Source organism: Tenrec ecaudatus, chromosome 9 (genome assembly GCF_050624435.1).
Source record: "Tenrec ecaudatus isolate mTenEca1 chromosome 9, mTenEca1.hap1, whole genome shotgun sequence".
In the NCBI taxonomy this organism is placed as follows: domain Eukaryota; kingdom Metazoa; phylum Chordata; class Mammalia; order Afrosoricida; family Tenrecidae; genus Tenrec; species Tenrec ecaudatus.
The window spans coordinates 42299477-42371565 of record NC_134538.1 but is presented as its reverse complement, the minus strand read 5'-3'; the positions used below and the strand labels follow the sequence as shown (position 1 = coordinate 42371565).

Below are 72089 nucleotides of genomic sequence, written 5' to 3'. Positions count from 1 at the left end.
TAGCAGCCCAAAGCATGACCATTATACCACCAGAGTTCCTTATCCATCAAGGACACACCCAGGCAGTTCCCTAAAAACTAGACCCGACCCTCCTAGGACTGGTTAGGGGAGTGGCTGGAATCTGCCTTCTAGTGTACTCTGCCTGAGGGCAAGGCTGTTCCCATTGCCAGGAAACCATCAGAAGAAATTCAGTGGACATTTAATCCATGTGGAGATTCAAAATGAATTTGGGACGATCTCTCTCTGTGGACTCAGTGCTCAGAATTTAAACTGGAACACCGCTTTGCCATGAGCACACCACAGTTCCATTTGGCTACCAGTTCTCTCTGAATGAGACAGGATGGGTCTCGAATGTGGTTTAACCTCTCTTGAGATATAATGCAGATTAAAGGAGCAGAGATTGGTGGGAGTAGATACCCTAGAAGCAGAAGCTTGTTGACTAGGATGTTCCTCCAGAATCAAAACCGAAAAACCAAACACCCTGCCATTCAGTCAATCCTGATTCCTAGCCAACAGAGTCCTGCCCCGCCCCACCCCACCCCCTGTGGGTTTCTGAGGAAGTGAGATGTCAGAAGTGACAGCCTCATCTTTTTCTCAAGGAGTGCCTGGTAGATGCTAACTGCTGACTTGGCTTTTTTTAACATTATTATTATTATTCACAAACATATTTTTGTTTTATTGTTTATTATTTTTGTTTAATTTTTAAAATGTTTTATTAGGGGCTCATACAACTCTTATCACAACCCATACATATATCAATTGTGTAAAGCATATCTGTACATTCATTGCCCTCATTATTTTCAAGCCCTTGGCATCAGGTCCTCTTTTTTTTCCCCTCTTTCCCCGCTACCCCCTCCCTAATGAGCCATTGATAATTTATAAATTATTATTTTGTCATATCTTGCCCTGTCTGACGTCTCCCTTCACCCCCTTTTCTGTTGTCTGTCCCCCAGTGAGGAGGTCACATGTAAATTCTTGTAATCGGTTCCCTCTTTCCAACCCCTTTCCCTCTACCCTCCCAGTATTGCCACTCACACCCCTGGTCCTGAAGGTATCATCCGCCCTGGATTCCCTGTGCCTCCAGCTCCTATCTGCACCAGTGTACAATCTGTGCTCTCTCCAGACTTGCAAGGTATAATACGGATCATGGTAGTGGGGCGGAGGGTGGGTGGGGGAGAAGCATTTAGGAACTAGAGGAAAGCTATATTCTTCATCAGTGCTGCATCACACCCTGACTGACTCATCTCCTCCCCTAGCCCCCTCTGCGAGGGGATCTCCAGTGGCCGACAAATGGGCTTTGGTTCTCCACTCTGCACTTCCCCCTTCATTCACTATGGTAAGATTTTTTTCACAAACATAACTTTAATAACACATACATTTACACTGCATGCATGGGTAAATAAGGGGTTGAAATATTCTATTTCAGTACATTTAAATTGTTTCCAATCTTTTGCTTTTGTAAAAGGAACTGGGTCTCAAAATGTCATTCAACTAATATTTGGGATGTAAAACACAAACAAACCCTGAAACCCTGGCCTCTCAAGGCCCATTCACTGGTTAGCTTGAGGGTGATGGGGAAGGCAAATTCAGTCCTAGCCAACAATCCTTCAGTCTCTTAAAGAAAAATGGACCGCCTTCCAAGTACTGTCCAAGATGGTCTCTGAGGAATAAAAAGGGAAGGAATGTGATTTCTGAAACCCCATGGACAGGGGTCGGGGGATACTCTGGGTCTTCCATGGCGTGTTTTCACAGGCTGATTTCAGGGTGATGTCTCACAGTGCCCGTCCCCTTCAACTTCACTGTTCTTTCTCAGCTTCGCTTGGATCCCTTCCACCACAAGGGGGCGCTGCGAAAAGATCAGGAAACCTAACCACAGCACCTCCCTCCAAGAACCCCCGCTGTGCTAAATGAGGTGACAAAGCCTCCTATCCCTTGCACGGTTTAAAATCAGGACAGGTGTGTGTCAGGGTTATAGCCTCTCACCTTACGAATTCAATCTGCACGCCGAGCAAATCGAGAAGCCGGATTACGTGAAGAAGCATGCTGCATGAGGATGGGAGGCAGGCTTATGAACAACCTGCGACATGCAGGTGACACAGCCTTGCTCTGAAAGTGAGGAAGACGTGAACCACTTGATGATGAAGATCGAGGATCACAGCCTTCAGCATGGGGGACATCTCAATGTCAAGAAGATCCAAATCCTCACAATTGGACCAATAGGTAGCATCAGAATAAATGGAGAAAAGGTTGAAGTCGTCAAAGATGTTGTCTTGCTTGGACTCGTAATCAATGCTTTAAAAAACAGCAGTCAGGAGATCAAAAGGTATGTTGCATTGGGGAAATCTGCTACTCTTTAGAGTATTGAAAAACAAGCATGGTACTTTAAGGACAAGGGATGCCCAACCCAAACCATGGTATTTTCAGTGGCTTCCTCTGCATGTGAACGTTTGACACTGAAGAAGGAAGACTGAAGAAGAATCCGTGCACATGCACTATGGTGCTGGCGAAGCACAGTGAACTACCAGGGAACGCCCAAAGGACAAACGGGTCTGTTTGGGAAGAAGGACAGCCAGAGAGCTCCTGAGAGACGAGGAGGGTGAGACTTTGTCTGAGACGCTTTGGACATGTCATCAGGAGAGACCAGTGCTGGAGAAGGACATCATGCTTGGTCAAATGGAGGAGCAACAAAGAAGAAGATGGCTCTCGACAAGATGGACTGACACCGTGGCCGCAACAATGAGCTCAGAAAATCGGGAGGACGCACAGGACCAGGCAGCGTTTGGTTCTGTTGTTTTAGGAGCCTTATGGGTGAGAACTGGCTTGATAGCACCTAACAAAAACGAGCCTCCCGTTGTCACAAGACTGTTTTTAAGGCAGTCCCCTCAGGGGCCGCAGGCAAGGGACAAGGGCAAAGCGCCTCCATCCTGGCAGTCACTGATTTCTGTAGCTCTCATCACAAGCTGCCCGCCTTCTTCTCCTCCTTCTCCTCCATTGCTTTCATCCTCCCACTTCCACAGGGCTTGCCACGGGCAGGCTCCTACCCGGCTCATTACCTACGATATTTTCCCTCTTGTGCCTCTTGTGCCAACAGGCCTCATATGCTGCCTTTTGAAACAAGACCTGCCATCGGGCCCAAGCTGATCCATAGTGCCTCTCTAATTCCTTGCCTGGAACTCTTTACGGGAGCACGGAGGCTCATGGTTCTGCCTCTGAGCTGGTGGGGGCTTCCGCATGCGGACCTTGCAGTCAGCAGCCCAACTGGTGAGCATGCCACCACCAGGACTCATCGCCAGAACAGGGGGCTGTCTCTCCCCTTAGGGGAGACCAAGACAGAAGCCTGTGGGCTTCAATGTTGATGTGCTAAAGGAGGAGGCAGGAGGCCTAAGATTTGTTTAGAGTTTCAAGAGATGGCCAAACGCAGATATCATTTAAAGAGGATGTTTATTCAGCCTTACACAGGACAAACAAGACAAAAAACACATTGTGTAGATGAGGGAGACCATTAGCATGATGTCCTAATGGTGTCCTAGGACTTAGTCACGAATGGGACCGGGACTGGAACAAGTACATTGTGTTGGATGAGCTTACAAGCTTGGTCCAAGGCCTGCCTACCAAGGTGGTCAGGGTCTGATGAACATGGGACCCTGGAGAAAGTGGTCTCCTCAAGAACGCACACAGGTGAGCCCCTGGGGAGACTGCTGCTCACTGGGCTGGCAGGAGAGGGGTGGAGGGAACCCAATTTCCAATGCACGTTGCCCGAGGGCAAGACTATGCACCTGGTCAGGGGTCAGAAACGCTTCGGCAGAGGGTTAGTGCATTTCAGCGGTGTGCACTTGGGCTTGGGCTTTCACTGTCAGCTAAGTGAAGGCTACCCGTTGGTTTGGACTCAGCATGACCCTCTGCACAACATGGTGACCCCGCCACACACACACACACACACACACACACACACACACACACACACACACACACGGCCTGTGCCATCCTCACAATTGTCGCCATGTCTGAGCCCGTCCTTTCAGCCACTGTGTTCAAGCCATCTTGTTGAGGATCTTCTTTCTTTACTGTCCCTTAACTTTCCCGAGCATGACGTCCTTTTCCAGGGACTGGCCTCTCCTGGGAATGTTAGGTTTGGGGGGAGGGGGGGTATACCTCGGTTCTTGGTTCGCTACGCTGATAGAATGCACGCGGCAGAAGCAGGTTTTGTAATCCAAGCGATTTCTGTGAGGAAAGGGGAAGTTTCAGGTATTCACAGGAAATCCCAAAAGAGCGCCCTGAGACAGAGGCCTGAGAGGGAGCTCGGGTGCCAGGTCGCAGGTGGCACACACGTGCCTCCACCCCGGCTGGCAAGAGAAGGGTCAAAGAGGAGTCAAGAGGCTCAGCCTCCCCGTGTCAGACTCTCACCTTCTCGGCTGGGGTTGAAGACATTGGCCGACCTCACTGGCTGAGTTTAAGCACACCTAGGTGTGGTCATGCATTTGGACCTACTCTGTGCACCCAGGTGGGCCTCCCACCTGGGCCCAGGGGCCATGGGTCTGAGCATGCTCAATTTGGATCTTAGCATAGGGTCGAATGGGTGCCTGATTTCTTTCCAACCCCTTTGCCGTGACCCTACGCAGGCATCTGGGGAGACACCCCTTGAGTCCCTATTCGGGCCTCCTAACGATAACCCGTCCAAAGTACCGCTGCCATGGAGGAGATGCCGACTTACGGTGAGCGACCCTGAGCAACACGGTAGCTAGGCTTCTGCAGACGGCAAGCAGATTTAAGCTGTTAAAACGGATGTAAAGAAAAGCATTCAGAAGAGTTTTTCTAAAGACAGGGACCCGTGGGCAGCCCAGACCCCAGGTTGGGTGTGAGAACCCACCCAGGGGGATGGAGAAAGAGAGGCCTGACCATCTGATTGCCAAAGGTCACAACCTTGGAAACCCTCTGGGGTGTAGCTCTACTTCCCCACAGATGGAGTTGCTGTGGGTGGCAATGATTCCACGGCAACTGCCTCCTCGTTTCTTTCTTTCCTCTTTTATAAAAACTGCCCTTTTCTGACTCGAATGAAGGTTTACAGGGATCAGTTTTCCGTTCAACAATTCATACCCAGTTCATTCATGCCATTGATTGTAATCCTCACAATATGGCTTCATTTATGCCACTTCCTCCCTGTTTCCTGTTTCCATTCTCTCTTTTCTAACTCTGACCTTTGCCCTTGGGGAAATGCTGCTCTTTTGATCTCAGATGCCTGATGGTTCTAAGGTGAATGTACCTCCTGTTATTGTTGTTCCTTATCTTACGACAAATATCCATCTCACAAAGCTAATGTTTTTACTTAAAAAAAAAACTATTTTGAATGTCCAAATTGTGTATAAAATTCCTTTTTTCTTCCTTATTTTTATGATTATGCAGGTCACAGAAACTAACATCATCAGTTGTAAGATTCAGCTTAATGGTAACAAGTTAGGTTGAGATCTGCAAGGTCAGCAGTTCAAAACCACCAGCCTCTACAAGGGAAAAGGATGGGGTTTTCTACTCCCATATAGAGGTACAGTCCCTTGACCCTGCTTGATGCTCACCCTCATGAAGAGATCACTGAAGAGATGGGTGCTGTAAGAAAGTGAGGTGAAGAGAGCAGATGGTGCCTGGCTATCAGAAAAAAACAGTATCTGGGGTCTTAAAGGTTTGTTTTCACACAAGCAGCCATCTAAGTGAGGTGTCAATTAAGTCCACATGGAAGAAGCATACCAGTCTGTGTGATCCAAGGATTGTAAATAATATAATCCAAATATAAAGGAGGGAACGGCATCAGAGCTTAAATTGTAAACACCTGGTTTGCTGAAGGCTAGGGCTGACAGTGGAAGCCCAAAATCCATTTACAGGGTGGCCACCTTCTGGTCATAACGGAGGCACATGAGTAGCTGTTATCAGACAGAGCGCCTTGTGAAGTCTATTAGGGCAGACATAGTTAGATCAAAATGGAATGTCTTATCATTGGATCTCCATGGTTTAAAGATGTTTCAGTTAAAAAAGGAAAGGAGAAAGACATGTGGATTAAGGCCCTGGTGAATCCCCTTGGAACGTGGACCAGAGATGCAAGTGGCTTTGCTGTCCCGCAGGGCGTGTTGGACAGTGGATTGTTGAAGATGCAGTTAGGATACCATCTTACCCCCTGTCATCTGATCTCCCTTACAATCCATTTAAACTTGTTCTAGTTTCTAATCGTTTCTGCTTTCTTTTCTATTGAGGCTTGTTATACTTTGTTAGTGGTGTTAGTTCTTTTAAACAACATTTTTCTGCACATGAGATCCAGGATAGGTAAATCGATAGAGAGAGTGGCTGGAGAAACGACTCCATGGGGGTATGGCAGGTCAAGTTGGGGGGGAATGAGAACAAGGATGAAGAAAATGTTCTAAAATGGATTGTGGTGATGATTGTACAAATCTTTTGGATGCGATCGAACTATTGCATTGTATGATATGTGAATTATATGCCAATAAAACTGTTAAAAATAAAATCCAAACTTAAAAAAAGAGAGACACAGTGTTAGAAACTCACGGGGGGCAGTTCTGCCCTATTCTACAGACAGTGAGAGTGAAAACAAAAGCCACGTAGCCAATTAAATAATGAACAAAGGTTTGCTGTCATTTAGAAGTTTGGGGTGGGGGGTTGGGGCTGGATGGACAGGCACCTCCCCCTACCCATCCCTCCTGTGTGTGGTTGGAAAACTTTGTTTTTTGGGTTTGTTTTTTTTTTTCGGAATAAAAAAAGATTCTACTAAAAAAAAAAAAGAAAAGAAGTTTGGTTCATGTTTATCAAAAGAATTCTTGAAAGAGCTCTTTGTATATTTATCTATCTAGCTTACATTTTCACTATATATCATTCTTGTGAAATGTGAAAAGGAAAATGCATATAAAATAAATTGGAAAGTATTCCCCAAATGGCTTTACACAGGGAGACTAATTCTTCTGAATCCCTGTTCTTTTTTGTTTTTAAATGTATCTTATTTATTGTGAATTAGGCAGGACGTTTGAATTTCAGACCATCTACATTCGACAGTTCAAAGTATTGATCAACACCCACCCTGAATTCAATCTCACCACCACCCTGCCCCCTGCCCCCCACGCCCCCCATTTTTCTTCTCTCTTTTGTGGACCTCTATCCTCCCGGTCATCCAAGTGGTGCTTGTCAAATGTCTGGCCCATTGATTCATCTTCCTGTCCTGCCCTCCCTCTGTTGGGAGCCTCCAAAGTCGGTGCCCTTTGTCTTGGTCCTAGCCTATCCTCGCAGCAGCGGTCTCATACAATATTTGTTCCTTTGTGATTGACTAACTTCACTCAGCATAATGTTCCCCAGGCCCATCCATGTCAGGAGGGGCCTCGTGATTCACCGTTTTATTTAGTTAATTAATGTTTTAGCGGTGCACAGTATTACACTGGGTCTTGGCCCCATGGTTTCTCTATCCATTAGTCTACCCGTGGGTACCGGCTCCTTGTGGTTGTGAGAGTGCTGCCTGCGATGAGCATAGGAGTGTGTATGTCTCTTCGTGTTAGGTTTCTTAGTACCTAGCAGAGGTATTGCAGGATCATGTGCGATCACTATTCCCAGTTAGTTGTCTCAGGCAGCGCCATATTGCTTTTCACATGGTTGTACATGGAATCCCTCTTCACCCAGCGTTCTTAGCAGCTCCGCTTCTCCTCCCAGTGTCGTGTGTGCCATGCAGAGTGCTGGTGATGGCGAGTCTCTAGGAAGTCCCTCTTGCCTCTGGGGTTTTCTTCCCCACTGCTCACCTCCACGCTGCAGGTCTTTGAGTTGCACCTCCTCAGGCCTTAAAAATAAAATAAAGTCAATCTGTTGTTTTCCTTAAAAGGTGTGTGCTGGGGGTGGTTCGTTGCCATGGAGTGAGCTCTGGCTCACGGACACCCCAGGGGTGCTGAGAACTGTGGGGAGCAGACGCCAAGCTTGTCTTCTGAGTCATGGCCTCTCAGTGGGTTTGAACTGCCAATCTTCCTGTTAGTAGCCCAGCTCGGAACCACTTATGCCACCTGGAGACTCTTAATCACTCTTCCAGGAGGTGTTGCTAGATGGTTTTCAGGCAGGCTTTGCACATGGAAACACAATGACAACTGCACTGTGACTACTGCCTGACCACCAGCTATGGTGCGCGTCTTGATTGTAGGACTCATTCCGATATTGAGTAGACATAAGTCTTAGGAATGGTGGATCACTGTAGACCATGATAGTTTTCCTCTCACCCCTCCTCTTCTAAATCCTGCAAGATAGATGCTTCGAGTCAAACAAAAAGGAAGCTGTGTACTTAGAAAGATTCCTTGACACTTTCTATTCTATTAATCCTGCTACCTAAATAGGATTTGTATCTCAGAAACAATGCTAGAAAAGAAATCTTTGAATATAAAACATTGATTCGAAATTTTTATTAAGTAATTTTATTGGGGGCTCTTACAGCTCTTATCACAATCCATACATCCACCCATTGTGTCAAGCACATTTGTACATATGTTGCCATCATTTTCAAACCATTTTCTTTCTACTTGAGCCCTTGAGATCAGCTCATTTGCCCCTCCTGCCCCCAACTCCCTCCCTCTTGAACCTTTGATAAATTATTATTATTATTTTCATATCTCACATTGCCCACTGTCTCCCTTCACTTACTTTTCTGTTTCTGTCCCCTGGTGGTGGGCATGGTGGTGTTTATATGTCAGTCATTGTGATCGATTCCCCCTTTTTCTCCTCACCTTCCGCTTACCTTCCTGGTATCTCTAGTTTCTTTATTGGTCTTGAGGGGTTTATCTGTCCTGGATTCCCTGTGTTGCAAACTCTTATTTGTAGCAGTGTACATGTTCTGGTCTAGTCAGATTTCTAAGGTAAAATTGAGGTCATGGTACTCGGAGGGAGGAAGCATTAAAGAACTATAGGAAAGTTGTATATTTCATCAGTGCTATACTGCACCCAGACTGGCTTGTCTCTTCCTTATTACCCTTCTGTAAGGGGATGGCCAATTGTCTACAGATGGGCTTTGCGTCTCCATCCTGCACTCCTCCTCCCCTCATTCACATTGGTATGATTTTTTTTGTTCTGGGTCTTTGATGCCTGATACCTGATCCCATCAACGCTTCATGATCACACAGGCTGGTGTGCTTCTTCCATGTGGACTTTGTTGCTTCTCAGCTAGATGGCCACTTGTTTACCTCCAAGCCTTTACGACCCCAGATGCTATATCTTTTGATAACTGGGCACCATTAGCTTTCTTTACCACATTTGCTTATGCACCCGCTTTGTCTTCAGTGATCACGTCTGGAAGGTGAGCATCACAGAATGCCAGATAATTAGAACAAAGTGTTCTTGCATTGAGGAAGTCCTTGAGTTAAGTAGGGAATTTGGATATATAAAACTCAAGTTGACTTTTCATGACTAAATCCTAATCATTGGATCAACTCTGTGGTAGGTGTGTATATACGCTCTCACACACACTATGACAGCTCTGGGAAACAGGGAGTGTCTTCTCACTGCCATAGAATTCATTCTGACTCATAGTGACCCTGTAGCACAGGGTGGGACCACCCCACTGAGTTTCTGAGACTGTGGCTCTTTATGGGAGTAGATGGCCCCTTTTTCCAAGGAAGGAGTGGTGGTTTCAAATGGCTGACCTTGCGGTTGCAGCTGAACACATAACCACTACACCACCAGGGGTCCTCATGAGTACTCTTCGTGTACAAGAAAGGACCAGCCACCCTTGAAAGACAGGAGGAGGTGGAGGCTAGTTTGGTCCCCTCCCATGGAACTTACAGACAATAGTCAAGATTATGGGGCTTATGAGGGAGGTTAACAGGTGTCTTAGGCTGGATTCTCTAGAAAAGCAAAACTAGTGATACCTATATATGTATATTTACAGAGAGGTTTATGTCCACGCAGTGGTTTACAGGGCTGTAAAGGTAAGCAAGTTCCAAGTCTATTGGTCAGATGTTAGACTGGAGGCTTCTCCTGATTCATGCAGCTGATGGGGTTGGTGAACCCAAGACTGACAGGTCAGATGGCAGGTTTCTGGCTGTAAAGGTAATTGAATCTAAGGTGAGTAAGTAAAATGGCAAACTACTGATGACTCATAGGATTGGCAGGTAATGCAGCAGGCTACTGGCTCAAGTTCCAAGAGCTGGAGGTTAGATCACAAGCCAAATGCAGGATCCAGACCTAGAAAAAAACTAACACGTTTTCCCACAGTGTTCTCTCATACTGGAAGTCAGCCATGCCCCTGAGGAGATCTCATCTTGGGCGGTTACTAAATCTTAATGCCAAACTACTAAGAATCTTGATCCAGCCAAGTTGACACTATCACAACAGGTTAAGATTGAGGATCAGAAATGCTCAAGAGACAGTTCTTCAATCAGGACAACTTCATCTTAGCCACGCTCATAGACACACCTCTCTCTGGCTCAGGGCCTCTCAGCTCCTTTGCTTCTGTCCTGTTTGCACAAGTGCTATAAGAGTATCTTAGTTCTGCCAATGTGCCCAAGGGCATCCTACTAGCCAATAAGCCTCTGCTTGAAGGCAATCAGCTAGAGCTCTGTGGGTGGGCAAACGTACTTTCACAGATAAATGCCTGGAAGCATGCCACCATTCTACCAGAAAAATCCCTGCCCAGGGCACTCAGCTTTCTCTTTCTTTGGGCTGGGAAGCTGACTGCTCCTTCTCCTGCCAGTTCTGCTGCCTCTGTTGCTATAGTTTCTCCGCTCCTGCTTCTCTCGATCTTTCACCATCTCTGGTGCTTCCTGGATCAAGGAGGTTCAGTGCAGAGATCTTGGGTCACTTTCCTGTCCTGACTCTTCTTTCTTGGTAGTGATGAGAATCCCTCTTCCACCTCTGGCTCATTTTAAATCCTAGTGATATGAAAAAACAGACCAAGCCCCATGTCAGAGTTCCTTACACCCTATTTATGTGGTCCCACACTAAAAGGGTACCATATTCCTTATAAGTGAGCTACTCAGGCTTCTTGGTGGGCCACTACCTCCTCAAATTTATATAGTTCTACCCAATCATTTAAAAGAACCCTGGTCCCCCAGATCCTGGATGCTTCCTCCCCCCCAACTACCATGATCCGAATTCTGCCTTGCAAATCTGGATAGAGCAGAGGATGTACACTGGTGCAGATAGGAGCTGGAGGCACAGGGAATCCAGGGTGGATGATATCTTCAGAGGTGTGAGGGGTGATAATGGGAGAATAGAGGGTGAGTGGGTTGGAAAGGGGGAACCAATTACAAGGATCTACATGTGACCTCCTCCCTGGGGGACGGACAACAGAAAAGGGGGTGAAGGGAGACGCCGGATAGGGCAATATATGACAAAATAATAACCTATAAATTATTAAGGGCTCATGAGGGAAGGGGGAGTGGGGAGGGAGGGGGAAAAAAGAGGACCTGATGCAAAGGGCTTAAGTGGAGAGCAAATGCTTTGGAGATGATTAGGGCAAAGAATGTACAGATGTGCTTTATACAATTGATGTATGTATAAGTATGGATTGTGATAAGAGTTGTATGAGCCCCTAATAAAATGTTTAAAAACAAAACAAAAAAAGAACCCTGGTGGTGAAGGGTGGGGTGGAGTGGTTGCGGGAGGGGTTACAAATTAGTTTGCTAGCCATAAGGCCAGCAGTTCAAACCCACCAGCTGCTCTACAGCAGAAAGATGAGGCTTTTTGGTCCCCAAGAGATTTACTGCTTCAGAAAGTCTAAATAGAGTCCAAACTTACTCAATAGCAGTGGGTTTGGGCTTCTAACCCACTCCTTTGGTGGGAGCTACAAAGACTGGACAGAATGAGAAGGACCATATCAAGTAACTCACTGCACTGCAAGGAAAGATAAGAAAAACATATATCTAGAGAAATAATGGTGAAATTTAAGAATATCAAAGGCAAACAGGGAAAAAAAAGAGTAAGGTTACAAGAAAAAGAGCCAGTTGTACCAAAGGGAAAAGTGCAGCTTCCCGTTAACCTTTTTACAGCAGGACTGGGTGCAAAGAGAAGAGAATGTGTTTTCAACTACTGAAGGAAATGAAAGCAGAAACCTAGACTTCTGTATTTAACCAAACTGCCATTCAGGGTATGAGAGCACTATTTTTGAAAGATCATTAAACAGACCATTCCTAGAAGATTTGCCACACCCAAGCCCTTCTCCGACTTGACTTAAAAGAAAGAAAAAGAAAAGAGAAGAAATATCCAAAATAAAAGAAAACATTGCCATACAATCAATATAATGTGGATGACTGCCTCATCAAAGTTCTCTGTTGTTTGAAAGAACATTTTGTTCTAACAACGTGGTATTCTGTGATGCTCAACCTCCCAACACGATTGCTGAAGACAAAATGGGTGCTTAAGCAAATGCAGTGAAAAAAGCAGATGGTGTCTGGCTATCAAAAGATATAGCATCAGGGGTCTTAAAGGCTTGAAGTTAAACAAGTGGCCATCTAGCTGAGAAGCAACAAAGTCCACACGGAAGAAGCACACCAGCCTGTGTGATCATGAGGTGTCAATGGAATCAGGTAATAGGCACCAGAAGACCCCAAACAAACAAACAAAAAACCCCTCATATTGTTGAGAATGAGGTGGGCTGGAACAGAGACCCCAAACCCTTCTGTAAACAATAGGACATCCCTGCACAGAAGGGTCACAAAGGACGAGTCGTCCAGGGTACAGTAAAGCACCGATGAAACACACAATATTCCTCTGGTTCTTTAAGGCTTCCTCACTCCCCACTATCATGACCCCAGTCCTACCTTTCAGTCTGGCAAGACTGGAGCATGTACACTGGTACAGGTAAGAGCTCACCAGACACGGAATCCAGGTCAGATAAACCCTCAGGAACAGAATTGGGAGTAGCGATACCAGAATTCGGGTGAGAAAGGGGGAACGGATCACAATGATCGATGGTTAATCCCCCCATCCCCAGGGGACTGAACAACAGAAACGTGGGTGAAAGGAGAACAGCAGTTGGTATAAGACATGAAAACAACAATAATGTATACAAGGGGTCATGAGGGTGGGAGAAGGGGAGGGAGGGGAAAAAAGGAGCTGATACCAAGGGCTCCAATAGAACATAAATGTTTAGAAAATGGTGATGTCAACATATGTACAAATGTGCTTGACACATGGATGAATGTATGGATTATGATAAGAGATGTAAGAACCCCCCAATAAAAATATTTAATAATGAAAGAAAATATCAACAAAAAGAAATTGATGTAATCATTCCAATATTAGCTATTTTAGATAAGTAATGATCTTCATCTTCGCCTTTAAGTATTATTAGTGTTAGAGAGGGTCACTGTATTATGATAAGTAGCAGAACTCTCGTCATAGCAATTTCAAACTTATGTGCGCCTAACACAGTACCCCACCAGCATGAATATAGATACAGAGAGACCTGCCTCCTTGACCAGGACGCCAAAAGAGCCAGAAGATTCCTGACCAAATGCGGAGGAATGTAGAAGGAATATAGAACAGAATTCCAAATTTTCATGGACTGCAGGCGTTCTGGAGCCATCAGGGCTGGATGAGTTCCTAAATGATTTTCCCGAGATGAACTTGAAACGGTAAACCAAAAACATCTCCTGAACTCCTCTTAAAGCCAAATAATAGCTTAGCTCAGCTAATTAAAAGAAAAAGTCACCCTTGAGTTTGATGTGCTTCTTGCAGAACTATGTATGTAGGATCAAATTGACAACAGGAACTTTAGAGGCAGTGAGTCTGCTGCGGGGAAGAAACGACTCAGAAGAGAAGAGTAACATCGTTACACAACCTGGAGACCGGCATCAACGAACGTTACTGCATTTACACGCAGAGAGTGTTCAAGGTGTCTATGGTTTGCTATGTATATTCTCAACAACGAAATAACACTTAAAAAAGAATAAGAAAAATAAATCAAAGTGGGAAACAGCAACCCTGTTCTCTGGATAGGTCAAATAGGAAAACAAACAAAATCAGTACAGAGGCAGGCCATCTGGAAACACAATGAACGAATTGGCCTAATGAGGATAAAGGGCTCTGTACCCAACAGTGAGAAGAAAAGTATTTCTTTTTCTGAACCGTATGTGAAGTGGCAACAAAAATGATCCAGAAAGCCTGCCCACTCCGTTCGGTGCCTAGGATGATACAAAGTTCAATACAGTTCAAAGTTAACAGGGAAAAGAGCTTCCTGGGCCCCAGCTGCTCCTTTTCAGGCACCTTGGCCTCTTCCATCCTGGCAGGGCCAGCCCAGGGCTCGGGGCGCTTCACCTCCCTCGCCAGCCGGTCACTGGCTGAGGCCTTGGGGAGGCAGCCGGGCAGGACCCCGCATGAGAGGCGTATGGGCGTGCTCAGCTGCATGGGGCTCTGTCCCCACAGGTGCTCCGCAGCCCTGGGTGGCCCGAGCACAGAACAATGCGGCTGACGGTGGAGAATCCGGGGGACAGTCATCCTCAGCTTTCCCAGGTAGATTTAGTAGTCGGGTGAGTTCAGGGGCCCGCGAGGGAAGGCAGTGGACTAGCTAGGGAGCATCCCTGCTGCCCAAGCAGCCACCTGAGAGGTCAGCGGTCAGAGTCACCCACCGGCCAGCCCCCTCGTGGGCCCAGACTCCACTGGCCCTCTGAGGCTGTTTTGGGCCCTGGGCTGACTGGGTCCCTGCCCTCTACAACCTAACGGCTGAGAAAGCCTACAAGACCAGAGGCTCTGTCCCCTGCCCCGCAGTTGGAGGATAGGCGGTGTGCTGTCTGTAGTCCAGCAGCTTCGCACAGATTAGGGTGGCTGGTCAGAGTGGCAGACAGGGGAGCGAGGGAAGGGGAGGAAAAAGAAAAATAGGTAAATGAAAAATCCCCACACGTAGCCATAAATCACTCAGATTAACGACATCAACAGGGAAATTTAAAATAAGTAGGGCAGAATAATAGCAAGCATTATCAAATTTCATGGCGTGCTTCAAGTTGCTTACATATTTGTCTGAAATAGTTGTATCAAATGCCCTTATAAATATCAAGACACGCCCAGGTTGGAAGTGAAAGGCTGGTTGGAGTATCTGTTAGCATCGAGGTGAGAGGCAAGGAAGCCCATAGAGTTTAATCTGACTCTATGGTGGGAGAAGTGGCCACGAGCCAGGGACTATTTGGTGGCTCCAGGCATGGTGTTTTGTTTAGTTGGTTGGTTTTTCCAGTTACTTATGAATAAGCAACCAAACTATGGACAGCAACACATAGGGAACATGGAGGTGGAGGAAGGCATGCCTCCATAGTTTGGGATTTATACCTTCAGATATACAAGCCCTAAAGGTCTGCGGTCATAAAGAATTCATCTAGGAGAACACTCACACTGATACAAGGGAAACACTTGTGGGAAAATCCCACTATATTTTCATTCTATTTTCCCCACAAACTTTTTGAAACTCCCTCACACATGTAAGGATTTGAATAGTACAATAAGATTGAGCTAAATTCCGGCTTTTGTTCATTCAGTAAGTATTTAAAACTCGTTGCCATCGAGTCGATGTCAGCTTATATCCGCCCTGTGGGGCAGGGTAGAACTGTGAGTTTTTGAGATTGTACCTCTTTAAGGGAGTAAGGAAGCTTTGTCTGGGTCTCGGGGAGGAGACGAGCCAGTCAGGGTGCAGTATAGCACCGATAAAACATACAGCTTTCCTCTAGTTCTTTAATGCTTCTTCCCCCGACTATCATGATCCTGATTCTACCTTACAAATCTGGCTAGAGCAGAGTATGTACACTGGAACAGATAAGAGCTGGAAACACAGGGAATCCAGGGCAGATAAACCCCTCAGGACCAATATTGAGAGTAGCCATACCAGGAGGGGGAGGGGGAGGGGGAGGGAAGGGTAGAAAGGGGGAACCAATCACAATGATCTACATATAACTCCCTCCCAGAGGGATGGACAACAGAAAAGTGGGTGAAGGGAGACATCAGTCAGTATGAGACATGAAAAAATAATAATCATTTATAAATTATCAAGGGTTCATGAGGAAGGGAGGAAGGAGAAGGGAGGGGGAAAATGAGGAGCTGATACCAAGGGCTGAAGTAGAAAGCAAATGTTTTGAGAATGATGATGGCAACAAATGTACAAATGTGCTTGACACAATGGATGTTTGTATGGATTGTGATAAGAGTTATACGAGCCCCCAATAAAAAAATTTTTTCAATAAAAGATTTTTTTTTAAGAAAGAAAGCCTTGTCTTTCTCCTGGGGGAGAAACTGGTGGTTCAAACTGCTGAACTTGCAGTTAGGACCCCAACATGGAACCCCAACATGGAACTCCTGATAACTGTTTGCTGAACATCTCTCACATGCCATCCACAGTCCCAGGTACCGGAGAGAGAGCAGTAGGGGAAAAGCATGCATTTTAATGGTAAGTTCTAGCTCATTCCGCAAGACAAGAGTTTCTAGAGTTTAAATACTAGCAAGAGAAACCGAGAGCTGTCACTATTTGGAGTCATTCCAGCAGCATCAAGATGATTATGATCAACAAATTTAGCAATGTGGGTAGATACAGGATCATATGTTCCAAACACATAGGGGTCTATAGACCAGCAGTGACGATGAAAAAATAGAGAAAGAAAACAACTAATAACATGAATCTGGCAATGTCGCTGGGTACAAGTCCAAGATAAAGAAATTGCTACTAATTGGAAATAACAACTTGGAAAACATAATAGAAGGAGCATCTTGTTTCCAGGAGCATCTAACATTAAAGAATAACCTTCCCTTTCCTGAAAAAAAAATCAATACTAAAGCTTAGAGGAGCAGAGCAAGGTCCACATGAAGAAGCAGCTCGGCTTAGGGGGTCAGGACCCAAGTGCTCTGCCGTGGATTGAACTGTGTTCTCCCAAACACATGGTAGACCCCTCGTTATGTTACTGAGGCGATAGGGTGTGTCTTAAAAGTGACCACTTTTGAGATACAAGAACAGGCTCCAGAGACAAGCATCCACGAATGGTGGAAGACAGGTGCCACGCGGAGATTGCCGTGGCACGCAGAGAAGAAGGCTGAAGCCAGGGCTTTTCCCAAGAGTCGACAGACAGAGATAGAGCAGAGTCCCTTAGAGCTGGTGGCTCGCATTCAGACTTCTAGATTGCTGACCTGTGAGAAAACATCTATCCATTCTGTAAAGCGAGCCGCATGTGGTCACTCCGTTACAGCAGCCCTGGAGTGAAGAGAGCGCCCATGAGGGGAGGCAGCCTGACCTGAGGAGCCAGAGCACGGTAGGGTGGGGGAGGGAGGGAGTCCCCGAAGAGGAATGACCTGGCCTGGGGGCACGAGAGGAGGTGTCCTGTGTGGAGGTGGACCTTTCTGCAAAGATGGCATTTCAGAGGTATGGAAAGGCACCCATGACCGAGAGGCGTGTGTGAGGTGTGGAGCCTGACGGGTGAGGAGGGTATAGAGATGGGCAGGAGTGACAGCTGCAAAGAAGTTGGTTACACAAATAACCAACCACACTAAAAAACTCATTTGCCCCTCAGTTGATTCTAATTTTTGATAATACCACAGTGTGTGTGATATAATCTGTTGTCAATTTGAGAGGATTGCAAGTGAAGGGGTGGAGTCTAGCCTGTCAATCATTGCATAGTCAATGAGGCCTCTGCATGGGCATGGCCTTCCCCTGAGGATTCTGGGAATTCCGGTATTTTCTTCCTTGGAAGCTGGAGACTCTCTCTCTCTGTCTCTCTGTTCACTCCCTGAGAGACACTCTACTGACAAGACACATGGAGCTATGCTGATAGACCCCCATACCCTGGGAGCTGGAGAAGCCATGTGGAGACCCCTGCCAGCGCTGAGATGCTTACAACACCACTGGATCCACAGACTTTCTACCCATTGGCCTGTGACTTTGTAGATTGGTATCGGACCTATTGGCTAATATCGGACTTATGGACTTGATCTGGACTGGGATGGGATGTTTTCTTAATATTCAATTGCTCTTGTATATAAAGCTCTTTCCTATACACATCTGGGTGTTTATGAATGTGTTTCTCTAGTCCATCTGGACTAACAGTGGGTCAGAATAAAATTGTACTCTGTAGAGTTTCAATGACTGATTTGTCAGAAGTTGAAAAAAATATGGAAGCAAACTCAAAACAATCAAGAAGATCATCCTCACTGGTCTGATGGAGACGGGGAGAACCTCTGAGACTGGCCCTTAGACACTCTTCAAATGCAGAACTGAATTCACTCTTGTGCCCCAACTTATAGCCAAACAGCAGGCCTGTAGGGCGAACAATGCACACTCCTTAGAACAAGCAGCCAATCATACAGCATCAGAAGGGCAAAAGGTGCCAAGCAATAAAGCTCAGAAGGCATGTGGGCATAGGAAAGAGGGGATGGCACTACTAAACACACAGGGAGGAAGTATGAGGGGAGCTGTTACACTATGGGAGTTACCATCAATGTCACACATCGAAATGTGTATGAGGTGTTGGGTGGGAAACCCATTTGCTTTTACCCAAACCACAATATAAAGCTGTTGTTTTTTTAAAGAAAGACAAAAGAAGTGGATCACCAGAACTTTCTTCTGCATAGTCTGTGGGTTGATTGGGGGGACGGGGGGAAGAGGAGTAATAATATAGATATATAATTTTTTTCAAAAGTCCAAACTCACAGCCATCAAGTCAATGCCAACTCATTGCAACCCTATAGGACAGAAATGCCTCTGTGGGTTTCTGGGACTGGAAATCTTTAAGGGAGTAGAAAGCCTCATCTTTCTCTCGCTGAGCAGCTGGTGGAGATGAACTGCTGACCTTGCATTCAGCAGCCTAACACGTGAACAATGCCACCATGCTCCTTTAATATTTCAAAGGCAAAGATAGCCACACTTCTCACTGACAGAGATGAGAACAACAAATATGAAAAGGGAGGAAGCTATTATATATTAATGGGTTGGGTTAGAATTGAAATCCAAATCATGTGAACTCACCTCTTTCCATTTAGATGGACACAGAAGTATAGATGTAAATGTATGTGCATATTTCGAAACATCTATTCCTTAGGTCTGTTCACTGTGAGGGTCTGAGAGGTGACACCTTTCAGCCACACACATACCTGTCATCCAGGGATGCAAGGGAGGTGAGGAACAGCTGCCAGAGAGCCGAGAGCAAGAGAGCTCCTATAGCTTATCTAAGACGCAGAGATATTTGGGCGCAAGTGACAAATGATAAGAAGAAGCAGGCAATCTGAATATCCTTGCACCTATTAAAGAGATGGAATTGCCGACACCCCCCCCCCCACCCGCCTTTACATGGACAGCTGTGCATGGGCTTGTACTAGAAAAAAAAAAGATGTTTCCTTGTTTCTTCAGTAACTAGAAAAAGGAGAGCCGCTTACACTCCGTGTCAGTGGATGGAAGAGAACCAGACAGAAGATAAGAGATGAAATCAATAAGATGGAAAATAGACAAATGTGAGCGAAAATCAATGAAGCCAAAAGCTGGTTCTCTGAAAAGATCGATAAAATTGATAAACCTGTAGCTAGACTGATCAAGTAAAAGGGGGAGAAGACACAGTACCAATACATTTTGACTTAAGTTTGCTTTACTATGAAGGCGAAAACTAATATAATTCTAGAGTCTGATCTACAAAACAAGGAGTATCCAGAGATGTACAACTTATACCTTTGTCCCTTCCACTCCATTTTCGTTCCTCTCCTATAAATCACTGTTTATTTTACGATTTTCTCCCCACTTTTTAAGCACAAGCCTATTGGCTGTATTTGTAGCATTGTTTTAAGGATTTTTTTTCTTCTCATAAAGCAATTTAAGATTCCTGTGAATGGAGTCTTGCATACCCACTCCTCACTTCACAACATGCTCGTTTCCAAAGACCAGGTGGTCATGTGAGCATCAGCATTTTGCAAAAATCAGTGTTATTCAAAAACAGCAGGTGACCACAACAGATCACAGAGTGAAGGACAATTACATCATCACCCGACCGCCACACCTGCGAGCATCTTGGCCCAACCAAGTTGACACTGAACCGTCACAACCTTGGTACTTGTTATTGCCAGACACGCTCACATGCAAGATAGTCCAGTAGCAGATGTTTCATGGTTGTCCTAAATGTGAAATGTCAGATAACAAGGTAGCCAAGAAATGAGGAGTCGGTGTCGTTCATACTATCAGTACATTAAAAACCATTAGTGTGCTCAAAACTTAAGCAAAATCACAAAACCAATTTCCATCCTTGTAGATTCAAACTAACAGTCACGCTGTAAGACAGAGTAGAATTCTGTTACCTGAGGCTGCAATCTTTTTTTTTTCCCAACTGTTTTATTAGCACGTTAGCCACATGTCATACAATTAAATAATTCAATCTTTATCCAGAAGAGTTGTACAATTGTCACCACTTACATTCTAGCACATTTTCTTTTGTACAGATTGTTATTCATGTAATTTTTTTTCTAATTGTGGCAAAAATATATATAACAAAGCATTCTCCAATTCCACAACTTTCGCTTGTGTATGCAGTGCCGGCGACTGTACTTTTCATGTTGTTCAGCCATTCTTGGGACCCTTTTCCAAACTGTTCTACCACCATTGGCAGTCATTCTTTCCCTTCATCCATGGTAATAATTGGTCAAGTTTTTTTTAAGTGGTTTTCTTGGTATAGTATTCACATATTATACACTTCCATGGTTCAATCACTTTTCAAATGAGCTATGTAGCCAATCAGTTCTAGTGCTCCCTCCCAGCCACTGCATCCATTGTTTGCTCCTCAAATCCTCTCCCCTTCCCTGCCTCTCACCGATGCCCCACTTCCCGGATAAACCAGTGTATCAGGTATTGTCTCCATGCATCTACTCCTTCTGTGCGCCACAAACTGGGAAACCCAACAGAAACAATAAAAAACAAAATAAGATAATAATAACAAATAAAGTTAAAAATACAAGTAAAGAGTAAGAAAGAAAAGACCACCATCAATATGTTAAAAACCAGTGAAGACATTTTGGTCGTGACACTAGCAAGAAATACGTGGGCCCAGATTGAATTCAAGTTGGGTCAATGGGGAGGTCAACTGAACAGGTGATAGGTGATGCCGTGTTTGATCCACACAGTCAAGTTCACAATAACCTCGGATAGTAAAGGTGTTCGAGGACCTTGACTGTGGCAAGAAGGGATCTGCCACAGGCTTAATCTAATTAGATGCTCTGCAGATGGATTTTGGGTTTCCACTGTCCTCCATCGCCTTCTACAATTTTAAAAATCATTTTATTGGGGGCTTGTACAACTCTTATCACAATCCATACATCCATACATTGTGTCAGGCACATTTGTACATTTGTTGCCATCATCATTCTCTAAACATTTTCTTTCTACTTGAGCCCTTGGTATCAGCTACTCATTTTTTCTCCTCCCTCCCACACAGTCCCTCCCTCACTCTTGATAATTTATAAATTATTATAATTTTTCATGTCTTACACTGTCTGATGTCTCCCTTCACCCACTTTTCTGTTGCCTGTCCCCAAAGGAAGGGGTTATATATAGATCTTTGTGATCGGTACCCCCTTTCTCCCCCAACTTCCCCTTAGGCTCCTGGTATCGCTACTCTCATTATTATCCCTGAGGGGTTTATCTGTCCTGGATTCTCTGTGTTTCCAGCTCCTATCTGTAACAGTGTACATCCTCTTGTCTAGCTGGATTTGTAAGCTAGAATTGGGGTCATGATAGTGGGGGGGGGCATTAAAGAACTAGAGGAAAGTTGTATGTTTCATTGTTGCTATACTGCACCCTGACTGGCTCATCTCCTCCTCACGACCCTTCAGTGAGGGGGTGTCCAGTTGCCTACAGATGGGCTTTGTCTCCAGGCCTCACCACCCCTCATTCACAATAATATGATTCTTTTGTGAGGCTGTAATCTCTATTGACGTAGACTACCACACGTTTCTCCCATGGAGCAATGAATGGGTTAGAGCTCTTCAAACACAGGCAAGACTTGATGACATAGATCAATGCCTGTGTTACAGTCAATAAATATCTTTAGAGCATATCTGAGGCATGTTCCCTGACTGTAACCCTTTGCCAATAGACAAGCCATCTGACCAGCTGAACTAGACATCTGTGCTAAATATGTCCCCTTTATTCTCAATGTGTACAGTCTTATTTTGCATCCCCAAGGTCCGAATGTCCCAAGTGACCATTTTGCCAGTAGAGGTGGGCCCGCCGTCCCCGCCTGCACACACAGCATGCTGCCTTGGAGCGCGGGAACCTTCGAAAGCCTCGTGTTTCCAGCGTCCAAATTGGTTACCCCTTTTCTTTTATAAAATGATGAGCCTTAACTTAAAATCAGGATTACAAGTATAATCACCTATTTGTTTTCTCCTAAAATAAAATACAATAGCTTCACTGAGGATACGAACAGTGACTACATAATGAGATTTAATATTATTGTTGTCCTCGGTTGCCAGATGGTGACTGCCTCCCCTGGAGCTGGGTTTACTTGCTATAATTCCGGATTCTGCTGTGGACACATAAACACTGTAGGGTCTGATGCAATTGTTTAAGTTTGCTTTCAAATCAAAGATGATAGTGTTTTAATAGCTTCCCATTGATACTGGCTAGAAGCTTCCAGTTACTTGTCCTGACTTGACAGACAGGGTTAGTTACTGAAGATAAGAGAATCTTCGTTTAGGAGATGGGTAGGAAGCAAGAGTCCTCATATCCAGGCCTCGGTGTTTTGATGAGTCATTCTCTGGTCAGGGCTGATTACCTGACAAGGGTCATAATACTCTTTGGAGCTATTGTTAGACAGAGAAACTCTATTTTCCTTTACTGTTTATAAGAGTGAACTTTATGCACTAGCTGAGAGGAATTACTGAAAGCTGAAGGAAGGTCGAACATGATGGTGGGACAAGAGGAAATTAAAAGGAAATAGAGGAAAGAACTAGGAGACAAAGGACATTTATAGAGGTATAAATATAGGCACATACATATGTAAATATATATTAATATAGGGATATAAGCTTATGTACATCTATTTATATGTTAAGCATTAAAGTAGCAGACAAACATTGGGCCTCTACTCAAGTCCTTGCTCAAAACAAGAATGATTTGTTCTAATAACCTGGCATTCTGTGATGCTCCCCTTCCTAACACAATTGCTGAAGACAAAATGGACCCATAAGCAAATGTGGTGAAGAAAGCTGATGGTACCCGGCTATTAAAAAATATAGCATCTGGGGTCTTAAAGGCTTGAAGATAAACAAGTGGCCATCTTGGTGGAAAGCAACAAAGCCCACATGGAAGAAGCACACCAGCCTGTGTGATCAGGAGGTGTCAATGGGATCAGGTATCAGAAGACCCAGAACAAATAATCATATCATTGCGAATGGGATGGGGGTTGGGGGCAGAGGAGAGACCCAACGCCTATCTGTAGAAAACTGGATATCCCCTCACAGAAAGGTCACAAGGAAGGAACGAGCCAGCTAGGGTGCAGTATAGCATTGACGAAACACACAACATTCTTCTAATTCTTTAATGCTTTCTCCCCACCCCCTCCCCCCACTATCATGACCCCACTTCTACCTTACAAATCTGGCTAGATCAGAGCATGTACACTGGTATAGATAAGAGCTCTTGACACATGGAATCCAGGACAGATAAACCCCTCAGGGACAGTAATGGGAGTAGCAATGCCATGAGGGTAGGGGGAAGGTGGTGGGAGAAAGGAGGAAGTGATCACAATGATCGACATATTAATCCCCTACCCCCTACCAGGGGGATGAACAACAGAAATATGAGTGAAGGGAGACAGCAGATGATGTAAGATATGAAAAAAATAATTTATAATTTATCAAGGGTTCATGAGGGAGGGAGGGTGGGGAGGGAGGGGGGGAAATGAGGAGCCGATACCAAGGACTCAAGTAGAAGGAAAATGTTTTGAGAAGAATGACAACAAATGTACAAATGTGCTTGACACAATGGATGAATGGTTTTAAGAGCTGTAAGAGCCCCCAATAAAATGATTATTTTAAAAACGAAAGAGTGAACCTTATATGTAGCTTTTTCTTCCTTCTGAACCATAGGGCTATTTTTGTTTTACTTATTTTTAATCTTAATCTATATCTTAGCTTCCCAAACATTTCATTTTCTCCCCCTTTCTCTTTCCAGGAAAAAAAGAGAAAATTACTCAGCATCCCTGGCAATTAAAAACTTTTAGACTGTAGCCCACAATCGAGAGTAAAGTGTAGGTATCTGTTTTTGCTGTCCCCCTGATTGTCCCCCCCCCCCCAGGGGGCGGTCTGGCCCACTTTGGGAAACACTGATCTACAGTCTTGACTGTAAGTAGACAATCATGGCGAAAAATTCAAATGACCCATTGCAGTGGGTACAAGACCTCTTTAGCGTATTGAAGAGCAGAGAGGTGACTTTGAGGACCAAGGTGCACCGGCCCAAGCCTTGCTATTTTTAATGGTCTCATATGCATGTGAAAGTTGGACATTGAGTAGGGAAGGCTACAGAAGGATCCGTGTTGGTGAAGAATATTGGAAGTACCATGGACTGCCAAAAGAATCAACAACGCTGCCTTGGAAGAAGTACAGCCAGAATGCTCCTCAGAAGCAAGCGTGGCAAGGCTTTGCCTCATGTACTCTGGCCACGATATCAGGAGAGACTAGTCACTGGGAAAAGGTCATCATGCTTGGTAGAGTAGAAGGATAGTTAAAAAGAGGAAGCCTCTCAGCAAGACAGAATGACTTGGTGGCTGCAGCAATGGGCTCAAATATGACAACACTTTTGAAGGTGGCACAGGATCAGGCAGTATTTCCTTCGGTGGTGCACAGGATTGCTATGAGTTGCAGCTGGCTTGATGCACGGAACAACCACACACAACCGACATCCAAACTTGTTACCAGTGATTAGGAAGGACTCCTAGAGACCCTCCGGGACAGAGCAGAGCTGCCCTATCTATAGGGTGTCCAAGGCTGTAAGCATTACAGAAGCAGACTGCCGCATCTTTTCCCCACAGGGAGGTTCGAACTGTTGACCTTTTGACTAGCAGCTTAGCTCTTAACCACGACGCTACCAAGGCTACTTAATCACACGCATAAAACATAGTACATTAAACGTTGCAAAAGAATGTGGTTTGTGACCAAAATTTTTAATGCCTAATTCAAGAAAGTGGAAAAGATAAAAAAAAAACAAAAACCAAAGTAATGCTATAGCCCAAGAAATTAAATTAAAGCTCTTACTTAGAGATTTTTAAACTTTAATTTGAAAACAGAATTAACCTTATATGGAGATATTGTAAGCTCAACCGAGAACGTATTATTTTATTGGCAGCTAGGGTGGTACAGGTATGGAGGCAGGCATATCCGATTGCCGCAAGGAAGGGGTCAGCCAAGCCTCTCTGGTGCATCCTGCATTCCCTACTCCAGTGAATCTTCCCTACATCTCTGCTGGGTTCAGTAGTTCCTACACGGAGCTCACAGGCAATACTCACCAATAAGGGGTTACTACAAATCAGGATTGGCAAACAGTAAGGATATAGTCACTGGTCTTCTCAGCCAACAGCCAAGTCTCTCTCCATTCTCAGTGTCTCGGTCACATGGTCTCTTGGCCTTTGCCTTCTTTTCCAGGAAGTCAGCCCACTTGTCACTCGGTCCCACAGTTCCGTAGCTTGGAACTGGTAAGGAGCTCCGCGTTGCTCCTGGGAGTCTCTGTACCACAGTCTGGATGCATCTGGTCTCAGCAGCCTCCACCTCTTCAGACAGGGATCTTGAGGGCGCTCTTCCAAGGTCTTCAGGCTTTGTCTCTCTGTTGCTGCTTCAAAGAAGGCTCCTCCTTACAGCCAGGGGGATGGCAGTAAACACTGACCAGTCCTCTCCGCCAGTGCCACACACCCCCTACGCACAGAGTCCCACCCCATCAACCCGGGGGGAGCCACAAGGCTTGAGTAGAAGAAGCATATTGAGAAATCTCACTCCACCACAGCTAGCAACATATTGAAGGAGCTTTAGTACCAGTGTTGGGTGTTAGATTACTAACTACACGGTCAGTTATTCAAACCCAACGATCAATCCTCAGGAGAAAGAAGAGACCATCTGTTCCAGTAAAAATGGAATCTCCATAAAGATGGAGAACCCTCTACAGCAGTGGTTCTCAACCTGTGGGTCGTGACCCCTTTGGGGGGGTTGAATAATGCTTTCACAGGGTCGCTATGGGAAAACACATAAAACATTTCACAATATGGAATTTCATTTTGTGATTAATCACTATGCTTTAATTATGTTTAAATATGTTCAATTTGTAACAATGAAAATACACCCTGCCTAGTCATAATAGTAGCAAAATGACAGTGATGAAGTAGCAACGAACATAATGTTATGGTTGGGGGTCAGCACACCCTGAGGAACTGTATGACAGGGTCGCGGCAGTAGGAAGGCTGAGAACCACTACTCTGCAGGGTTCCTGTATGATTGGAATCAACTCGTTCCCAGTAGGTTTGTTTGCTTGGTTGGTTTCGGGGTAACAGTGAGGGCGGTGGTAGAATTCTCATCTTCCGTGCAGGAAACGTAAGTTTGATTTCCGGTCAAAATACCTTAAGTGCATCCGTTTCCCATCTGTTAGCGAAGCTATCATACTGAACAGGTTTAAATGGAGTTTACCCAGTCTGATTAGGAAGAAAGGTCTCGTGATCCACCTCTAACGAGCAGCCGATAAAAACCCTGTGTGTGGTCCACTCCAAAACCCATGATGGGAACAGAGCAGGCGCTGCTGCCTTCAGCCCTGTTGTGTATGGCGGTGTCAAGGGCCAAGGCCAGCCCATGGCAGCTATCAATGACCCCACATTGGGCTCTCGGAGGAACCAGTGTGTGTTAGTTTGAGGCGCCTCGGGGGTCAACACCGTTGCAGCAGAATACCGGATCTTTTCTAAAGAAAGGGAGTCGATCTATCCTTAGAGACACATGAGGGAAGATACCGATTGGGAGATGTTTTCCATGAGTAATAAAGCTGGGGACATAAGGGAAAAACACATTTGAGGAAGAGGCAAAACTCTTCTTTTGACTTTAGGCTTTACAGCTAAATAGAGACCCGTTTTTGTTTTCTTTTTAATTAATGAATACATTTAATTTACCTATATAACATCACTTACCTTTTCTTGAATTCCATATATCCTATTAAAACTAGTAATATTTTACATTTCAGTTTGTTTTTGTCCAAAGTGTAAGATTATAAAAAATAAGTTCATAAAATGAATGTTGAAAAAGAGTTAATATTACTGTCAAAAATAATTAAAGAAAAAGTACACTTTTAAAAGCTCTACTACCTAGAGGGTTTAAGTGGAACTTTTCTATGAACCTAGAAGATTTCCAATGGAATTTGTTTTAGAGGAGTCAATTTATTATAAACATAATTAAAACACAATTATACAATTTAAAACTCCCGGACCTTGAGCCGGGTTGATAGCTGGCGGGCTCGGCCTGGTGGCCCCGGGTGCTGCGCGCCCAGGTCCACTCCGCGCGGAGCATCTCCAGACCATGGAATGCGTCCTTGCGCTCACCTTCCTTCTTCCTGTGTTTCTTCCTGCGGTCCAGCTGTGTCCTGTCGCACCTGTAGAACTTCAAGAAGCAGGAGTGAGGGGCCGGCCCTGACCCCAACCTGTCTGATCATGTTTCCTGCATTCCTGGACCGTGTCCTTCCGTTGTGGCGATCATGTCTGCAACCGTGACCACCCCGTGATCCCTGGAGGACCACATGCATCAGCTTGCAAGGCCCCACTCAGGGCCCTACCTCGTAACAATAAAGGCGACCGAAACCTTTAAACAAACAAACAAAAAATAATTTAAAAAATAAAATAATTTAAACCTATGCATATTATAAATATTTATACATATTACATACACATTCGAAAAAATATAAAAATACTATAAAAGACAGTTAAAACACTTCAAAATTTTGCATTTTGTTGAAATTGCAAAATCATCTCATTTTAAAGGAATTAATGGTAACAGAAAATAAATATTAAAAAAATAACATTGACCAGTGAATTTTTTTTAATTTCAAGTAGATTCCCAAAGTATTGCTTAATTTCCCACTTTTACAAAAAAAATTTTGTGTACACATTTAGTTTTATTGTAACAAAGCAACTTGTACACTTTTAACGTTAAAGACAGCATCTTTCCTTTCCAGTGAAACAAAAGAAAAATTTTAAATAAACAGGAACAAAATTACAATAGAGAATGTCAATTCCAAAGAAGATCCTACAGGGTCTACTGATTCTCCCATCGAGTGGCAGGGCTCAAGTCATCATTAGGAGAGCATTTTATTTTAAAAGTGTCATCTTAAACTGCAAGGCTGTCCGTTAAACATCACAATTAAGCATGCCAAAGGAGAAGCCCATGTTTTCAAAATGCCACTTAACCCACCCAAACATCTCAAACCCACCCTTTGCTGACCTTCTATAACCCCCTTTTTTAAAGTTGTTTTTCCTTTTTTTTTAAACAAGAGAAGTAGACAGATATATGTTGGTAAATGCTAACTGTCCATATTCACATAGAGACACAGTGTAATCTCTGAGCCCAATGTACAGAGGAAGGAGGAAAGAAGCTACAGGGGCCGAGCACCCTCCAGCTGCCAGCAGGGCCAAGGGAGCAGAGGGTTTTGTTTTCCCACAGAGCACGGTGGTGTGTTGATTCCATAGTTTTTGTTGAGACAGGAAGGGACAAAAATTAATTTGAACACAAGGGGGTAGAGGTTCTTTTCCACTGTATTCTGCACAAGGCATTATTCCCTCCACCCCCAAATAAGTTGAGAACCATGGTGTAGAGAAAAGAGACCTCAAGAACAGGGTGATTGAGCACAAGAGGAAGAAAACAAAAACAAAAAAAGACTGCAACTTGCTCCCAGGGATTGAAGAAAATTAAAAAGGTTGGAATCCATTAGTGTTCTGTTAGTCATCCTCTCCTCCATCCTCCTCTCCTTCCTCTCCCTTGTCATCATCTTCATCTTCTTCCCCTTCGTCTTCATCCCCTTCTTCATCAATATCTTCTAAACCCTTCTTCTTCTTCTTCTTCTTCATCTTCTTCACCTTCACTTTCCTCATCATCCATATCAGGAACCAAATAGTGCTGTAATGGATTTGGCCAGATATCATCTTTGATGACCTCTCCTAATTCATCGGCGCCGGCATCAGACTGGTCGGTAAACCAGGTAAAGACACTCTCAGGTCCGTCATGCTGCCCCTTCCTGCTAGCTTTGTTCTGTGTTTGACTGGAATGTTTCGTCAAGTCCTTTCCAGATTTCCATTTGATTTCAGTTGATTTTGAAGATGGATCACCACTATCATTCAGATGAAATTCTTTGGAGAGAACTTTATTTTCAAAGTAAGGATTTTCATCAAAATAAAAATCTATTTTGTAACCTGATTTAATATCTTCAAATTCTGTCACTTCAGCTCTGGTCAAATAATGCAGAGCCTCTTCATCCTCAAGCAATGCAGACACATGCGCATGGTTGACAAATGTTGTTACCCCAAAATTTGGGATTTTGGCGATCAATTCTGACCTCTTCTGAAAGAATGGTTGGCAGAGTTTGTTATATTTCTGTTCTGCTTTCAAAATCTCCTCACTGGCTTGTTCATTAAGTCTGTCTATTTCATTTTGTACCTCATCAATATGTTCAATTGCTTCCAGCTGTTCTTTTTCTTCCTTGGGGGGGGGGCGGGGTCTCCTGCACCTTAGGCTTCTTCATTTGCGGCAGGCTTGAAGACTGGCGGTTAGGGGCCATGCTGCTTGCTGTCTGCCAGCAGAGCCCAAGGAACGTGCCAAAGAGCCGCTGGCCTCCCGTGGAAACTGCCACAAAATTGCCAACACTTGTCTGTCAGTTTGTTGATGTTTGCTGTGATTCTAAAAGCTACGTCATTGGTATTTCAAATGCCAGGAGGGTCACCCAACGTGAACAGGTTTCTGAAGTTTCCAGACTAAGAACAGACAAGGAAGAAGTCTCCACTTCGGTGGAAGAAGCCGCTGAAATTCTATGCATAACATTCAAGCATTGTCAGATACTGAAAGCTTAAACCAGTGATTCTCAAACTTCCCAATGCCAGGACCCTTTAATACAGTTCCTCATATTGTGGTGACCCCCAACCATAAAATTGTTTTGTTGCTACTTCATACTGTCATTTTGCTACTATTATGAATCATAATGTAAATATCTGATATTCAGGATGTATTTTCATTGCTACAAATTGAACATAATTAAAGAATAGTGGTTAATCACAAAACAATATGTTATTATATATTGTGAAATATTTATTTCTAATGACAAATAAATGAAATTTTGTCTTGAAGCACGGTGTAGCATGGGTAAGTCTTCATGCCTGGTACTCGTATGTGGGTGGATCTGCATGGGGGCAGACCCAGCTGGAGAGGGATAGAGGAGCGGTGTCTCAGTTCCTAAGACCATCAGAAATATGTGTTTTCTGTTGGTGTCAGGCGATCCCTGTGAAAGAGACGTTCGACCCCCCCAAAGGGGTCGTGACTCACAGGTTAAGAACTGCTGGCTTGAACAAAGGAAGCAGCATACTATCAGAGATAGTGCCAGACTATGGGCCCCTCAGGTCTTGAGGACAAGCAAAATGTGATTGAAGAAGAGCTGATTTCTTGGGGTGTAGACCATGGTGATGTGAATCTGGTAAAGTCTGTGGGGGTGGAGCCTATGGGATCTTCGTTTGCTGATAGGGTACAACTCAAGGTGAGGAGCAACAGATGCCAAAATCTTCTACTGATCAGGGATGTGTGAAGTAGGAATTTAGGGAAATGGAAATGGTCAAAAATGAAATGAAATTCATAAAGAGCAATACCCTAGACATTAATGAGCTGAAATGGACTGGTATTGGCCATTTTGAATTTGAAAATCATGTGATCTACTGTGACAGGAATAACACAATCAAGAGGAATGGTATGGCATTCTTTGTCAGAAAGGATCTTGTTAAATCCATCATGAAGTACAATGCTCTCTGTGATAGGATTCTATCTGTCTCCAGGTAAATCCAATCAATACCATCAGATTTATGCACCAACCACAAAAGTTAGTGATGAAGAAACTTAAGAATTCTACCAACTTCCTCAGACTGAAATTGATCAAACAGGGAATCAAGATGCACTGATTGGAATGCATCTTGGTGCATTGGTGGTTGGAATGTAAACGTTCGATACAAAGAGGAAAGAACAGTCGTTGGAAAATATGGATTTGGTAATAGAAATTAAGCTGAAGATCACATGATAGGCTTTTGCAAAACCAACAACTTGTTCATAGCTACCTTTTTCAACAACACAAAAGTTGACTATAACATGGAATTCCCCAGAGGAGATACACATAAATCAAAATAACTATATCTGTGGGAAGACACTATGGAGAAAAATTCAGCAGCTAGAACCAGGTCATGAGCTGACTGTGGAATAGACCACAAATTGCTCATATGTAAGTTCAGGTAGAAGTTGAAGAAAATTAAAACAAATCTATGAGAGCCAAAATATGACCTCAGTTCCTCTCTCATCTGACATTCCAGACCATCTCAAGAACAGATCTGATGCATTGAATAGAAGACCTAATGAATGGTGAGAGGACATCAAGACCATCATTCGTGAAGAAAGTGAATCATTAAAAAGACAGGAAAGAAAGATCAAAGTGGACATCAAAAGCAACTCTGAAATATACTCTTAATCATAGAATAGCTAAAGCAAATAGAAGAAAGGATAAAGTCAAAGAGCTGAATAGAAAATTTCAAAGAGCAGCTTGAGAAAAAAAATATTATAATGAAATGTTCAATGAAGACTCAGCATGATAGTGGGACAAGAGGAAAGTCAAAGGAAATAGAGGAAAGAGCTAGGAGGCAAAGGGCATATATAGAGGTCTAAATAAAGACATTTACATATGCAAATATATTTATATATGAGGATGGGGAAATAGACCTATGAGTCTATATTTATAGGTTTAGTATTAAGGTAGCAGAAGGACATTGGGCCTCCACTCAAGTACTCCCTCAATGCAAGAATACTTTCTTCTATTAAATTGGCATTCTATGGTGCTCACCTTCCTGACACAACCACTGAAGACAAAGCGGGTGAATAAGCAAATGAAGAAAGCTGATGGTGCCCAGCTATCAAAAGATATAGCGTCTGGGGTCTTAAAGGCTTGAAGGTAAACAAGTGGCCATCTAGCTCAGAAGCAACAAAGCCCACATGGAAGAAGCACACCAGCCTGTGTGATCACATGGTGTTGAAGGGATGAGGTATCAGGCATCAAAGAACAAAAAAATCATATCATTGTTTGGTTACCTCCACGATATGATCACTGAAGACAAATGGGTGCATAAGCAAATGTGGCGAAGAAAGCTGATGGTGCCCAGCTATCAAAAGATATAGCGTCTTGTGTCTTAAAGGCTTGAAGGTAAACAAGTGGCCATCTAGCTCAGAAGCAGCAAAGCCCTCATGGAAGAAGCACACCAGCCTGTGTGATCATGAGGTGTCGAAGGGATCAGGTATCAGGCATCATCAGAACAAAAATCTTATCATAGTGAATGAGGTGGGGAGTGTGAAGTGGCCACTGGACATCCCCTTACAGAAGTGTCTCAGGGAGATGAGCCAGTCAGGGTGCGATGTAGCAACGATGAAACATACAATTTTCCTCTAGTTCCTAAATGCTTCTTCCTCCTTCACTATCATGATCCCAATTCTACCTTACAAATCTAGCTAGACCAGAGGATGTACACTGGTACAGATAGGAACTGGAAACACAGGGAATCCAGGGTGGATGATCCCTTCAGGACCAGTGGTGTGAGTGACGACACTGGGAGGGTAGAAGGAGGATAGGTTGGAAAGGGGGAACCAAGAATCTACATGTGACCTCCTCCCCGGGGGGACAGACAACAGAAAAGTAGGTGAAGGGAGACGTCAGACACAGCAAGATATGACAAAATAATAATTTATGAATTATCAAGGGTTCATGAGGGAGGTGGGAGCAGGGAGGGAGGGGAAAAATGAGGAGTTGATGCCAGGGGCTTAGGTGGAGAGCAAATGTTTTGAGAATGATGAGGCAATGAATGTACAAATATGCTTTACACAATTGATGTATGTGTGGATTGTGATAAGAGTTGTATAAGTCCCTAATAAAACAATTTAAAGAATTTTTTAAGAAAGAAAGGGATAGGAACTCACGACACACAGAATCCAGGAACAGGAGTGGGAATAGTTATAGCAGAAGGGTAGGGGAAAGAGGGGGAGAGGAAGGGAGAAAGGGGGAACCGATCACAATGATCGACACATCACTATACACCCCTCTCCAGGGAGAGGAACAACAGAAAACATGGGGGAAGGGAGACAGCAGTCAATGTGAGAGATGAAACTAATAACAATGCACAATCTATCAGGGGGTTATGAGGGAGAGGAAGGGGGAAACAAAAGAGCTAATATCAAGGACTCAATAGAAAGTAAATGTCTAGAAAAGAATGAAGGCAACATATGTACAAATATGCCTGATTCAACTGATGTATGGATTGTGATAAGAATTGTACGAGCCCTCAATAAAATGATTTTAAGAAAAAAGAAACAAATGTTCAAAGACCTTGAAACCTTTCAGAGAACATGCTCAGCATATCTTAAACTGAAAGAACTCAAGAAAAAATTCAAGCTTCAAGTTTCGATGCTGAAAGATTTTATGGACAAAGTATTGAATGACGCAGGAAGCATCAAAGAAGATGGAAAGAATACAGTCAGTGTACCAAAAAGAAATAGTCAATCTCCCATTTCAGGAGGTAGCCACAAACAAGGCTTCAGGAATCAATGGAATTCCAATAGAAATGTTTCAGCAAGCTGTAGAAGCACTGGAAGAACTCATTGGTCTATGCCAGGAAATTTGGAAGACATCTACTTGGTCAACTAACTGGAAGAGATCCATATGTGTGCCCATTCCAAAGAAAGATGACCCAACAGAATGCTCAAACTATAGAACAATATCATTGATAACGCTTACAAGTAAAACTTTGCTGAAGATCATCCAACAACAGTCGCACTAGTACATTGACAGGGAGCTGCCAGAAGTTCAGGCTGGATTCAGAAGAGGACTTGGAACAAGTTAGATGTCTGCTGGATCTTGGCTCAAAGCAGAGAGTACCAGAAAGGTGTGTATTTGTGTTTCATCGGCTGTGCAAAGGCATTCGACAGTGTAGGCCATAAGAAACTGTGCATAACCTTGAGAAGAATGGGAATTCCACATTTCATCATGCTCCTGCAGAACTTGTACGTGGATCAAGAGGTAGTTGTGTCACCAGAACAAGGGCATAATGTATGGTTTAAAATCAGGACAGGTGTGCATCATGATTGTAGCCTTTCACCATATTTGGTCAATCGGTGTGCTGAGCAAATAACCAGAGAAGCTCGGTTATACGAAGAAGGATGCTATATTAGGACTGGAGGGAGGTTTATAGCAATCTGCAATATGCAGATGACACAACCTTGCTTGCTGAAAGTAAGGAGGACTTGACGCACTGATGAAGATCAAGGATTGCAGCCTTCAGTGTAGATGGCAACTCAAAGAAGGCCCAAATCCTCACAACTGGACCGATAAGTAACATGATAAATGGAGAAAAGCTTGAAGTTGTCAAGGATTTTGTCTTGCTGGTATCCACAATCAATGCTCCTGGACACAACAGTCAGATCAAAAGCTATTGCACTGAGTCGATCTGCTGCAGAAGACCTCTCTAGATTCTTGATGCACAAGGATGCGCATTTAGAGGACTAAGGTGCACCTGACCTCTTTTTTTTTAAAACACTTTTTAAAAAAATCATTGTATTACGGGCTCATACAACTCTTATCACATTCCATACATACATCGATTGTGTAAAGCACATTTGTACATTCATTGCCCTCATCGTTCTCAAAACATTTGCTCTCCACTTAAGGCCAAAATACTTTTTAAATGTTTCATGATTTTGTGAGCCACGTATTCAAGTAAGGTTGATGCATCTGTTTCCACATGGCATTCATGAAGGTCATTGGGTGGCATTTCATGCCATTGCCTTGAGAATGGGTAACAGGTTAGTCTCAAATTCACCCCCAGCAATTCCTCCTCCTGAAGTCTCAGGACCCTTCTACTTGATCATCTCTACAAGGTGGCCAGGTTCCTTACCTGGCAGCTCAAGGCTCTGAGAAAGTGTTTCATCCATTGAGGCTGGAGAAATCCTCAGCGATCACCTATAAACTTTAAACTGGAATTATCCTACAAAGCCATCATTAAACAAAATAACAGCGTAGCCCAAGTGTTTGCCTCTAGTGTATCACCCTTATAAAGATCTTTCTATACTGTAACTGACGACAGCTAAACTAAAGCACAGCAACAGCTGGAAAGGCAACAGTCTCAATGAGTGGCGATGGCACAGCATCGATGGAGGGAGGGTGGTTTCAAGAGACCAAAGGAGAAGCAGCAAGGCTTCTTCTGACCTGTGCTCAGAAGTCCTGCTGTTTCATGGGCCCCATCACAGTTGATAGCTTACAACTAAGTCATAGTGACAGCCCACCTTCAAGGACTGGTGAATAGAAACAGGAGGCATGATTCCTTGGGGACCACCTTTGGATATTTGTCACTATAAATGTGGAATAATCCCCAAGGTATGTTGTTAAGCGAAAAAACAAAGGTGCAGAACATGGTGTACAGCATCAGACATTGGTGTAAAAAGGAGGTGTGTGTGTGTGTGTGTGTGAGTGTGTGTGCGTGCGCGCTATACCTCTAAAAGGCTGAGTCCCAGGAGAAGGAGGAGGTCAAACATACCTGAGCCCTCCAGCCTGTTCACCAATTCTGACCTGGCCGCCCCTCCCAGAGCCCTCTCTACTTCTCTACTGGGTGCACTAATCGTGTGCAGTGGTCTCACAGAATTCATGATATTTATGATAATACTCATGCCTGTGGGGTTTATTAGTGAAGTGCCAGCTTACAACTTGGGAGCAAAACCAGTAAGCCACGACTTAGGGAGAGGATCAAGAAGCATGTAGGCCAACCTCCCTTCGTCATGCAGGCCTCCTCTCACGGTCCTCGTTGCCTGGCCCCTGCCCAGCTCAGGTGAGAGTTACAAAGCTCATTTAGCTCTGCCGAAAGTGCCTGAGGCACCTCATTCTACCAGCAAGCCTCTTGTCTTTCCCCAAATCTAGCAGGTTCTCGGCACAGTGACCCTGGGTCCAAAGGAGGACACACTTGCTCCCAGCTCTTCTTCCTGGGTGACAGTGAGCTCCCTTCGTCTCTGGTAAGGGAAAAAGTGATGCAGGCCACACCTCCAGGAAACTCCCAGCCATGAGATTAAAGCTGAGACATGAGTCAGCGCATTGCATCTCACACACACACACACACACACACACACACACACACACTCCTGTAAAACAAATGGGCTGTCACATTAGATCGCTTCAGGGAGAATGGTCTCAACATTTCCTAACTGTCACACCACTGAGAATCCTGGCCCAGCCAAGCTGACATACACTTCAATCCATAACGGCAGCAGATGCAAACTAGAACGTGAAGACTTTTTGAACCAGGATCTGAAGAAGATAGAGGTTCAGGGAGCAATTTTTTCTCTGAATGATGCTTCTCCATTCAGGAGAAGATGGCTTCTAAAGTTTGATCAACTCAGAAACACTTTTGTCAGCATCGGAGATCTCGAGTACTTGAGTTAATTCAAATCCATTAAGTGCACCAAGTAAAACTAACACTACACAGAGATGGGCAGACAGGTCATCAACAGACAAGTGGGAAAACAAGATGTGGTCTAACCCTGCAGTTGAATGCTACACAGTCCTAAAGAGGAAGGGAGTCTTGAATATGTTCCCACGTGAAAGATCCTTGAAGACCTCATGTTAAGTGAAATAAGGCAGACTCAAAAGGACAAATAAGGTATGACCCAGCTTATATGGAGCATCTCTTACTCTCATAACACGCTGCCCTTGAGTTGATTCTGGTTCATAGCAAGCCTGCCTACAGGACAGAGTAGAACTGCCGCTCTGGCTTTCTGTGATTATAACTTTCTAGGGGAGTAGAAAGCCTCATCTTTCTCACGAGGAGTGGCTGGTGGTTTTGAACTGCTGATCTTGCAGGCAGCAGCCAGTGCATAACCCACCAGGGCTCCTTATATGAATATCTAGATTAGGCAAAGGCATAGAGGCAATAGCTCATTGGTGGTTCCCAGAGACTGGAATGGGGAGGCTACAGAGAGGGAGCTGGGGAGTCATGGCTGAAGGAGTACTGAGGCTGTGTCTGGTGTGAGGAGATGCTTTTGGAAATAGAGAGTGGTGAGAGTTGCACAACATGGTGAATGTAATTAATTCTACCAGATTATATATAATTATATGCACCAAGTCAAACTAAGTTTTATATGATTTATTTATAATCTGGTAGCATTAATATATATACATCAATACACATATATAGTTGAAATGACCTATATATATGATCATTATATATATATATTGTGTGTATATAGGGCATATATTATATATAAGTGCATATACATTTTTCCACAATAAGTTTTTTTTATCTTTTTTTAAATTTTTTAATTTTATTTATTTTTTTACATTTTATTAGGGGCTCATACAACTCTTATCACAATCCATACATATACATATACATACATCAATTGTATAAAACACATCCGTACATTCTTTGCCCTAATCATTTTCTTTTTTTTAAAAATCTTTTTATTGGGGCTCATAAGGCTCTTATCACAGTCTGTACATACATCAAATGAGCAAAGCACCCTTATACATTCGTTGCACTCATCACTCTCATAATTCACCTTCCACTTGGGTTCCTGGAATCAGCTCGGTTTCCCTTTTTTTCCCCCCATCCCCCATCCCCCTCCCTCCCCGATCCCACCCCTGGTCCCTTGATAGTTTATAAATAATTATTATATCTTATCTTACACTCCCCGGCGTCTCCCCTCACCCGCCTCCCCCTTGCCAATCTCCCAGAGAGGAGGTTACACATAGATCTCCGAGATCGGTTCTCCCTTTCTACATGCCCTTCCCTCCTGGTGTCGCCACTCCCACCGCTGGTGTTGAAGGGTTCGTCTGTCCTAGATTCCCTGTGCCTCCAGATCCCCACTGCACCGCTGTACATCCTCTGGTACAACCAGCTCCGCAAGGCAAGGTAGGATTGGGGTCATGATGATTGGGAGGGGAGGAAGCGTTCAGGAACTAGAGGAAGGTTTTGAGTTTCATTGTTGTTACACTGAACCCTGTGTGGCCCATCTCCTCCTCACTACCCCTCTGGAAGGGGTGTTCAGCTCTCTACAGGTGGGCATTGGGTCCCCATCATGCACTCCCCCTCTTTCACGGTGATGTGATTCTCACCACCACCCCACCTTTGATGTTGGAGACCTGGTCTCCTCTGTCCTTCATGGTCACCTATGTTGGTGTGCTGCTTCCGTGTGGGCTCGGTTGCTTCTGGGCTAGATGGCCGCTTGTTTGCTTTCAAGCCTTTAAGTCCCCAGACGCTATATCTCTCAGTAGCCGGGCACCATCCGCCTTCTTCACCACTCTTGCTTATGCACACTTTCGTCTTCAGCCATTATGTGAGGAAGGTGATCACACAATGATTGTTTTTGTTCCTTTGTATCTGCTACATGGTCCATTCAACACCTTGTATTCGCTTAGGCCGTGTGCTTCTTCTCTGTGGGCTTTGTTGCTTCTGAGCTAGATGGCCGCTTATTTGCCTTCAAGCCTTTAAGACCCCAGACGCTATATCTTTTTTTGATAGCCGGGCATCATCAGCTTTCTTCACCACATTTGCTTACACACACGGCTGTCTTCAGTGATCATGTCGGGAAGATGGGTATCTTGCAATGGCTGCTTAGCAGGGCGAGGTGCTATTGTATTGGGGGATTCCACAATAAGTTTTTAAAGAAGCATTATTTTTTTACTGATAACACTCCTGATACATCATGAAAATGAAATGTTTACATAACTGTTTGTATGGCACTTACTTTATGAATATATATTTATACACACTCACATAAATTAAGTCACTTGCAGCAATAGACACCAAGGCAAAATCGATACTTATCTGTAGATGGTATCATAAGTGAGTTTTGCTTATTATGTGTGTATGTATTTGCATCTGTGTGTTTGCTGATCTTTCTGTAATAAGCCTTTATAGCTTTTCTAATAAGAAATAAAGTCCTAGTACTGATCCAGGAATAAACCAACAGATCAATGAATCAGGAGAGAAAATTGGAAAAGAGATTCAATAAATAGAAGAATCTGTTGTATTATCAAGGTAGATTTCACATCATGGTAGGGGAGACAGACAGCTCAATACATTTCATCGGTTCCAGTGGCTAACAATTTGGGTGATCAAGCTGAGCTTTCTGTTGTGGCTGGTAGATGCCACTGAGTTAGTTCTGACTTGTGGTAACTCTATGTACACTGCCCAGTCCTGTGCCTTGCTCACAATTGGCATTACGTTTGAGTCCATTGTTTCAGCCACTGTGTCAGTCCCTCTGGTTGAAGGTTTTCCACTTGTTCGCTGACCCTCTATTTTACCCTCTGCAACGTCTGGTCCCTTCCTGATGACGTGTTCGCAGTAAGCACCTCTCCATCCTCATTTCTAAGGGGAATTCTGGCTGCATTTCTTTAAAGCAGATGTACCTGTTCTTCTGACCATCCATGGAAATGTTCATATTCTTCAATAAACACTGTCATTCGGATGCATCCATTCTTCTCTGTGCTCCGTGGTCAGTGTCCAGTTTTCACATACAGTGTGCTAAAGGAACTCTCACAGTAAACAAACAAACAAACAAACACAGAATGTTTAATCACATTGAGTGGGTAAAAACAGGTACATTTTAAAAGAAAATGTACGCAAGTACTTCCATACTCTTAAAGGACAGGTCTTTCTAACCCACAAGGACCCCTACTGTTGCCAAGCTGGGCACAAGAGGAGAAAGTGGCCGAGTTGGAAATATCAAAATACAATGTATGCATTTAAAAGGCCATCCCAAGTCCCCACCAATAACAACTATAACCTGCCTAGGGGGCGGGGGGCGGGGCAATGCACATGAAACGTGCACTGCCTAGTAATAAAACCTATACAACGTACCGGAGTATGTAAAAGCAGACCTGGGGAAAATGAAGTGCTCAGTGGAGGCTAGTAGAATTTATTCACCGCAGCTTTGCTTTTAATAGAACAAAGAGAGACAATCTAAATGTTCGTGACTAGATAAAGCCTTGTGATTGAGTGTCATGCAGTGGGTAAAAATAATACACTAGTTCTGTGTGTACTTCTGCTTCTCTTAGGCCTCTCAGCCCCTCCCAAGCCCGACCTGGGAGGAGGTGATAAGCTTGAAATGGACCCTGCTTAGAAGGGTGTAGGGTCAATGTGTTAAGAGGACATGCCCATGCGGGATCTTCCTGTGGGCTGCCTCCATCCACTGTCCTGTGGTTCTCCGAAGCTCACAGGCTAAGTTGGGGCGGGACTGGCCATACCTCACCTTCTGACCTTACACAGGGATTGCTTATCTACTCCATGTCTCCAGATGACCAGCCTCAGCTCATACTCTATGTCTGGTTCGATCCAGCTTCTACTCCACAGTCCTGAATGAGGCTGCGACAGCCAAGGCCTGATCTGTGAGTTCAGATCTTGTTAGGCCTCCTGACCAGAAAACAAAAGACAATGCATGCTCACGAGGTTGTGACATGACTGACCATTGGCAATGTGCGCTGGCAAGGTTGTGAGGTGACTGACAGGAACAATGCATGGTCATTACTTTGCAGCCTCCGGCTAGTGTCGCACCTTAGCAGCATGGTGCAGGATGAAACTGCTCCAAGAGCCCAAGGGTTAAACCTAGATGATGCAGACAGCAGAAGCCAACACAAACTAGCAAGGGAGACAGAGTAGCACCATGGTTACAATCCGATTTGTTGGGTTTTTTTTCTAACACTTAACTTTAGTAGAAGTTTCCATAGCCAATTAGTTTTCCAATCAATAATCCACAGAGGAAGAGTTCCCTAACATTGGTTGCAACCCCCACAATGTGTCAGCACTCTCCCTCTTTCGTCCCTGGGTTTCCTCATTTCTTGTTCCTGTCCCTCCTTGCCCTCTCATCTTGGGCTTTGGGCACATGCTGTCCTGTGAGTCGCATGTGGTCGGTTATTCTAGGAAGCATGTTCTTCATGGGCGTTAGTGTTTGCTTTATGGTGCTATGCTGACATCAAGAAGGGTCTGTAGTCTCAAGTTAGGCATTGACCCAGGGCAATGGTCTTTGGGGCTCCTCTAGTCTCTTTTCTTGGGGGGGGGATACAGAATGAATTTAATGAAATGAAGAGGAAGTCAATAGCTTTACTAGTCCTGGTGAAAGATGGTGGGGGAGGTGTACTAGTAATGAGGGGAAAAGGGAAGTTCAGAAACACGAAAGGGAAGCTGCTCCACTCTGAGAAGAGATGGAAGCAAGGGACTGTCATTCTTCATACGGAGCCTAGAGAGCGAGTCCCTAAAGGGGAATGACCCCCTTCTTGTTCCTTCTGAGACCCGATCAAGAGGAAGACTATGATGGATACAGGCAGTAGGTCTCGCTGATCACTTGTCTTTCTTAGCAGCATCCTCCTCTGCAACTCCCCCCTTACGGTTTTCATTTAGGCCTGGTGACTGAAGAGACTGGCCTTTTTAAAGAAAGCACAGTGTAGTCCATGGTGTAGAGTAAGCAAATGAGCATGCATCGTCCTCAGGCCACAGGGATTGGTTAGGGATGGATGTATATCTCAGGCTGACCTGAGCAGAGTGGATCTAAAGGGCTTATGCTGGGAGCCCCGTCACAAAGAACCCCCACTTAACGAGGGCACATGGAACCCCAGGAGCGCTGGCAGTCACGAGGTGGCCGGCCTTAAGGTGATCCTACAGAAAGTGGAGCATAAAGAATAAAATAAATTAGGTACTTTGACATAGACTGAGCTCCTGGATCAAGCTTCACCTGGAGCCAACCCTAACCTCTGAAGTTTACAGGTATCTGTGACAATAAAGCCTTTTGATTCTTAAGCCAGTTTGAGTTGGGTTTTTTTATGATTTAAAACCAAGATTCCTAAGCTTTACATCCATCATACTTATCCTACCTAGCCCTATCTTCCCACAGATTAGCACAGGGATCCAGGTAAGAAGGTCACTAGAGTTTTGTTAGTGACATAGAAGGCAAAGGTATCAAGCTGGCGGGGTCAGAGGCAAGACGAGGTGACTCAGCAGCTGTACAGAGAATGGGTCAAATGAGAAGCAAGTGCAAAGGGGCTTCTACTAAGCAGGCAGAGTTGACATATGTATGTATACACACTTAAATTCTCTTCCCCACCTTTCACGAGGGGGTTGCTTTGGGGTCCTTCCAGTCATGGGGTAAGGGACTTGGAAGCACATGCCCCTTGAAGCCTTTGCTATCCTGTGTGGCACTCTCTGCCTCTCCCTTTCCCAACGGAAGGGCCTCTTTTGGGGCTTCTACTGCCCTTGATGACACTCACTTTGGGGGTGACAATAATTTTCTCCCCTGCTTCTTTGGCATGTCGAGAACTAGAGCCCCTTACTCCTTTGGGAATAGCGCCATCTTCCTGACCCTGGGCAAGCACTGTCCCCCTCTCGGCCTCACCCTTTAGCCCTGTCCCCTCCGACCCTCCCGAGGAGTTGCTTGCCGCTCCAGAGCGCCATGTCTCCAGTGGTAACCTTGACCGGGCAGAGTCGGGGGCAGCTGCTGACTTCTCCGGGGTTAGAATTCCTTTCCCCCGCTTCCACCTGATTTTTATCGAGGACTCCCCCACCTTCTTTTGGCATCAGCTCCTACATCCTCTCCATCCTGCTTCGCTGCTTTTGTTGGCAGGCCCTGCCCCCTGGCCTCCCTCACAGGTCCTTCAGCGGTCCTCTTGACGCCCTTGTCATGGGGTCCCGGGTCGCTGGCTGTGCCTACCTCCCTGTTCTCCATGCTTCGGGCTGAGGGAGACCCACAGGTGGAGCTCACCAGTCCCAGGAAAAGGCGGGACAGCTGGTAAGGTCATGCTAATGATGGGCACTGCCGCCTGAGGAACCCCAGCCCTGCTGGGCAAAGGCAATGTAGCCACTTTTAAGGGGCCTTGAGAGAGCTTGGGGCCAGAATAGGTGGAGAGACTCGAATTGACTGGATATGTGAGCAAGAGGTCCGGGGGAGGAGCAGAGGGAGTCGAGCCACCAGGGACTTAGCTTGGGGGTCACTGGCTGCTGGGGCCGGGCTCTCGACTACACTCTTCTCCCGTTCTCCACGCCCTAGGGGGCCAGGCCCAGCCCGGGCTTCCAATTCCTTGGAAGGCTGGGCTGGTCCCTCTGATTTCTTCGGGTTCCGCCCTCCAGGTTCTCTACACCGCTCTTGGATTTCGATAACCGTTCTCGGGGGCCATGTTCATCCTCTTCAGCAAGCCCCATGGCCTGGAGCACATGCGCATGGGCGGATCTGGCAGAGATGAGGTGCTGCTGAAGCAGGAAGCGGGCGACCTCTACGATGGAACTGAAGGACCGTTTCAGGATTGGCTCTGGCCAGTCACAGGTCAGGGCGCAGGCTGCATCTACCAGTTCATCCCGCGGTGCCTGGGTCACTTCTGGGCCCATTTCTGGGCTCTCGGGGGCCCTTCAGGTCAAGTCCGGGCAGGGGTGGCATACATACCATGGGCTTTTTTCGTATGCCACTGTAGCAATATTTGGACTGGCCCTGGCCACCCAGCCTCCGGGCCTTGATGTCAGGGAAAATCTCTCTGATGGCTTTGCCAAAGTTGGCTGTGCTGAGTGGGCTGCAACAGGCGAGGCTCGTGCACAGTTTGCTTTGGCAGACAGGTGTCTGTGTGCTCTTCCAGGTGGTTGCGGATCCACTTATAAGCATAAATATACTCCTCGTCGCTGAGTGTGCTGGCCTCTGAGCTTTTGTCTCCAGTGCTGGGCCCTGAGGGGAGCTGAAGGTAGAGATACAGCTTGTCGTTGTCTGAGAATTTCTGTACATCTTGCAGAATCCCCTCCACTTTGTTCGCAAGGCCTTGGAAATGGTAGCTTGGAGCCTCTGAAGAAGGGTGGTGGGCTCACCCGCCTCCGCATTACCTGGGGGGGGGGGGCCCTCGGGGAGCCCTCCCCCCAGCCTTCGGGCTCTTAGAATCAGGTTCGTCTTCTGTCATCCCAGCACGAGGGCTCGTAGCCACCTTCACTCCAGCCCAGCCCCACGGTTCTGGCTCGGCCGGCTCGTGCGTTGCTTTATTTTCTTTTTTCCTGAATCTCCTCTAGTCTCTTTCAGAGCAATGTCTGATATTTTTCTTTTGGCTTTTTTCAAAAATCCATTCTATTATTTCCTATTCTTAAGAGTGGTTGGTCTGGCTAGACCAGAGGATGTACACTGGTACAGATAGGAGCTGGAAACACAGGGAATCCAGGGTGGATGATCCCTTCAGGACCAGTGGTGAGAGTGACCATACTGGGAGGGTAGACGGAGAGTGGGTTGGAAAGGGGGAACAGATTACAAGAATCTACATGTGACCTCTTCCCTGGGGTATGGACAACAGAAAAGTGGGTGAAGGGAGATGTCGGACAGGGCATGATATGACAAAATAATAATTTATAAATTATCAAAGGTTCATGAGGGAGGGAGGAGCAGGGAGGGAGGGGGGAAAATGAGGCGCTGATGCCAGTGGCTTAAGTGGAGAGCAAATGTTTTGAGAATGATGAGGGCAATGAATGTACAAATATGCTTTACACAATTGATGTATGTATGAATTGTGATAAGAGTTGTATGAGCACTTAATAAAATGATTAAAGATAAACAAAACAAGAATAAAATTTTTAAGAGTGGTTGGTAGTGGGAACTGAGCACCATCTAGTTCTTCTGGTCTCAGGTTAGAACAGGCTTTTTTTGTTAATGGGCCATTCTTCCTTTGGACTAATTGCTTCCTTGAGGCTTTGGTTTTCTTGGTAGTTAGTTTTTTGTGCCAAACTGGCTGATAAACATGTGTGGGATTAATTGAAGGGCAGAGAGATAAATGGTTTGGCGAGCCTCGCCTTTCTTGTTGTTTGCTCTTTGATCACCGGACCAGTATGCGGCTGCCTTGCTTGTTCTGTGCCTCAATTTGCAAGTCACACTACCTGTGGGAAACCTAACCCATGGACTGTGTCGCTGTAATTTGAGGTTCCTTCAAGACTTGCTTCACTACACAATTGGAATTTACATCTGGCTGACTGTTTGTGCCCTGCCTTGCTGTTTGCTGCCTGTGCCCAGATAGCCTAAATTGCTCTATAGAGGACTACCTGGCGGCCCTCAAGACTTGAAGGACTGCCAGTGTCTCACAACTCTCTCACGGAGTGAGTTGCACTGAGCCATTTGTACTGCTTTATAATTTAATTAACTGCTTATTCCTTACGTTATATATCTATCTGTATTAATATATATATAATTATTAGAATTTAGGTTTTGTTTCTCTAGAGAACCCTGTCTAACACAGGACTCCTATTCTCCAGGCAGGAAGAGACCAACAGTTGCTTCTTAGATGCCCACTTGCAAGTTTTTCAGACCCTAGATGCTATTTAGCAGACTAGGATGTAAAACATTATCTTTAGGATCTATCGTTGTTATGTACCACCAAGTCGGTCCTACCACTAGAGCACAACAGAACAAGACACTGCCCAGGCCCGCTCCATCCTCACCATTGTCTCTACACTTGAGCCCATTGCTGCAGCCATGCTGTTAATATGAGCGGGTACCCCCCCAAAAAAAACTGGGAAAAGGCTCCATAGGGCAGAGCTTTGGTGGTATGCATTTTCCCCTTTATGCGAGCATCAAGCAACTCGCTCTGAGTTAGTGTACCCAGTGGTGTCTCCTGGGAAGGTTCTCTCTGGTCACAGCGAATTTTTCATAAAAGAAGTTTCACTCTAACTTCGTTTTATGGGGTGGCTGATTTAAGAGAACAGTGCAGCTGTGAAAGTTTGTTTCCTGCTTGGGAAAAATGCTGCAGAAACTGTTATGATGTTGAATACAGCTTACAAGGACAGTGCTATGGGAAAACTCAAGTGTACAGTGGTTTTCTCATTTCATAAAAGGTAAAATATCAGTTGATGATAAACATCATTCTAGATATCTGTCAACATTCCAAAGAGACAAAAATGTTGACAAAATTCAGGTACTTGTGCTCCAAGACCATTGAAGAGATGAGGAAGTTATCTGGATTTTATCAGTGAATTGTAAAGGAAGATTTAAGAATGAGAAGGGTCGCTGGCAAATTTGTGCCTTGGGTCCTGAAACTGACCAGGAAAAAGAGTGCTGAATGGAAACATGCTGAGCTTTGAAAGAACAGCTCCGAATTGACCCAGACTTTCTGCAAGGTCATTACTGGTGATGAGACATGGTGCCATTCTTCAGACCTCCAAAGCAATCAAGCCAGTGTGTGTTAGTCTGGATAGACTAGAGAAACAAATTCATAGAGACTCATATGTGTATAGGAAAGAACTTCATATACAAGAGCAATTGAGTATTGGGAAAACAGCCTAGCTCAGTCCAGATCAAGTCCATAAGTCTGACATTAGCCTATTTGTCAGATACCACTCTCTAAAGTCCTCTTCAGATTCCTGCAACACATGCAATGACACCAAATACAGGATGATCACAGGCCAGTGGATGGAAAGTCTTGTGGATCCAGTGGTAGTAGAAGCATCCCAGCACTGGTGTGGGTCTCCACATGACTTCTCCAGCTCTCTGATTTCTGACTGCACCAGTGTAGCTCCATGAGGCTCATCCTCAGTAATGTCTTGGCACAGGGAGTGTGTGTGTGTGTGTCCCGCCTCCAGCGAGCTATTTATCTCCTGAGCACCTCTGAATGAGGTCATCAAGCTGCGATCTGATTGACAGACTAAACGCCACCCCTTCACTCAAGTCTCAAATTGACAACAGATAATGTAACTACCCCATATGCTGAGCATGTCCTTCCATTAGGCACAAGATGCTGCCAGTTGACCTGGATGTCCCTCAGGACTATGGTTGTCAGCCTTCAAATCCAATGGTTCAGTCCTGATATCCAGGTCGTTTCTCTACCTGTAGCACTTATGTGAAGAGCAGGGCTTAAATGTGGACTGCCCGATTTCCGATCGTTTTCTTATCTGTACGATCCTACTAAGTTAAAATCAGATTACAATCCTGTCTGTCTTCCCAGGTTGTTGGAGAAATTAAATCAGTTGGTATACATAAAGCATATATTCAGAACTGTGCATGTTCGTTGTAATTATGTAAAGGTTAGTTGTGATCATCATTGCAATGGCATCCAAGAGACTTTAAATGAAACAACCATCACCACAACAAAATATCCTTCCTGGTAGATCTCCAACCTGAACAGACTGGCTCTCCTAGCTTCTCCTGAGAGGGCACCAGGATTCTGGAAAGTCACATGGGAACACCCCCGCCTGCCGTCACCTGGCACTGCTGGCTGAAACCACACCCTGCAGTACTTGTAGGGAAATAAAGCAGAGGAGGGAGGCACCAGAGCACAAATTTTGTGCTGGTTCTCAAATCTAGGTGGCTCTGGTATCAGGCATTTTCCCAGGCAATCCTGAAACAGGGTTTTAATCCTCTTTGCCTCTGGTCCACACAAGCAGTTTCTTTTGGGATCTTTCTGCATGACTGGCAAGTTCCCCTTCCTGGGTGCCAGGTGTGGGGCCATAGCCTCACCCTGGCTGTTGTCCTTTCAAAAGTCCACCTCGACCCCACTCAGGGCTTAACCTCAGAAAAGCTCATGGTGCCTTGTGAAAGAGAAAGGCAAGTTGCAAATCGTGAGTCTGGTAGAACCACTGGTTACAATATTTAGGGAAATACATTTAGAAAGTCTAGAAGGATGTATACACAGTGGTTACCTCTGGGTTGGGATCTTAGCAGGGACAGGGGTGGGGGGTGAGCCAGCTGCCATTGGGTTGGTGTCACTCCTGACACCCGATGGTGATCAGCTTAGGATTGCGCCTGTGGGGATTTCAGCAGCTGGTTTCTCAGAAGTCAATCACCAGGCCTTTATTCCAAAGCACCTTTGAGCAGCCTCCAGCCCCCAGCTGTTACCAACCAGGTGGCTCTGGGAGGGAGAAGGACTCCCTGCTTGCTGTAATCCTGTCAGTATTGTTAGACATTTTCACAGCAAGCATATGCTAGTTTTACAGTGACAAAATAACCCCCAAAATATTTTCAATAAATACCAAATCACAGAAAAATATTTGCAGCCCACCTTTTGTAGATAAAAGGGTTAAAGAGATGCATACAAGTATTTATAAATTAAAAAAGAAAATGGTTGAGGAGAACGTAATGAAATAGCAGCAGTAGGTAACCTGGGTGCTGTGCCATTGAGCTGATTCTCACTTGTGGGGCCCTGATTATGCGCTCAGCTTAATGGAAAGGTTGGAGGTTCAAATCCCCTTGCTGCTCCATGGGAGAAGGATGTGATTTGATTCTGTGAAGATGATGGCTTCAGAAGCCTTTCTACTCTATCCTAGATGCCTCTATGACTCTCAAGGGTACTGAAAGGACTCTTTTAATTTTCTTCTTTCTTCTATTTTCCAAACATGTCATATTGAAAATTCCTTACACTTTTCTAGTCAGAAAAATAGAATTTTGAAATTACAGGGAACCAACACAAAAACACCAGATCATTAAAAAAGATGTGCACAAGGAAGCCAGAAAGCTTAAAAGACTTGAAAGGATAAGACTTAAAATGAGACTATTTAATAAGGAAAAAATATCTTCTAATTTTTGTAAAAATGAAAAACAATTGGGAATAATACAAGTGAGAATGAGGAAATCCGCTGGAAACTTACAAAAGTTCTACTCTGAAAAGCCAATAGCTGGAACGAATGTTTAAAAGAAGCCACTGGAAAGCAGGCAAGTGGTGAGACCTTGTCCAGGCCTTGTCTGTGGGAGGCCCTGGTCAAGTTCAGAAGCATCCTTTCGGGAGCAGGACTTCTTCAGGAGGCTCCCTGAGACGGAGACACACTTACTCTGGTGACAGTGTGAAGCCACCAGGCACACCGAGCCACGCTTTCTGGGGACCACCGCCTTATTTCAGAGTCATGTAGGCATTTATCCAGCACACACACCCCCGTCCCGTCCCGCCGCCGGACCAACAGCTCCTTGAAGGACAGGGGGCAGGGGTGCCATATGCCCACCCCTGCAAGAGCCTGACAGAGGGGAGACAATCCATAACCTCCCATCATCTGCCTCTGGACCCTGCAGAGGCCTTCAGCTCCGTGCCTCGGTATTCTCAGATCAGGCTGCAGCCCAGCCCGGGGGAGCACCCTTACCACGTGATTCTCGCATGGCTCCCACCCCAATTCATCACCGCACAGATTAACCTGATGATGTTTGATTCCATGCACAAATGCCTACTGACGATGTGACTGACTGGCATCCCGCCCTCCACGCTGCAGCACTGTGACTCAGAATTCGAGCCTGCCAGAGCTCACGTAGGCCTCCCTCTGCCCTCCCACAAAAAGAGACTCCTCATCCCAGTGAGCTCCCTTCAGCCTGCAGCAAGCTCCCAGGAAGCCCCGGCCAGCCAGGGAGACTTATTTTGTTGGAGGGACTACGCTCTGTGGGCACAGAAGGGCACTCTGAGACTGGCCCTGAGCCCTCGTGGACCCTTTCCTCACCCAGGCCCCAACCCACAGATGGCCCTTGAGTCTGAGCAATGTCCAGGAATGACCTAGAGCCCTCAGCCAGCTTTATTCGAATCCTGAATCATTTGTGATCACAATTTTAGTTACCTTTTTTGTTTTTCCTTTTCTTTGTGTTCATTTTTTGTTTTATTTTTGTATTGATTTTTATTCCATTAATTTTAGATCAATACTCTTCCCTAAGTTCATAACTTCCAAAAAGTTCCTGAGTGGCACTGTTGGGTAAGCATTGGGCTGTTAACTACAAGGTTGGCAGTTCAAGCCCACCAACTGCTCTGAGGGAGACGGATGAGGCTGTCAGCTCCTGGGAAGATTTACAGCCTCAGAAACCTGTTTAGAGTCACTGTGAGTCAGAATTGACTTGAGGGCTGTGGGGTTTGTTTGTTTGTTTGTTTGTTTTTTATACACTCCAACTAAGCCCTTAAACATCTAGCTCTTGTCAGTCTAGAACAGGAGTTACTGGTGAGAAGAGAGGAGGTTATTGGGGGATGATAAGAGCAATGCCTCTCACACGGCAACGTGCAATGAATCACCAGAAATTGTGGCGATGCAGGTTCTCCTCCCATAGTCCTAGGGTGATGTCTGAGGCTCTGCCTTTCTCACCAGCGCCCAGCTGGTGCTGATGCTGCAGGTCCCAGGACCACACTCTGCGTGGCAGGCGGCAGGCAGTATCCTTGTGCCCATGACATCATGAAGCAGGAAGAAACTCTAGAGGCTCTGTTGGCTAGCTTCTCCTGGAGGATAGAAATTCTTCTGACATATAGGATAGCGATGGAGCCACAAAACGGCTCACAAGAATGCACCTGGGGCGGGGGAGGGAGAATGAACCTGGAGGACATGCTACTGAGTGAAATTGTTGTTGTTGTTGGTAGGTGCCTTTGATAGTTACATAATCTGGTGTCAACCTGATGATATTAAAAGGGTGTCAATCAAGTCACAGCTCATTTGGAGGCTCATTTGGAGATAAATAGCTCACTAGAGGTCATACGGACTATCTCTCTCTGCTTTGTCTTCCTGCTGACAAGCCACATGGAGCTATGCTATGGAGCCAGAGCCCTGGGGCTGGAGGAGTCATGTGTAGACCCACGGCAGTGCTGTGCTGCTTCCACTGCCACTGGATCCACAAGACTTTCCACCCCCTGGCCTGTGATCTTCCTGCATTCAGTGTTATTGCACGTGTTGCATGAGTCTGAAGAGGAATTTATAGACTGGTATTGGACATATGGTCTAATATTGGACTTGTGGACTTGATTTGGACTGGGCTGGGATGTTTTCTTAATATACAATTACCCTTCTATATAAAGCTCTTTCTCATACACATGGGTGTCTCTGGATTTGTTTCTTTAGTTTCTCAGACTAACACACTGAGTGCCATTGAGTTGCTTCTGACTCATAGCGACCCAGTACACCACAGAACAAAACACTGCTCCGTCTGGGCCATCGTCCCAGTCGTTCTAGGCTTGACCTGTTGTTGCAGCCACTGTGCCAATCGTCTCGAGGACCTTCCTCTTCTTCGCTGCCCTCCACTTTACCCAACATGATGTCCTTCTCCAGCGACTGTTCTCTCCTGACAACATGGCCAAAGTACCTGAGACGACATCCCGTCATCCTTCAATCACAAAAGGACAGACATTGTGTGAGGACACTACTATAAAGAGGCAAGAAAAAGTCTCCATGGAGAAAGAAATATTCTCCGAGCGTCACGGGGGGATGGAGGGAAAGTCATTAACTAGAGAGCAGATTTGGATTAACTTTGGCGCAGGAGAAGGCAAAACACTGGGAGCGGCAGGTCAGCATAGCATGGCCAAGGCAAAGGAAGCCAGTGGGAGGTATACACGAGTAAAATGTAACAAGAGGAAACTATTTCCTGCCCAGTCATTCCATAGCAGTAATAATCAGCATGTTATAAATGGATATGTAGGTAAGGAGATGTACGCTGAGCGGGTCTGCAATGGTGCAGGGGCAGTGAATTATTTAATATGGCTCTTCTAACTAAAGTCTCTAACTCCACCAAACGACCTTTCCCTGCACGGGTCTGGTAATAGGGTGGAGGAAGAGACTCAGAGGATTCATCTGTGAGTAATTGGGTAAAGGTTCCCTGGAGTGGAATCCTGCTGTGTATAAAATGAGCCCTCTGAGAAGCAGGAGAGGGATCTCATTATCAACAAGAACCAGAGGGGAGCAAGTCCTCTGGACCCGAGGTTCCTGCACAGTGAACCTTTGGATCCAGGTGACAGCTGTACCTTCAGAGGAGCACCAGCAGAACCAGGAGGCAGAGCATGGAATAGAATGATGGACTTCCCCATCCACAGACGAATGTTTTTGCGCAGGAGGCTGGCTCGCAGAGTGGGGTGCCCCTCGGTGCTTAATTGGGGAAGTTGGATTTGCTGACTCGTGGAAGTGGAGCTGAGGGTGTTCTGGGTGAGGCTTATTGGAGTAGGGTGCCTGTAGGCACTTCATTCAGGGAGCTGGGTTTGCTGACCTCCAGAACTTGAGCTGAATGCCTTCTGGTTAAGGCTGAGAGCAGAGTGGTGTACGCCTTTGGACATTTATTAGCAAACCTGAAACTTTGTAACATGTAACGTGTTCTGGGAAACAACCACCCTGAGCATTTCTTCCTGCCTTACAACTTGTTAATTTCCTTAATAAACCCTTCAGTCATGAATTTTGTCTGTGAATTTCTGTGTAACCATTTCAATGGATATTAGAACCCAAAGGAATAAAATAGAGAACATTAATTAATGAATATTAATTCATTCAAATTATGTATGAGAGTATAGCCAATGTGATATGGCTCGCATATAATATTTCTACATATGTATATGTATGTGCTGCAAATATGTCCAGGTAAACAGTTTAGCATACAGGGCATAAAATTATGCAAACTTGTTAGACATAATCACCATGAGGGACTGAGTCACAGCACTTGAGGGTTTTAAACCATTGTCTCAGGGAATATATTGATCCACATAAAGTGATGTTCTATATCCTGCTTTGGTGAATAACTTCTGGGGTCTTAAAAGCTGGCACGCAGCCCTCTAAGATCCAGCCCTCTTGGATCCTGTCTGGAGCCAAGAACAGTGAAGAAAGTCAAAGAATCAAGGAAGCTGGTCCTTGAATTGGTCCAAAAGATTAATGGACTACAGGAGCCACAGCCTCCACCAGACGGAGACCAGAGGGACTAGATGGTGCCCAGCTACCCAATAACCACCTTTATCAGGATCACACAGAAGGCCCTGGACAGAGTGGGTAAAAAATGCTGGGTAAAATTCAGAATCATTAAAAAAGACCGGGTTTACCAATCTGGTAGCACCTATGGCTCCTAAAAACCTCTCAGACCTGGAACTGAACCCACACCTAGAGATACCCTTTTAGTCAAAGAACAGACAGACCTATAAAGGTGCCCCGTCCCCCCTCCCCCAATAGGAATTAGAGGAGAATCTCACTGGAAAATCACCAGGGGAGGGGAGCATCAGTATTTCAGAGGAAACACGTTTCTGATGGTGGGTATGGTGGTAAATGGGGAGGAGGAACCTCACGTCGGGAAGGGGTGCTACATAGCAATTGTAGGAAAGCTAAGGGGAGAAAAAACCCAGTTCTCTGTTCCTGGGTAGACCCTTTGAACACGCTTTCCCCCAGCCCTCAGTGAACCACACCATGGACTAAGCACGATAATGACCTTAGACGCTGGCCTTACAGGGAGCATGGCATGCCCCAAGGGCCACACCAGAAGGACTCCATGTGGAAGCTCAACTGAATGGACTGGGCCCTACCTCAAAACTACCCGTACCCTTAGATTTAGGACTGAATTTCCCTGTTGGGAGAGGAAACAAAGCGTGCTCATGACAAGACTGTGGAAATGGTTGTCATTGGACCTTGGGTGGGGCCCCTGGCTTAGTGGGTATCCAATGAACGGAGACCCAGAGTCACCATATATGTAATACATCAATGCTCCCCTTGCATTAATAGGATAGGTATTAATCTAATAGGTAAAAGAATGTTAATGTAAAGAATGTTACAGGAAATTTCCCCTAGCACTAACCCCCATGCTCAATGTAAACAGAGCTCCATCAATTAAGAAATCAATCTGCACAAAGCAGCAACTCAAGGACTGCAGCTCGCAGCTGAAATATACTCAATAAACTCTTCCTATCAGGAGTACCTTACCGTTATAAGCCATTAGATGAATTATTGATGTTATCAATGAAATCGCCCTGTGCCCCAGGGGAGTGATGTTTTTCTGTTCTGTTTGTTTTATTTTTAGTTGGGGGGAGGGTTGTTTTCTTGTTGTTTTTCTTCTTCTTCTTGGTTTTTGTCATAAGTAAACCAGAGTCATCTGTAACCACCAAAGTAAACCAGAGTGGTCTGTAACCCGTGGACAAACAGATGGATTCTGGGCACCCACTGAATTCTATGCCCAATCCAGGCACAGTGATTTCTGGTAACAAGGTCCTACTCGATCCTGGCCATCACGAAGCGATCACGGAAGAGAAGGCTGCTCCAGCACAGTGTGGGAAGAAAGCGCTGGCGGCCAGCTAACAATTGCGATAGTGTGTGCGGTCTGAAGGGCTTGTATTCAAGCTGCCATCAGCTGTTTCTCCCTTCTCGGCCATCTGGACGGCTGCTCTTGGCTGGGGAACCCCACACCTAAGACTGGAAGATGGGGCAGCAAAGAAGACAGAAAAGTCGCTGGAGTCCATCAACTCCGGGCTTCAACTCGTGAAAAATGGGAAATACATGCTGGGCCACAAGCAGACGCTGAAGATGGTCGGGCAGGGCAGAGTGAAACTGGTCATTGTGGCCAATGACCGCCCAGCCTAGAGGAAACCCGAAATCGAGTACTGCACCACGTCGGCCCACACCGGTGGCCGTCACTGCAGTGGCCGTAACATGGGCGACAAGTCCTGCAGAGCGTGCACACGGCCATGGTCGACCCGGGGGTGCTGATCACGTGAGAACGTGCCAGAGCTGAGGGCGAAAAGAAATCCTGCCCTCTTTTCTCCCAATAAAACTGGCCAGAGGTATCAGGCATCAGAGTGGAGACCCAAAGCCCATCTGTACACAATTGGACATCCCTTCACAGAAGGGTCGCAAGGAAGGGACGAGCCAGCCAGGGTGCAATATAGCACCGATGAAACACACAACTTTCCTCTAGTTATTTAATGCTTCCTTCCCCCTCACCCACACACCTCCATCATGACCCCAGTTCTACCTTACAAATCCGGTTAAACTGGAGCCTGTGCACTGATACAGATAAGAGCTCTCGACACACAGAATGCAGGACATACAACCCCTCAGGACCAATCATGAGAGTAGTGATACCATGAGGGTAGGGGAAGGTGAGGCAGGAGGAGGAGGAGAAAAGGGGAACTGATCCCAATGGTCATCTTAAAACCCCAACTGCCACCCTTCAGGAGGAGAAAAACAAATGTGGGTGAAGGGAGACAGCAGATGGTGTAAAATATGATAAGAAAATTGATTTATAAATTATCAAGGGTTCATGAGGGTGGTAGGGTGGGGGAGGGAGGGATAAAAAAGAGGAGCTGATACCAAGGGCTCAAGTAGAAAGAAAATGTTTTGGAAATGATGATGGCAACATATGTACAAATGTACTTGATACAATTGATGCATGGATTGCTATCAGAGTCCCCAATAAAATGATTTATTAAAATAAAAATAAATGGTTTAATTTTAAAACAAACCAGAAATAAACAAAACTAGCCAGAGCTTGCTTTAAAACCCTGAAAAAAAACAAAAACCAAACAAACAAGCAGCCATCTAGGTATCAACTAAGTCCGTATTGAAGAAGCACATCAGCCTGTGGGATCCAAAGATGACAATAACAAAATCCAAACATGATACAGGGAAAAGTATCAGAGCTTAAATTGTGAGCACCCAATTTGTAGAAGGCTCTGGAGGACAGTGGGAGCCCAAGACCCGTCTCCAGAGTATCTGGTCAGATTAGGCCACTGGCAGATCCCCTCGAGCCACAGACGAAGGAGTCAAACTTTAGCTGTACCATCAGGCAGACAGAGACTATTGTAAACTTGATTATGGAGGACTGAACCAGGGTATAATAGGATACTTGGTCAATTGGCCTTCCTCTTGTCCCAACCTGAATTGGCTTTAGGCTTAAATATTTACCACTTGTTCCACAACAGAAATGTCTTCTCTGGTTTTTAAGAATATTGTTTGTGGTCTTTTCTCTCTTATCCTTTATTTTTATCTTTATCCTTATGTTATTATTCTTTTCTCCTGTTTCGTGTTGGTTTTGCTTTGTATGTTTTGCTAGGTTTCCCAGTTCATGAAGTGCAGAAGGAGTTACTGGACACAGTAACGGATGCAATGGTCGATAAGGCATGGGGGGGGGGGAGATGGGATAGGGAGGATGAGGGAAGTTGGGGAGCAAACAATCGATGCAGGAGGGGAAAGAAAGCACTAGAACTAACTGTAATGATGCATACACAACTCTTTTTGAAAGTGACTTAACTATGAAAGTGTGTGATATGTGAATTTTATACCACGAAAGCTACTAAAAAATTAAAAGAAACTAAAGTTGACAGATATTAGGAGGAAGAGTGTTGGCTTGGGGGCTGAGTTTGTTAATGGTGGGAGAATAATTTGGAAGATGATATCAATAATTGTTACACTACATGAAGAGTATAATCAATGGCATTGAATGATACATGTAGAAGCTATTGAACTACAGGATGTTTTGTTCCGTATATTTTCATCAAAATTAAAAATAATAGTAATAACAACAACACTAATAGCAATGAGTACAAGGAAGAAGATTGATTGTGGTGATGACTGTACAACTCTTCTGGACACAATTGAACTGCTGGACTGTATACGTGGATGAAGTGCCAATAAAGCTGTTTAAAAATAATAAAAATAAAGTGAGCCCCCATGAGGAACATGCCCTCAGAACTACCAACCAGAGTACACCGAAAAGGCAGCATTTTCCCAAAAGCCAAGTTCAGGAGGCAGCAGGGGGCAGACAGATGGGGACGTGGAGACAGGGAGCCCAGGGAGAAATGTAGAAGAAGCTGTTACATTGAGTGGCTTACAGCTAAGGTCTCGAAGCAAAATGCATGTGAATCATTGCATGAGAAACTACTGTTCTTTATAAAACCATCATCCAAATGTTCAAAGGAAGGAAAAAAATAATTCTTCCCACAGGGGACAGTGCTGAAACTGTGCTAGGTGCTCCCCAGGTGATAGTTGGCCTGGAGTAGAATTCTTTCCAGGAACAGGGAGCTCTTCGGGTGGAGGCAGCTCGCTCCTGGTTAGAAAACTCCTGTTGAGCCAATGCGGTCTCCTGGAACTGCTACTCAGTGGCCCTGGCACAGCCCTTACCACTTCGCTCACCACCGTGCATGGTGGCACAGGGCCAAGGCCAAGCAGAACGGTGCCAACTAAAGAACAAGCAACCAGCAAACACAAAAGGTGCCATCCAAAAAAATTAAAAGGGCACAACGAACAATGTTGAGCTGTCTGAAAAATGTGCTATTTGTCAAGTAGGCAAATGATATGCAATCTTATATCGTTGGATATAAAGTATAAGGGCCGGCACTGTGACACATGCATTGTTCTCGTTGAATCCTCACGAAAAGCAACTCATGCCATAGGCACATTTTGTGCCATTTTAAAGGATCCCTGGCTGGTGTGGTGGGTTAAATGTTGGGCTGCTAACAGCAAGGCCAGCAGTTCAAACCCACCAGTTGCTCCATGGGAGAAAGACGAGGCCTTGGAAATCCACAAGGACAATTCCACCCTGTTCTGTAGGCTGTGGTGCGTCAGAACTGACTTGATGGCAGGGAGTTGAGTTGAGCAGAGTCAGGAGCATCATTTTAAGGAGCCCTGGTCAGAAGTTCAAACTCACCACCTCTCTGTGCGAAGGGACTCCACCAGCAAGGAGTTTGGGCTTGGGGTTGGAGTGCCATTTAATAGAAGAGAACAAAAACAAAGATAGAATGAAAATATTGCTAATTTTTATGAGCAATTCCGACTCCTAGCAACCCTATAAGATCAAGTAGAACTGTCTTATAGAGCATCCAAAGCAGGAATCTCTGCAGTGGGATGTGATGCATGAGCAGCGTGTTGGGAGTTTTGCTTTTGTCTTTTTGATCTTTACAGAAGCGAACTGCCTAGCTTTCTCTTACTGAGCAGCCGATGGATTTGAACTGCTCATCTTTGGGTTAGAAACTGAGTGCCTCACCATTGTGCCACCAGGTTCCTCCTACCGAGAAGTGGTGGCAGGAGGTGAGGGGACTAGAGCGGCAAAGCAAGCACGCATGTAGAGCGAATGCAGATTGGAGGAGGCGGGGAAGATCATGAGACCTAGACCCAGGCAGAGGGTCTGATGCCATACCTTGGGAAGTGACTACAGCTTCTTGAGCTGAAGTGGGACAGGCCAAGACCCCTTTCAGCCAGATAATAGACAGGACTGTAAAATAAACTACAATACCCACGAATACTGTGCTTCTTTGATTGATCAACTGGGACAAAAAGGGTAGCATTTGCCCCAAATCAAAAATGAGAAGACAAGGAGGGACAGAAAAACCTGATAGAGAGAGGAAGGAAATGGGGGGAGTGTTGACACATTACAGGAATTGCATCCTATGTCAGGGAACAATGTGTGTATGGAGCATGGATTAGAAAACCCATTGCTATGTAAACTCTCACCTAAAGCACAGTAAGCTATTAGAAAAGAAGACGTTTGATAGGACGGGAGAGTCAGTGCTGTTTTCAGTGGGTGGATGTGCAGCAGCGAGCAGGAGAGGCATGGCTGAGCTCCATGCCCGGCTCTGCTGTGACTGGCTGCTGTCCAGTCCCCTCACCGTCCTCCTACCACCACGGAAGGCCATTCCACACACAGCTGAATGAAACTGTTTCCTGGTCCTGCGAGATCCCCATGATCAGTTGTAGTTGTACCCTTGTGATCCACAGGGTTCTTCATGGCTGATTTTCCAACATAGATCTCCAGGCCTTTCTTCCTAGTCTGTGTTGGTCTAGAAGCTCAGCAGAAAGTTGCTCAGAATCATGAAAGCGAGCAAGCAAGCGTCCACTTACTGGAGCAGGGTGGCTGCCCTTGAAGTGCATTCGCTGGGAATCAAACCAGATCTCCACCACCGCCCCCCCGGCCCCCCGCCCCCGCCTCCAAGACAGCGAGAATTCTACCTCTGTGCCGCCAATGACTCCATGCTCTGGGCAAAAGCAGGGACAAATAGACGTACAAGTTGGGAGTTGAAAGATGCCATCTCTACAAGAGGACAGTGAAGGAAACAGAGGAAAGAGCTAGGAGGCAAAGACCACTTATAGAGGTTCAAATATAGGCATGTACATGTGTAAATATATTTATATATGATGATGGAGAAATAGATCTATGTACATATATTTATATGTTAAGTAGTAAGGTAGCAGATGGACATTGGGCCACTACTGAAGTACTCCCTCAATCCTAGAACACTTTGTTCTAATAACCTGGCATTCCGTGACGCTCACCTTCCCAAACAATCACTGAAGACAAAATGGGTGCACAGGCAAATGTGGTGAAGAAAGCTGATGGTGCCTGACTATCAAAAGATATAGTGTCCGGGGTCTTAAATACTTGAAGGTAAACAAGCAACCATCTAGCTGAGAAGCTACAAAGTCCACACGGAAGAAGGACACCAGCCTGTGTGATCATGAGGTGTCGATGGGATAAGGTATCAGACATCAAACAGCCAGAACAAAAAAATCATATTAATGTGAATGAGGGAGAGTGCAGAATGGAGACTCAAAGCCCATCTGTAGCTAATTGGACAACCCCCTAGAGAAGGGTCCCAAGGAAGAGATGAGCCAGTCAGGGTGCAGTATAGCACCAAGGAAACATACAACTTTCCTCTAGTTCTTTAATGCTTCCTTCCCACCCACTATCATGATCCCAATTCTACCTTACAAATCCGGCTAGATCAGAGCACGTACACTGGCACAGATAAGATCCAGAAATGCAGGGAATCCAGGACAGATAACCCCCTCGGGACCAATAATGAGAGTAGCAGTACCAGGAGGGTAAAGGGAAGGTGGGGGGAGAAAGGAGGAACTGATCACAATGATCTACATATAACCCCCTCCCTTGGAGATGGACAAAAGAGAAGTGGGTGAAGGGAGACATCGGTATAAGACATGAAAAAAATAATTTATAAATTATCAAGGGAGGGTGGTGGAAGGAAGAAAGGGAAAAAATGAGGAGCTGATACCAAGGGCTCAAGTAGAAAGCAAATGTTTTGAAAATGATGACAGCAACATATGTACAATGTGTTTGACATGATGTATGGATGTATGGATTGTGATAAGAGCTGTACTAGCCCCCAGTAAAATGATTTAAAAAGAAAGAAAGAAGCCATTCTTGAAGCAGATTCTCCAGCCCCGCCACCTCCAGCCCTCCTAGACTTCCCGTTTGAATGTCTCATACCCCGGGCAGCAGGTCTTGGACCTGCTCTTCCTGGCTGAGTGGAGCCTGGGGGGGGAAGGATGCGCCCTCTCACTATGGAAGGCTGAGTCTGTGCGTACTTGATGTCAGTGGGGTACCTCCCTTTACTGTGCGTGCTCTCTGCTGGAGCCTCCAGACTAGTAACATGTATGTCTGCAGGCTCTGGGCACCAGGGCCAGGCAACTTTCATTTTGGATTAGCACGATAGGAAGTTTTTTCAGAGCTTCGGCCATTTAATTACAGCCCTGTAGTATCACACAACAGGAGACTTTACAGAGGACAGAGCCCACTGTCCCAGGAGCCTCTGGTCCCCGAGACCCCACCCCATCAAGACTGGCTTCTCAAGGACTCTTGTCTTTTGATGCTCAACATGAGTTTCCAGTCCCCCACCCCAACCCTCAACAAGGCCAATAAAGCAGAGCACTGGGGCACCCGTGGGTTATGCTGGAAGGTGCTCCTGAGGAATGAAGAATTCCAGAAGTCAGATCTAGAAGTTGGACATAGAGGGTGATGACTTAAAGATTTTGTATCCAGTGTGGACGGTTCACTTTGAAGATAGTGATATTGCTACCAAACGATTAGTCAAAGAAGGGCCCCAGCGGCAGCTCCAGAAGACCCAATGGAGCCATACACTGAGCTGTGGGTGTCCAAACCCCTTGGAGCGCTGCCCACTTGGCCTCCCTGGCATCTCTCAGAGCCCACGTCTCCTGGGGCCACAGCTACCTCAAATGTCTTCCAACCATCAGAGTCCACACTCGGCCCTTCCGGGCCAATCAATTATTGTTAAATGAAAGGAGAGCAGTTCATTTGAAAATCAGACTGTCTCTTGGACGGTCAAGGGTGCATTTCTAGAACTCGGGTTAGACTCAGGGGTGAGTAACAGGGTAGTGTAAATGACTAAACACTTGGCTGCTTCCTGGAAGGCTGGAGGTTCAAGTCTACCCAGAGACGCCTTAGATGAAAACATGATCTACTTCCAAAACCTCAGCCGTCGAAAAACACAGAGAGCAGTTCACTCCAACACGCATGGGCCACCATGCGCCAGAACCAACTTGATGACAGCTGGTAGGGTGTGCTCTTGCAGATCCCTGGGTTTCTGATTTGTTTCTCCTCTTTCAGTGGTAAAATAAAGCTCATGGAGACGTAAGAACACGCCAGGCATGACCCCGAGTGCCTTAAAATGAAGCCCATTGCTCATTTAGGCCTCACGACAACCCTCGAGTGCCCATGAACAAAGGGAGATTCCAGAGTATCCTAAGTGACCTGCCCAAGGTCTCCCACCTGAAAGTCATGCTCAGGTGTGTCTTGTGCCAGTGCCAACTCACGTGCCCTCCCACTCAGGGAACACCGGGCACATGAAATTCTGGGCCGCAGCCCTATCCATCTGCACAGGCCGAAGCAGAGAGTTTCACATGTTGGACGTACACTGTGAAATGGAAGGACTCACCCCGTGGACTGTTATAGCCTGATGGGGCTGGAAGGGAATTTTTAAGGTGCATCCACGTTCATTTAACCTGCATGACCATCCCGTGAAAGAGGCACATTGGAACAGTCTCATTTTACAGCTCAGACGGACGGCTCAGGGAAGCCACATCCGGGGTCAAGGAACTTGGCCCAAATAAAAGGCATGCCAGTTCCCAGTGGCCTCCTGTCGCGGGGCCGGCTCCCAGCCTGCAGCAAGCAGTCCACACAGAAAGTCCTCCAGGAAGACAGCCTCGCCCACAGAGCTCTTCCCCGGGAGCACCGGCTCTTTTCTCACTCTTCCTCTTTTTGGCTTCCTCTTCCTCTTTTCTCCACATACATTCTATCCCTTGTCTCAGGAACACGTGAACGCATGGGAGATAAAGAGAATGACAGCCTCATTCCTGGGCTTACATAATCATGGCCGCCACTTGCATGACCCGCCCGCAGTCACGCCAGCGATGTACCTGCCATTCCCAGGGGTCAGGCCTTAGCTGGTTACCTGCTCACAAGTCTCAAAGATAGGTTTTATTTTGCCCATTTTACAGCCGAGGCAATGGAGGCTCAGAAAGGTCGCCCTTGTGGCTTATTCACTGCTAAAAGCTCATAAAAGAGAGAGTCAGATTGGAATGCAAGTTTACCTGACCCTAAGCCCATGCTCCGGAAGAAAGACGAGGCTTTCTACTCCTGTAAAGAGGGACAGTCTCAGAACGCCACGGGGGCAGGTCGCCCTGTCCCATAGGGCCACCGGGGGTCAGAATCGACTCAATGGCAGTGAGCTCTTCATACCATGCGCCTGATTTGGAAAGTCTGATTGCAGCGAGCTTCTCTCAACTCTAGTTTTTAAACCCTTCCCAGTTACCAGGGCCGCCTGGGTAAGAGAGATTGAATAATGATTGTGACGATTTTTACCTCTTTTTTACTGGAATGAAAACCATGTACCAAAATGTTCAACAACACAATGTCCACATGTCCGAGCCCATGACGTGATTACATTGTTTCTCTTGTACCACTACTGTCACAGGAGACAGGTGAGCCTTTCCTCTCCTGTAAAGGTTTGTAACCTTGGAAACCCACAGGGCCAGGTCTGCTCTGTCCTGTAGGGTCGCTGTGAGTCAGAACCGACCCGATGCCAATGGGCAGGTTTTGTAGTTTAACCACCGCCTCTGACAACCGTTTCCTCAATATTCCATCACCATAGACATAAATGTATTGCCCTCAAGAAGAAACTCCTTCTTCCCTCCTCCGCACAGCCCCTGGTAACCTTTCATAATTTTTGGCTCCTACCTGTCTGCTTATGTCATATAAGTGAGATCATATAGTATTGATGGCGTTGTTATTGACTTATTTCTCTCAGCATGCTGTGCTCAGGGCTTATCCAAGTTGCGGCCTACATCAGGACTTCATTTCCCTTTATGGCTGCAATAATGATAATAATTATCGCTATCATTATTCCTCCCATGTATTAGATGATTACTCCAGTCCATACACATTGTATATTATTTAATTCAGTACCCCCAAATGCTCTGTCAGGTCGATACTGCTATCTCCACTTTGCAGATGGGTTAACTTTGGCCTTGGGGGCTCGGTCACTTGCCCTAGCGATACGACTTTCTGCCTAGAGATTGACATGAAGATTTGAATCCAGCCCTGGCTGACACCTGAGCCCTTGTTTTAACCTCCTCTCTCCCTTGCCTTACTTGCCAGGTGTGCTAGGCTTCCAAACATGGCATGCACGCTCTTGACCTCCGGAGACATGCTGGCAGGGGTGAACGCGGTCAGTTCGGTCAACACATTGGGACACAGAATGTCCTGTCCCCTTGGTCCTGCCTGAAGCAGGCTGCCTTCCCTGCAAGAGAACTGCTCTGGTGCCCCGCATGGAAGCCAGATGCCAGTTTGCGGGTCTGCTGGGAACATCTGGGACGCGCCTGTTTGGAGGGACCGAGGAGGCGGGAGCTCAGACTGCTGGAAATGAGTTTCTTGACTTTCACTGAAGCGTGTGCAGTTCTCATCCTGCAGAGTAAGAGCAGAGCGCGGTATTTAGATCAACAGCAGGGGAGCTGTGACCCTGCCGTGGGCTCATTAGTGCAGAAGTAGATGGATGTGAGGTGGACAAGAGAGAACCAGTGCGGCCTCTCTGGTTTGTGAGTTACAAAGAACCTAACTCAGACTGGTTGAAGCCAAAAGTGGATTGATTGGTTCATCTAGCTCATAGATTCCCAAACTTATTTTGGCTTACCGATCCCTTTTCAGGGGGAAAAAAATTACTCAGTGCTCCTTGGCAAGGAAAACTTTCATAATAACCATAATTCAGGATCCAGCGTCAGCGTCTGCCTTTGCAGGCCCCTCCACCATTCCAGTGCCTCCCCGAGGGGAGGGTGCCACCCACTCGGTGAGACATGAAGAACAGCAGCGATAAGGTTCAGGCGCAGTGTGATCAGGGCGTCAGAGGATGACTCCAGGTGCCAGTGTCTCAAGTCTGTTCTCCACCATGTGGTTTCCTAGTCTTGTCATCATTAGATGGTGACCCCAGCTCAGCAACAAAGGAAAAGGTAAGTCCAGTAAGCCAAACAACCAATATCCACATTGAGCCTTGCAGATTCTGATTGGCTTGACTTGGCTTGACTAAAAACAGAGAAGGGAAACTTTATGCTATAATGGTCTAGCCTAGAGACTATTCTACCCTTGCGGGGTGAACTCAATACCCGCCCCCCAACGTCTTGGACTTAGAATGAGGGAGAGTGTGATAGATTAAATTGTGTACTCCCAAAATACGCACTGGAATCCTGACCCTCTACTCATCTTCTCTGTCATGTTAATGAAGTCATATCAATGTATCAGGGGTCCTAAACCTCACTATTTCTCAGTTACAACGAGAGCAGATTGGACAGAGAGGCAGGCACCTACTAGGGAGCACAGATGTATGTGAGGATCAAGATCCAAAGGACAGTACCCACCAGGAAGGACGCCGACAGTCCTGATGTGGACTTGGCGCATCCAGAACTGTGAGAAGGCACATGCCTGCTCTCCGTAGCGGTCACTTGTGGCACTGTTGCTGCAGCAGCACTAGGAAGTGAAGGCAGAGGGGACGGGCTCTCCAGGAAGGACTGGTGTGTTTTGAGGCCAGCCACAGGTTCCTTGGAGGAAAGACTGGGTGATCTGAGAATTCAGCCATGCGTGGGTACAAAAAAATACCTTTATGGATAAAAAAATACAAGTGGAAGTTCTGTCAATGGAAGAGAAAAGACACTAGAAATAATGCAAATCTATATATAGAAAGAAAGACACTCCCAGAGGGGGGAGTAAGGGGGAACCGATCACAATGATCAACGTATGGCCCCATCCCACGGGGACGGGCAGCAGAAAAGTGGGTGAAATCAGACAGCAATCAGTGTAAAATATCAAAATAGAGAAGAATTTATCAATTATCAAGGGGGCATGGGGGAAGTTGGGGGGGAGGAGAGGAGGGGAAAATGAGAAGCTGATTCCAGGGGCTCGAGTAGAAAGAAAATGCTTTGAAAAAGATTATGACAACATCTGCACAGATGTGTTTGACAAAATGGATATATTTATGGATTGTGATAAGAGCTGTAAGAGCCCCCAATAAAATACAATTTAAATTTTTAAAAAGACCCCCTTAACAAAGGGCAATGTATGGACAAGTATATGGGCTAGTAACAAGATATTTATGCTCGATAATTCTAATATTTTATCCTTCATGTTTTAAAATGGCAAATACATTAAAAACAAGGATTAAATTATGTCACAGGGTACATGATATAGAAAGACATAAAACAGAGGAGATTTGGGGAGCAAACAATGAATGTTGGGGAAGCAGGGAGCATTAGAAATGATTATTATGATGACACATGTACAACTCTTTTTTAAAAGTGACCGAACTATGGAAGTGTATGATATATGAATTTTATATCAATAAAACTTTTTTTAAAGTATATATAAAAAAGACATAAAACAAAAAGCAAGAGGCAGGAAGGAGTGGTAGAGACGGAATTTCTAAATTGCCGAAGTTAAATTGGTACCAACTTATCCTAGAATGGTATAAATACAAGCTGTTTACTGTAATGTTCATGGTAACAACTAAGAAAATACATTAAAAACATACACAAAAGGAAGGGGGAAGGGAACCAGAAAAGCTCATTACAACAAGCCCACAACCCAGAAGTAGCAGCACAAAGGATAGCTGAAAAAAGGCTTAAGACACACACACAGTAACAGAATGGCAAAAGTAATTCTTAGACACACACACACAGTATCAGAATGGCAAAAGTAATTCTTAGCAGTAATTAAAGCGAAGATAAATGTATTAAGTATGCCATCAAAAGGTAGAGAATGGCAGAATGGGCTGAAAAGAGAGAGATCCACCTATATGCTGTTTACAAAAGATATACCTTAGATCCAAAGACATGAATAGGTTGAAAGTGGAAAGATGGGGAAAATATTCCATGTAAATAATAACCAAAAGGCAACTGCAGTGGTGATCAGACAAAGTAGGTCTGAGGACAAAATCTGTTAGACGATATAAAGATGAACATTATATAGAGATAAACAGACCGATTCATCAAGAAGCTTTAACAATCATAATATATGCGCACCCAATATTACGACACCCCATATATGAAACAAGTACTGATAGCATTGAAGCGAGCCTCCAATAGTACCATAATAAGAGTTGGAGACTTCATTAGGCCACAAAATATTGGACAGAACATCTAGAAAGCAGATCCACAAGGCAGCAGGGGACCTGAGCGGCACTAGAAAGCAATCGAAGTTAACGGATAACAGCCTACACTTCAAAAGAGCACAACATACATTAGTACACACGAGTCTTTCTCTGTGTGGGATCGTGAAGCAATGTTAAGAGATTGAAATCATACTAAGTATTTTCTCTGATCAAAATGGGGTGAAGGTAAAAATCAATGACAGAAAAAAGCACACTGTACAACACACAAACATATTGACATTGTTGTTGTTAGTACTGTTGAGTTGATTCTGACTCACAGTCACCCATGTACAACAGAACAAGACACTGTCCAGTCCTGTTGCTATGTCCACAGTGTCATTGCATTTCATTGAGTCTCTCTCTTTGTCACTGACTCTCTGTTCTGCCAAGCATGATGTCCTTCTCCAGCGACTGGTCCCTCCTGATAACATGCCCAAAGTAAGACAACTTCTCATCACCCTAATTTCTAAGCAGCTTTCTGGATGTGTTTCTTCCAAAACAGATTTATTTGTCCCTCTTGAGTCCATGTTATTTTCATTGCCAATGCCATAATTCAAATGTAGCAATTCCTCTGCTCTCTTCCTTACTCATTGGCCAGTTTTCACATGCATATGAGGCGACTGAAAATACCATGGCTTGGCTCAGGTTCATGTTAGTGTTAAAAGTGGCAGCTTTGCTCTTTAAATCCTTAAAGAGATATTTTGCAGCAAATTTTCCCGATGCTTGGTTTCTTGACTGCTACTCTCATGGACATTAATTGTGGATCTAACCAAAATAAAATCTTTGCTAACTAACAGCCATCTTTTCGCCATTTACCTTGATGTTGCTTATTGGTCCGGTTGCAAGAATTGTTGTTTTCCTTATGAGGAAGGGTAATGTATACCGAAGGTTGTAGTCTTGATCTTCACCAATAAATGCTTCAAGTTGTTCTAGCATTCAGAAAACAAGGTTGTGTTATCTGCACGTCACAGGTTGTTGATGAGTCTTCCTCTAATTCTGATACCATGTTCTTCGTCATATAGTTTAGCTTCCCAGATCGTTTGCTCCGCAGATAGATGGAATAATATGGTGAAATCCTAAGGGCTGCGGCGCCCCAGTCCTGGGTTCCTTAAGCCTAAGGGCTAGGGCGCCCCAGGCCTGGGGCTCCCTAAGCCTAAGGGCTGGGGCGCCCCAGGCCTGGGGCTCCCTAAGGCTAAGGGCTGGGTCGCCCCCGGCCTGGTGATCCCAAAGCCTAAGGGCTGGAGCGCCCCAGGCCTGGGGATCCCAAAGCCTAAGGGCTGGGGCGCCCCAGGCTTGGGGCTCCCTAAGCCTTAGGGCTGGCGCACTCCAGGCCTAGGACTCCCTAAGACTAAGTGCTGGGGCGTCCCAGGCCAGGGGATCCCTAAGTCTAAGGGTTGGGGGTCACCAGGCCTGGAGGCCCCTAAGCATAAGGGCTAGGGCGCCCTTGGCCTGGGGTACCCAAATCCTAAGGGCTGGGGCGCCCCAGGCCTGGGGGTCCCTAAGCCTAGGGGCTGGGGTGCCCCAGGCTTGGGGCTCCAAAAACCTAAAGGCTGGGGCGCCCCAGGCCTGGGGGTCCCTAAGCCTAGGGGCTGGGGTGCCCCAGGCTTGGGGCTCCAAAAACCAAAGGGCTGGGGCGCCCCAGGCCTGGGGCTCCCTAAGCCTAAGGGCTGGGTCGACCGATGCTTGGGGCTCCTTAAGCATAAGGGCTGGGATGCCCGAGGCCTGGGGCCCCTTAAGCCTAAAGGCTGGGGCACCTAAGGCCTGGGGCTCCCTAAGCCTAAGGGCTGGGGCGCCCCAGGCCAGGAGCTACCTAAGCCCAAGAGCGTGGGCGCCCCAGGTCAGGGGCTCCCTAAGCTGAAGGGCTGGGGTGCCCCAGGCATGGGGCTCCCAAAGCCTAAAGGCTGGGGCTCCCCGGGTCTGGGGCTACCTAAGCCTAAGGGCTGGGCCACCCCAGGCCTTGGGCTCCCAAATCCTAAGGGATGGGGAGCCCCAGTCCTGGGTTCACTAAACCTAAGGGCTGGGGCGCCCCAGGCCTGGGGCTCCCTAAGCCTAAGGGCTGGGGCGCCCTAAGCATGGGATTCCCAAAACCTAAGGGCTGGGGCACCCCAGGCCTGGGGCTCCCAAAACCTAAGTGCTGGGCGCCCCAGGACTGTGGCTCCCTAAGGCTAAGTGCTGGGGTGCCCCAGGCCAGGGGCTACCTAAGTCTAAGGGTGGGGGCGCCCCAAAACTGGGGCTCCCTAAGCCGAAGGGCTGGGGTGCCCCAGGACTATGGCACCCAAAGCCTAAGGGCTGTGGCGCCCCAGGTCTGGGGCTCCCTAAGCCTAAGGGATGGGGCGCCCCAGGCATGGGGATGCCAAAGCCTAAGAGCTGGGGCGTCTCTGGCCTGTGCCTCCCTAAGCCTAAGGACGGGGGAACCCCAGGCCTGAGGCTCCCTAAGCTGATGGGCTGGGGCCCACAAGGCCTGGGAATCCCTAAGCCTAAGGGCTGGGTCGCCCCAGGCCTGGGGCTCCCTAAGCCTAAGTGCTAGGACGGCCCTGGCCTGGGGCTCCCAAAGGCTAAGGGCAGGGGCCCCCCAGGCCTTGGGATCCCTAAGCCAAAGGGCTTGGGCGCCCCAGGCCTGGGGCTCCCAAAGCCTAAGGGCTGGGGCGCCCGAGGTCTGGGGCTACCAAAGCCTAAGGGTTGGGGCTCCCCAGGCCTGGGGCTCCCAAATCCTAAGGGCTTCGGCGCCCCACTCCTGGGTTCCCTAAGCTTAAGGGCTGGGGCGCCCCAAGCCTTGGGCTCCCATAGCATAAGGGCTGGGCATCCTGGACTGTGGCTCCCTAAGGCTAAGTGCTAGGGCGCCCCAGGCCAGGGGCTACCTAAGCCTAAGGGCGGGAGCGCCCCAAAACTGGGGTTCTCTAAGCCGAAGGGCGGGGGTGCCCCAGGCCTATGGCTCCCAAAGCCTAAGGGCTGTGGCGCCCCAGGTCTGGGGCTACCTAAGCCTACGTGATGAGGCACCCCAGGCATGGGGATGCCAAAGCCTAAGGGCGGGGGCGCCCCAGGCCTGAGGCACCCTAATTCGATGGGCTAGGGCGCCCAAGGCCTGGGGATCCCTAAGCCTAAGGGCTGGGGCACCCCAGGCCTGGATGTCCCTAAGCCTAGGGGCTGGGGTGCCCCAGGCTTGGGGCTCCCATAGCCTAAGGGCTGGGGCGCCCCAGCCCTGGGGCTTCCTAAGCCTAAGAGCTGGGGCGCCCCAGGCCTGGGGCTCCCTAAGCCTAAGGGCTGGGTCGCCCGATGCCTGGGGCTCCTTAAACCTAAGGGCTGGGGTGCCCAAGGCCTGGGGCTCCTTAAGCCTAAAGGCTGGGGCTACCGGGTCTTGGGCTACCTAAGGCTAAGGGCTGGGCCACCCTAGGCCTGGGGATCCCAAATCCTAAGGGATGTGGCGCCCCAGGCCAGGGGCTGCCTAAGACTAAGTGCGGGGGTGCCCGAAAACTGGGGCTCCCTAAGCCTAAGGGCTGGGGCGCCCCAGCCTGGGGCTCCCTAAGCCTATGGGCTGGGGTGCCCCAGGCCTTGGGCTCCCAAAGCATAAGGGCTGGGCGCCCAGGACTCTGGCTCCATAAGGCTAAATGCTGGGGCGCCACAGGCCAGGGGCTACCTAAGCTTAAGGGCGGGGGCGCCCCAAAACTGGGGCTCCCTAAGCCGAAGGGCTGGGGCGCCCTAAGCCTGGGGTTCCCAAAACCTAAGGGCTGGGGCACCCCAGGCCTGGGGCTCCCAAAACCTAAGGGCTGGGCGCCCCAAGACTGGGGCTCCCAAAGGCTAAGGGTGGGGGCACCACATGCCTGGGGCTCCCTAAGGCAAAGGGCTGGGGCGCCCCAGGCCTGGGGCTCCGAAAGCCTAAGGGCTGGGACGCCCCAGGCCGGTGGCTCCCTAAGCCTTAGTGCTGGGGCGCACCAGGCCACGGGCTACCTAAGCCTGAGGGCGAGGGCGCCACAGGCCTGGGGCTCCCTAAGCCGAAGGTCTGTGGCTCCCCATGCATGGGGCTCCCAAATCCTAAGGGCTGGGTCGCCCCAGTCCTGGGTTCCCTAAGCCTAAGGGCTAGGGCGCCCCAGGCCTGGGGCTCCCTAAGCCTAAGGGCTGGGGCGCCCCAGCCTGGGGCTCCCTAAGGCTAAGGGCTGGGATGCCCCAGGACTGGGGCTTTTAAGTCTAAGGGCGGGGGCGCACCAGGCCTGGGGCTCCCAAAGCCTAAGCGCTGGGTCGCCCCAGGCCTGGTGATCCCAAAGCCTAAGGGCTGGAGCGCCCCAGGCCTGGGGATCCCAAAGCCTAAGGGCTGGGGCGCCCCAGGCCTGGGGCTCCCTAAGCCTTAGGGATGGCGCACTCCAGGCCTGGGACTCCCTAAGACTAAGTGCTGGGGCGCCCCAGGCCAGGGGATCCCTAAGTCTAAGGGTTGGGAGTCACCAGGCCTGGAGGTCCCTAAGCTTAAGGGCTGGGGAGCCCTTGGCCTGGGGCACCCAAAGCCTAAGGGCTGGGGCGCCCCAGGCCTGGGTGTCCCTAAGCCTAGGGGCTGGGGTGCCCCAGACTTGGGGCTCCAAAAACCTAACGGCTGGGGCGCCCCAGCCCTGTGGATCCCTAACCTAAGGGCTGGGGCGCCCCAGGCCTGGGGCTCCCTAGCCTAAGGGCTGGGTCGCCCGATGCCTGGGGCTCCTTAAGCCTAAGGCTGGGGTGCCCGAGGCCTGGGGCTCCTTAAGCCTAAAGGCTGGGGAGCCCCAGGCATGGGGCTCCCTAAGCCTAAGGGCTGGGGCGCCCCAGGCCAGGAGCTACCTAAGCCCAAGAGCATGGGCGCCCCAGGTCAGGGGCTCCCTAAGCGGAAGGGCTGGGGTGCCCCAGGCATGGGGCTCCCAAAGCCTAAAGGCTGGGGCTCCCCGGGTGTGGGGCTACCCAAGCCTAAGGGCTGGGCCACATCATGCCTGGGGCTCCCAAATCCTAAGGGATGGGGCGCCCCAGTCCTGGGTTCACTAAGCCTAAGGGCTGGGGCGCCCCAGGCCTGGGGCTCCCTAAGCCTAAGGGCTGGGGCGCCCAAGGCCTGGGGCTCCCAAATCCTAAGGGATGGGGCGCCGCAGTCCTGGGTTCACTAAGCCTAAGGGCTGGGGCGCCCCAGGCCTGGGGCTCCCTAAGCCTAAGGGCTGGGGCGCCCTAAGCCTGGGGTTCCCAAAACCTAAGGGCTGGGGCACCCCAGTCCTGGGGCTCCCAAAACCTAAGGCCTGGGCGCCCCAAGACTGGGGCTCCCAAAGGCTAAGTGCGGGGGCACCACATGCCTGGGGCTCCCTAAGGCAAAGGGCTGGGGCGCCCCAGGCCTGGGGCTCCCAAAGCCTAAGGGCTGGGATGCCCCAGGCCGGTGGCTCCCTAAGCCTTAGTGCTGGGGCGCCCCAGGCCACGGGCTACCTAAGCCTGAGGGCGAGGGCGCCACAGGCCTGGGGCTCCCTAAGCCGAAGGTCTGGGGCTCCCCATGCATGGGGCTCCCAAATCCTAAGGGCTGGGTCGCCCCAGTCCTGGGTTCCCTAAGCCTAAGGGCTAGGGCGCCCCATGCCTGGGGCTCCCTAAGCCTAAGGGCTGGGGCGCCCCAGCCTGGGGCTCCCTAAGGCTAAGGGTTGGGGTGTCCCAGGACTGGGGCTTTTAAGTCTAAGGGCGGGGGCGCACCAGGCCTGGGGCTCCCAAAGCCTAAGCGCTGGGTCGCCCCAGGCCTGGTGATCCCAAAGCCTAAGGC

General features: G+C 46.7%; 2 pseudogenes; both read right to left on the bottom strand.

Moving 5' to 3' along the window:
* Positions 1-28907: 28907 nt before the first annotated feature.
* On the bottom strand, positions 28908-35565 carry LOC142457264 (protein SET-like; annotated as a pseudogene).
* Positions 35566-42336: 6771 nt separating this feature from the next.
* Positions 42337-44161, bottom strand: LOC142457261 (DNA-binding protein RFX5 pseudogene; annotated as a pseudogene).
* Positions 44162-72089: the final 27928 nt, after the last annotated feature.